We start from the raw sequence: 72,089 nt of genomic DNA on the forward strand, positions 1-72,089 counted from the left end.
AGAGTGTGCCCTAGGTTTAGTGTCGAACCCAACACTTTGATACCATATGTAACAAATAAATTTTCTTAACCAATTTTAAACTCCTAATAATCTGTTTAATAACTAATTCCATTTCACATGACAATGACTCCTACTAATTGAATATAACTATGATGAAAGTAACTGTTTCTAGTCTAATTGCATTTCATGTTCAGCTAATATAACGAGAACAAAAGGAATAAATAAATTTATATACATTGCTAACAATTTAACCATTTCTAATTAATTAAAAATTCAGCTAAAAATAAAGTAATGACTAACTTTCTTAACTGATTTATATCAACCAAAATATTTATTCAATGTAAATGTTAATATTTACTTTATCTAGAACACTAAACTATTTAATTATTCTTCTAAGGGTTAAAAGTAAAAGTGTAAAAGAGACATACAGTAATAACAGAAGAATCCCTTTATCTTGTTGTTCAAGCTTTGGCATTGGTGAGAGGAGAAGCATTGACATAGGCTTAACCTCCCAACCTCGGACCATACTTGTCCCCACACATCCTAACTTATTAGAATGGGCCCCCTACCTTGAGATCAAGCTTGGGATGTTCTTTAGTCTAGTCATCTGAGCTATCGGGTGGTTTGAGTGCCCCCCATCAATTATACCTATATAACTGACATCTATAGACAAAAAAGTGATCTCAAGATTGGCACATATGCCTGAAACTGCCTTGGCCAAGGATTTTAGTTGGGTTCATGAACCCAATCTCCACCACTCAACTTGACAATAGATTCCATTATCAGGACATGCATGAGCTATTAATTATTCATTATTCAAGTCTGATTTCATTATTGATTTTTGCACCTCTTCACCCTTCTATGGTCTCTATGCCCAGGTGAATCCTAGATGTCTGAAAGATTTTGATCACCTTGTTATTATATATTCCATGGCCTCTTTGCTAGTGAATTCCTCGGTGTTATGAGATTATAGCATTATGATATTATTGATGCACCTCTTCACCATTTCATGGCTTCTTGCCTGTGAATTCCTTGGTGTTTGCGAGATTATAACATTCTAGTATTATTGATACACCTCTTTACCATTTCATGGCCTCTTGCCAGTGAATTTCTCGGTGTTTGTGAGATTATAGTATTCTGGTATATTGATACACCTCTTCACCATTTCATGGCTTCTTGCCAGTGAATTCCTCGGTGTTCTGAATCCATAAGTATTTTGTTCATTATAACAACATGTTTATTGAAGCTGATTTCAATACTCTTTATAGTTACAATTCGATTTCATAAATGATCTCAATAAATTCAAAGGATTTACAAAAGACCATCGGCAAGGTAAAATTATGTTGGTGCATTTGGTTTGCTACCTAATGAGGATAGACTTATGATATTCAATTACATGAAATGCTCCATTCATAGTCCTAATGATATATGAGTGATTTTACTCGAGCAAGGAAGACAATAATTGATTACTTTCATACACTTAGCATTGTAAAAGCCGATTGCAGTCAGTCCTATATTCATGGGAGAAGGAATAATAATATGGAATGCAAGCAATTAAATCATGACTTGCATTTTGGCTAGATGTCATTCGAGATGTGGCTCCTCCCATCCTTGGCCGATGCTTGTATAACACAATTCCTTTTAGCACTAGCTTGATCTCTTGATAGAAATAAGGAATAATTTGTGTTTTACCGACTGAGTAAACAAAACTTAATTGGCTTAGCTAGGAATGGGTAACATGGCTTAAAAGGATTAATGCGGCTTAGAGGAGAGACATGACCAATCAAAATCAAACATTAATTCGATTTGAAAAAGAGGAGAAATAAGGAGGGAAAAGAAATAAGGAGTTGAAGAGTTATCAACTTTATTTTATTATTATAATACATTCTTATGTACATTCACATAAGTATATTGATGAGGTGACATCATTAGATTATATTATTATAATTTATTGGCGCCATTTCATTTTTATATTTATGTGTTCGTATTTAAGTGTTTATTATAATGATAAGATAAAAATTTAATAATCAATCTCTAAAGGTATACATTATATTTGCATTTAGATTATTATTTTTAATTTATTATATTGCTTCCTTAATAGCTCATGTAGTCCCATAATGTATCCTATGGACAAGTCTTCGTATCCTTTCCAAGGAAGTCTTAGGTCATACTTGTCGATCCTAATGACTGAACCAACAAATATCCCATTCCGATGAACTTGTTTAGCAATGCTTCCCCTCTCTTCAGTCTTCTCCCATAGTCACCCATGTAAAACATTCTTGCCAAAACATTAATTCCATGGTAATTCAAAGCAAAATATATTGATTGTTAATTCAAATCAAACATCTGCTAATCACTTAATAACAGTTATAGATTACTGGTCATTTCATCAATGTCTATAAATAAATAACTCATTTCACATGATCATGAAAAGAAATAATTCACTAACAGTTGGTACAACGTATATAAATAACTAACTCACTTCACATGATCATGAAAATAAATAATTCATTAATAGTTTTGTTTAACTAATATTAAAAAAAATTAGGGCAACATTTGGGATGTAACAATTTTGAGGTGCAATCCTTTGTGAATGATATCTTCTCTATGAGGAGAAGTTATGATTAAAATTTATTGTGTAATATATTCTTCTCTATGAGATAAAATTGAGGTGAAAACATTTGTACCAACCTCTGACTAGATTCATGGTGGTTACTATTTCACATATGAAATGTAATGCAAGGTGATCTTTCATTGACATATATAAATAGAAGGTAACCATTATAAGATGACAATCTTATAAATGGTGGACCTGTTATCATGATAGAATTCATTAAATTATTGTCCTAGAGTGCTAAAAATCATGATAACAGATAGGCATAAGGTAATTTTTGTAAGGTGACAATCTTGCAAATGATAGGCCTGCTATTATGATAGTTTTGTTCCAGATACATCATAAGTCATTCATAACAAAAGCATTATGATTACTCTAGATATTGTTTTGGACAATTAGAGATCATAATATATGTTATTAATGTCAGTTTCTTTTGTTAACTGTTGGGTTTCAAGCACCCGTTAAAACTTGTTTTACTTAATAAAAAATATTGTGATTGTAGTTTTTTGACAAGTCACTATTTCAGAGTGTTAAGGTCAGATAATATGTTGTGTATAGATACCCTTGATACTAATATCTCATAATTTTTTTTCACTTCTCCCTTGCTAAGAGGGATTGTTGAAGTGTAGCATCAGTTGAAGTGATATACTCTTTACATTGAGTAGTTATATTTATGATTTATATGAATATTATTTTATGTCTTTTATATATATATATATATATATATATATATATATATATATATCACTTAACTAATAGAGCTCTTATAATCAGAAGAGACTATTATGTTATTGGGTTCCTAAATGTAATTGTTTTACCACCACATGATTGTCGATTGAGAAGAAAACTAATTGTATTTTCTTATACACCGATGGTGATTAGTTATGTCCACATAGGGATATGGATTTTTTGTTAAGGTTGTAGCTTCTGTCAGATTGATTTTATCATGAGATACCTTATTGGTGGTAAATTATCTTTAACATAAATATTTGATATATATATAATAATATATTAATTACATATATGGTTAATATATTGATATTACATATATGCTTAAAGATGAGTTATACATATGGTTATTTATTAAGTAATGATGATTAACTATAGAGACTTGTCTCTTCAGGAGACATGTCTCCTCTCATATTTACGAGTCTTCGAATCTTCATTTGGAAGACATCAATCACATTGGGAATGTTAGTACATTTGTAGAAAATGATCCATATTACTTAACATGGTATCACAACTTGATTGCAAACTGCAAATGTAAGAAAGGAATCTAATGAGATATTCATAACATAAAATTTGCTATTAAAAGAGTCATAATTTCAACATATAGAGACCATCCAAAATTATTATGATGGAAGATGGTTATGTGCTTGATAGTTTGTACAAATGATTGTTTAAATTCAATTTTGCGTGAGTGGAAGGATAATATTGGAGAATATGAATGGTCATGCCTTACGCGATGAAGAAGTATTGAACAAAGTATATGATGGAGACAATGTTTTCTTATTTTTGAGAGAGGTATCAAGGGAAGTTGAGGAAATACATGAATTTGGATTGCTATGGACGGGGACACATCTCACATGTTTGTATCAGAGAGGGGCTCACATTGAGGCAAGAAAGATTAAGTTGGGGAGTGATATGCTACTCTTATGCCGAGAGATGAGAGACTTGGATCGATGGACTCAAATCGAAGATTAACTAGATGATACCAAAGTTCAAAGGCATCAGTTATACGCAATATGACTATTATATTTGTTCTCAAACTGCATTTGATGACACAACCTTCAATGTGCCACATGGTGTATCACTTTCCAGTGTCAACCAATCTTGCATTAGTCATATGTGTATTCCCTCTATGGTGAATGTTTTAAAAGTAGCATCATTTTTTGTGTAATATTATAGAAATTTCCAGCATACGAGCCCCACTATATCTGTCAAATTCATGCAAGCTATTCTAATTCAAACTGGATGCGATGCATATATGACGAGAACACTGCTTTGGGTTGACTGGTGTAACAGAGATTGGATTGCACATCTAAACATCAAAGGGACCATAAGATTCATCTACAAAAGTGAGCATCCTATGGTCAACTAGCATGCCTTGTTGTATTTGGAAGTTCTTAAGATATCATTTTTAAAAGTCAAGAAACCTGTAGGAGTGCCTTCAGTAATAAATACTACCATGTGATGCACCTTGTACAAGTCTGTGACAAATATGGATAGGAAAATGATAATAAAATAAAATAAAAGGACAAGACCCTATTGTTTAGACCTGATTATAGAACATAATGTTGAAGATATTGCAAGAGTATAAGGAGAGTACATTATCCTAGGAAAGGGAATGAAAAAGAAAGAAAGGGGTGTGGATAATCAACATGAGATACAATGGTATTGAGTGTTTTCTCAATCACTGTAAGAACCCATGAAAGCACATTCTGTGAACTTATTAACAGTCATCTAAAGTGTCAGAGGTTACTATGGTGTCCATTGCTAGTCATTGATAGTATATGCACTCCTCTATAAAATGAAAGACTTATAATTGAAAGAAATTATAAACATACAAAATGAGAAACACAAATAAACCAAGTCATTAAAACATGGATGAGAAAATCTGTAAAGTTGGATGGAAGACACATGGTGAGAGCACAAAGGACTTATCACAAGGAAACAACACATGGTCCAAGAGATATGAACCTCTAAGTGAAGATATGATAATAACATTGCTATCATGGCTTTACCAAAAAATGGGTTGACTATATTTGAAATAAATGATCAAAACTTCGGAACATGATTAGTATGCAGCTTGAAATACTCTCGAAGAGGCATCACTTCATGACAAAAGAATTTTTAGTGAGGTTTAAGGTAATATATGCACTAAATATACTGATCACATTTTGGTGAGTATATAAGGTATATTTAGTTTTATCTATTCATACTTATTTTATATAAGATTCTTTTATCGCACGCGCGCGCGCACACACACACACACAAAATTGAGAATTATAATGTGAATAAAGATAATATTAATGAGAAATATATTTATGTTGTTAGTATCAGACACAAGTTAAACTACTAACATTATTTTGTTTAAGTATTGTTTGCCTCAATCTTTTCCTTCGAGAAATTTACTGTAGGAAGAGGAAGATTGAGATTCAAAGGGAGCTTGACATGTTATTAGAGGCAACCTTGAAAGAGAAGGAGAAGACTGAGGATGTTATTTAGTTAACATTCAATGAACTTGGTCTTATTGATTAAGAGGGAGTAAACAATGTTGAGTAGTGTTGATAGCATAATTTTAGTGATAATGAATGGATTATGAATAGGGAATGTAAATTCAACGAAAGTACATTTATTGTCCAAATGAGATATTCATATTAACTACCACTTTTTGAGAGAAAACTTACTAAGGAGAGGGGTCATCATAGTGGTAGTTGAGATAGGAAATATTTGATTTAGTTAAACAACATTTCATCAATAGGGTGGATATTGCGATCACAAATAGATTACAAGCTTACTCCTAAAGCAAATTGGTAGAATTTTTTCAACTCCATAAAGCAGAATAAGTGGAAATCTTAAATTGTGGGGGGGATATTAGTCAATGTTCCATTCCCACTTTTAAAGGGGAGATGTTCCATTCTCAAATAATTTAAGAAGAAAATTTTGAATGTTCATGTGCAGATAAGTATTCTTATTTTTGACATTTATCTATATTATTCATAATTTCTATACATACTATAAAGATTATTTTCCTTGATGCTTTCCTTTATGGTTGAGGATGTTCTTACAAGAAAAGAAAATTGGTACTTTACAAATATTGTGCAAACCCAACTTCATGATAGTAGCTCCAAAGACCTTGGTAATCAAGATGGATAAATTGAGGCTCTCACCCTTGATGATTGAGATTATGATATTCTTCTACATTAAGAGGGAGTATGACACTTCTTCTATGGCAATGCTGGAGCTTAGAGGATTAATACTCAAAGGGAGTCTAGAATACATTTGGGTGACTAAATGATGTGATGGGTCTACTCCTATGTATATCATGAGGAAGTGATAAATTATCACTAGAAAATATGACAATTGATTCAAAGTGAGTTCGACAGGCATCCTTGTGTGAAGAGAATTTATGAGGAAGTAACTAGAGGACCTGACTTCCCAGGATCAATGTTTAGAGGGAGAAATTTTGAGATGCAATCCTTTGTGAATGATATCTTGTCTATGAGAAAAAGTTCTAAGTAATGAAAGGTGACGATCTTTCATTGAAATATATAAACAAAATGTAACCATTATAAGATGACGATCTTATAATGGTAGATTTGTTATCATGATAGACTTCATTAAATTGTTGTCCCAGAGTGCTAAAAATTATGATAATGAACATATAGAAGGTTATCTTTGTAAGGTGACGATCTTGCAAATGATAGGCTTGTTATTATGACAATTTTGTTCTGGATACACTGTAATTCATTGATAATGAAAGAATTATGATTATTTTAGATATTGTTTTGGACAATTAGAGATCATAATATATGTTATTAATGTTGGTTTCTTTTGTTAATTGCCGAGTTTCAGGCACCCATTAAAACTTGTTTTACTTAATAAAAAACATTGTGATTGTAGTTGTTTGACAAGTCACTATTTCAGAGAGTTAAAGTTAGATAATATGTTGTGTATAGATGTCCTTGATACTGATATCTGATATCTGATGATACTGATATCATCGACAAACATACATTGCAAGTTACATTTCTTAAAGATCCCAAGACGTTGAGTCACGTTTAAATTTAATTAATTCTAAGTCTAACAACTATCACATACATAGAAAAGAATAATCAGAAACTCCAATGTCCATAATATACATTTGTTCCGAATGCTCCTTGGCAAATTAATTCGGAATGCTCATTCATCCACTGTACATGTCACAGGGTATGAAAGGCTTAAAAGAATATACATATGTAAAGATCAAGATACAACATCCTCAAATCCATGATACAAAGTACAGTAAAAATATATGAAAATTATTCACCATACATGATACATCCATACATCCATAATGATAAAACATCTATCATAAAATCTAACCATCCATCATACTAATCCAAGAACATAGTATAGGTAAATGCCAATCACGAAATCTCCAACCACGGTGACCACGGAACGGATCTCAATGGTAAGAGTAAAAGCACTACCACCCGACCGCGTGGAACCTAAATGGTCCACTCCCACCGCGCTGAGGAGATAGTCTCAAGTCCCAAATAGGATAACAAAACCTATAATCATAAATACTCTCTAAGTCCAGGAAATCCTATAAGTATGCTAACTCAAGGGTTCCTAAAAAGATCGACATCTAAATTCCAGAGGTACCACAAGACACGTAGGAAACCTAATATGCAAGCGGGAAAGTGTCATCGCAAAAGTCATGTAGAAGTTACCCGAGCAATCCCTTAGGAATCCCGGGTCCCTACTGATCCTGCGGCCACTAGTATCCTCTCGTACTGACGAGGCATACTATGGAATGCAAGGTCGTAACCAAGCGTCCTCTCTACCCCATCCTAGTCTGTACTAGCACTCATGGCATGGGAGAGAACATACAATTATCTTGTTAGGTTCATTTTCTCTCATTTAGTGTAAATGTTTTCACTTATTAAAAATGACTTACAATGGGTTTCTCAAGGCAGCCTCTTAGGGCTCCGACCCCCATTGCAAGCCACTTCCCGACTCTACACATAGATAACCTACCCTAGCTCATGAACTCGTAAATCAAAGAATCATAATAAAACCATCTCAGTCCTATACGAGCAACTGAAAATATCATAAAAAAGATAATCCACAAAATATATCAGTTCTTCATGAGCAACAAATAACATCAAATAGTAATCATGTAATCACGACAGTTCTCTATCAGCAACTGAAGGCATCAATAATAAGTCACAAAATCCAATGGTTCTCTAATGAGCAACCAGAAAGTAATACAAGTATAACTGATCGAGACTCAGAAATGGTTATCAAATATAACTGATCGAGACTCAAAAATGGTTAAGTTAGGTATTCTCAAATACATACACCTCAGCTTCACACAAGGAAACTGGAAAGCAATACAAACAGTAAACACAATCATGTCATAGAGCACTTCATCACATTACCATGGTCAGGTTAAGAAAGATCGAGACCAAATCATCAAGACATCACATTCACAACCCTGAGCCTCTGGTAACAACCTGAACTGGTCAACGCTAAACCAACCCCAAAACATTCAAAGTACAAAGACAACATCAAAGTCTCAGAGATTGGATCTGAAAGTATATTATTTAAGTTAAGGTAAGGTTTGTGTTTTAGTTTAATTTCGAATTCAAGTAACAAAGTTTTCACAACTACCCTTTTTCGAATAACCCATTTCTATAATAACTTTCATTAAATCAATATCCAAATTTATAATTTAGTCAAATAACATTCATTATTAATTAACTTAATTAAACTAATTTTAATTAAATTAATCAATATTCATTAGATCTAATTACTTATTTTAATCCCACTAATAATTGTTAATTTATTAATATTTAAGCAAAATTATTAATAAATTAAAATTTACAACTATATCTATGCAATTAATATTTATTTATTAAATATTTAAAAAGTTTAATCTATTATAAAAATTGAATATATTATAATTTTATTATTTAAAATTTTTAAATAAATAAAATTCGTTTTTAATAATTTTAAAAAAATTATAAAAAAAATAAAAAAACGAAAAAACAAAATTTTATATTTTATTTTCTGTCACTCACGTTTATAGCCCGTCGGCTTTGGCCGCAGGCCTGCGGTCGCAGGGCCTGCGGCGGCAGGTACTCTATACCTGCCATCACAGTACCTGCGACGCAGGTACTGTCGGCCTGCCGACAGTGGGGGGCGGGTACAGGGTGATTCCCTCCCCCCCACTATATTATATTAATATATATATATTTTTTTATATATATATTTTTATATATTTTATTTTATTTTATTTTAATAACAATAAAATAAGTTTTATTTTAAAAATTAATTTTGTTTAATTTTTAATAAAAACAATTTCTTCCAAAGGATAAATATGTAATATATAAATATATATATTTATATATATATTTATTTTTTTATTTTTTTAATCTAGAACTTTTCAATTTCATTAAAACAAAACCCTTATCAAATTAGATCTTAATTTCTAAATCAAGAAAACAATGGTTCTAATTAATTCATCCAGTCTCCATGGATACAGAAATTATTGACGAATAATTAATAAATTCACAATATTGAAAGCTTAAAACTTTCATCACAGAGAATTCAGATCTACAAACCCCAGACACGAAGAAGGCAGGAAGGGATAATTGCATATTTAATGGATAAAAAACACAAGACCCTACCTGATCCTGATGCTATTATGCAATCTCCAGGAACTGTATGCGAATTCGCTCCTCTCAATAACCTTCCCCTTCAAGACTTTCTTCGTATCAGCCTTCTGAAATTTGCTTCCAAAAATTGTCTTCCCCAAAAATTCTCGTCCAAATTCGTATATCACAAAAATGAACCCCCAAAGTTGTGATAAGCAAATTCTCCTCAATTCGGGGCACTAATTGTGCGTTTACCCGAGAAGACTCTTTGCACAACTCAGTTAACTCCAAATTAACTTTTATTATCTTTTCTAATTCTTTTGCATTCAACTTTCATGCACATTAAGTTGAATGATTAAATAACTTTATTTAAAATTTCACTTGACTTCAATTCTTAATTAATTTATTATTTTAAATCTTATGTGCACTTTTAAGAAATTAAAAATAACATTATTAATTTTTATAATTTAATCTTTTAATTTAATTCTTATATTTAACTCATGTTTAGATCATGCGATCTAGAATTCTTAATAAATTAATATCTTTCAACTTTTAATTTATTTTAGAACTTAATTGATAACATATTTAATTAATTTAAATAACAATAATATTTAGCATTTATTTAAAAATGAACTCCAAATATATTATTATTAAATTAAATAAATATTATCCTGTTCTAAATATATCTTGAACTTTAATTTTCAACTTTAATTCTTTTATTTAATTAATTAATTAATTAATTAACTATAAAGATATCATAATAATTCCTTATTAAATTAAATCATTAATTAGTCTTTTTAATTAGACTTAATTAATAGAAAATACACCAAGGACTCATAAAGCAACATACGAAAACCCATCATAGAAAAATACATACCAAATCAAACAAAAGGGTTATAATCACAAAATTACATCATTTGATGCATTCGGAGGGTACTTAACTCAGATACTTGTCCTAATTATCAATTAGGACAATTGGCTAAAGGGTTTAGGATTTGGACTTAAGAGTTTATCTCCCCTCTCTTACCATTGAGACAGTGCGATAGGGTACGCTCATCCTGACAATTCAGGGAAGTCGATACCTGGTACCTGCAACCTGCATAAAATCCACGCATGTACAAACACAATATTCTAAACTAAACAGGCAATGGCAGGAAGTGGTGCATCGTGTAGATCCCGACTAGCAGGTGACTACGACTCCCTTCCTTAACCATATCAGAAACACCATACATAAATAAAACAGCACGCACACCATACACATGCAGTATGGGGTAAGTATCCATAAGAAACACATGGAATAATGAACCATCTAACTAATCATCATCGATAACTGAAACCATTGAATAATCATCATACATGCATGAAATATAGAGTACCAAGTAATCTCATCATATAATAAACTGAGTGTAAACATCATCTGATAATCTCTAAAATAATAATACTACTCATCAAACATAAATTGGCCTAAAAGAGTTTGGCAATCATATCATAAATGTAGCTCGAAAAATGTAAACTAGGGGCAGGCACTACAAATATCTTATATATAATATATATTATATATATGGTTAATATATTAATATTACATTTATGCTTCAAGATGAGTTATACATATGGTTATTTATTAAGTAATGATGATTAACTATAGAGACATGTCTCCTCTCATATTTATGAGTCTTCAAATCTGCATTTGGAAGACATCAATCACATTAGCAATGTTAATACATTTGTAGAAAATGATCCATGTTACTTAACATAAACATTCAAATAGTCAAATTGATTAGCTAATTTTTTTGAAAAATACTCATTTGCCAAAAAAAATAAAAAATAGTTGTTAATTTGTTGTCCAATTGGGAACTCTTCATGCGAGTTTTGTTCCACTACAACATGCAGAATGAAACATTTATGTTTTAAGGAGAAACACCAAACACTAAATCCTCTCTTAGTATAAGGTCATCTCTCACGCTAACCTTGCAAAGTAAGATCTTGAAATAACTTCAAGATTCTTTCTTAATGGTGTACTTCACTTAGTTTTATGATGTGATAGGCTGCTCATCACAAAGGGATATCCAATTCATTCAAAGGGTATTAACTCTTGCACTTCTAAAGATTTGGCTTTAACTCCAACTTAAACTTGTGACTTCTTGTCCTATTTTCGTTTTCGTCATTTTGTTAAGATTGTCTTTAATCCAAATGGGTTGATTTTAAAGTTTAAAAGATCATTTGATCAATGATCTTTTGAGTTGTTTAGCAATCTTATTGTCCCCATCTCAACCCAAGCTTCTTCGTCCAATGCTTTGAATTTTGAAGTTTTGGTTCCCGAGTCTCAAGATATTGCAGGTTGAAGAAAGGTATTAAAACAAGTGTGTTCAACCACAATATTAACCTTTAAACTTTAAGAAGTTAAGGTTAGGAGTTCAAAATGTGCATTTTAATCTAAAATCTTAATCTCTCAGCGCAAAAAAAATTAAGAAATTATTTTTAACCCACAAAGTTAAGAAATTATTTTTAAACACACATTCCTAACTCTAAAGCTTAACCTCCAAAAGCTAAAAAGGTTGAACATGAGACTAAGAATATGTCAATTCCTAACACTTGAAAGTTGAAAAATCAGAGGTTAATGAACCTCGTTTAGAGTCTGTTACTTTTGGGTGAGAAAATCATTTTCACAATTGATATTATCAAATAGAGTTCTTGGAAGCACAATGATATGGTTGAAAAGTCGTTAAAATCCTCCATGCCAAAATCCAAGAACATTCAAAGTGGAATGCAAATATGAGGAGATAATGTCTGGTCAAGGGTGCTTGAGATGGTGGGAAGAATATCAAATTGAATCACAAGAAGGATGATTGCGAAGGCCCTGATCATTACCATCTCCAACTTGTTGTGTGAAAAGAGGATTGGAAACTGAAGGTAGATGTAACCCTGTAAAATCGAAGCGGCTATATCTGCATCTAGAAATAGTAAATCTCAGACAAAATGCTCGAGCCTTCCTTTCTGCCTGTGCAGATGAATTCAATAAAGTTGAGCCATTGATATTATGTTGATGACCTTTTCAATAACGAGTACGATGGGAAAAGAAACGACTCAATGAGTGATGGATGAATAAAACCAAGGAATTCGTTTGAACTGTTTCAAGTTAGCCAAGAGAGGAACATCAGGCCTGTATCTTACCTTCAGCCCGAGTAGGTGATGTATTTGACCGAATACTCACAGCGCCTGACCTGTGAAACAAATGCTATCATAGCATAATGATGGTGAAGACTTTGGTAATAATCAACCGGGAGCAGTGAAGAATAAAAGACAGAGGGTGCCGCCAAGAATGGATGCGATATGACTGACAAAATGCCAGAGAAGGATGCCGAAGTTGTTGAAAGATGACGGGGTGTTGATGCCTTTAAACCGCTACAGTAGACAATGACTGTGAAGTGTGGCAGTGCCATGATTCTAAGGCACGTCAAAGCATGGAATGTCGTAGATCTCAGTTTGACAGAGGACTACCAAAGAATGATAGCATTCGGTCAGAAGTAGTCATGTTCCCCAAACAATGAAACAAGCTACTTCTGTCTTGAAGATTTCTGGAAGAAAATACACGTTTCACCGAATTTCATCTGATATAAGTTATCGGTATATCGGGGTGTGTTAAGGAAGCTCTGAAACCGTTTAATAGAATGCCTTGGTATAAGGATGGACACGGCAAGTTTTGCATGTAGCCAACCAACATGTGCTAATTTGCTACCCACGGCACAGGATTTGGGGATACATAGAGGACTGGTCTGGATTGAATCTCAATTTAATCTTGCAAATACGAAATATAGAAGCATCTAGGCGGCATGTTATATGTTTGACAAAATGCTTGTGAAGGAGGAAGGTAAGAAATTTGGATTCAGTGGATAACATTCACAGTAGCGATGAAAAGCTCGGTTACTTCAAAGTTATAAGAGCATAAATCAGATAAAGCCAAAGCATTTTAGGCACAAAATCTTAATATATAAGCAATCGATTGATGAAGAGAAGCTAGGTAACATTGTTGTAGCAGGGTGAGGATGAAAAGTCTGCAATGAGTTACACTTTATGCATGGAAAGGAGAATATTTTGAAGGTTAATTTATTGTTTCCCCATCATTACGGATTTCTAGCTCTTCCCTACATTGGTTTTCCATTGGCATCATAGATCATGCATTCCGACTGGTAAAGTGATGGCGAAATACTGAATTCGACTCACAAGTTGATCGCAAGATCGCAAGAAGTGCAAAAGTTGAAGGAATTTAAAGAAATCAAAGAAAGGATCAGCAGGTAAATCATGAAGTATAAATATCAAAGGCTCGATTATGCTCCCATTTTGAAAAGTATGCTTCCCAACATCGGTGATATCATCTAAGGAAGTGTTAGCCTCCAAGATTTTTGGTCATCTCTTGAAAGCAACGATAGAACTCCCTTGGCTAGGAAGATATTAGAAAGTGGAATAGCTCGAGCTGGAGGTCATCCCATCTCAACACAGTGTCCCGATCTAGTGTTGGAATGTATGAAATCTTACCATCCGAATACTAGAGAAGTCATTGCGTCAGATAATAAAGTGATTGCTCATTTGGATCCTATTTCTGTTGGCATTGCCTTTTGGTTTCCTATCAGAGAACAATATGCCAACATAGATATGAGGATGGCAAGGGAGTATTATATTGCAAACCAAGCCCAGTGCTTGAACACCATTGCTAGGTCATGGTTCTCGTAGCCAAGGCAAGGCAAATCTCAATTAACAAAGTTCATCCACAGGTCATCGCTAAAGGAAAATGTGGCGAATATGGTAATCCTTTCGAGTAGAGTAATGAGACCTCAAGATTCACATGAGTTCGAAGGTTGGATGTTTATGTTCATTAACATGGTCTACAAAGGGAAGCAACACATTGACTTGGCAAAGCTTATCAGTGATTTCCTGTATAGACAACTCATAGAACTCCAAGCTAGTGATTATTTCTACATGACTTCTTACCTCTTCTAACAGCAAAGTTCATCCATAGGTCATCACTAAAGGACAATGTGGCGAATATGGTAATCCTTCTGAGTAGAGTAATGAGGCTTCAAGATTTGGATGAGTTCGAAGGTTGGATGTTTCTATTCATCAACATGGTTTGCAAAGGGAAGCAACACATTGACTGGGCAAAGCTTATTAGTGATTCCTTGCATAGACAACTCATAGAACTCCAAGCTAATGATTATTTCTACATGACTTCTTACCTCTTCTACTGGCAAAGTTCATCCACAGGTCATTGCTAAAGGAAGATGTGGCGATTATGGTAATCTTTCTGAGTAGAGTAATGAGACTTCAAGATTTGCATGAGTTCGAAGGTTGGATGTTTCTGTTCATCAACATGGTTTGCGAAGGGAAGTGACACATTGACTGGGCAAAGCTTATCAGTGATTCCCTGCATAGACAACTCAAAGAACTCCAAGCTAATGATTATTTTTATGTGACTTCTTACCTCTTCTACGTTATTGCAAGTACTAAAAGTTGGCCTGGGCTTAACATATAGGGTTATATGTATGATGATGCAACTATCATTTACAATCATCTTCCTCAGCTACAATATGAAAGTAGCCTACACCATTTCATGCCTAAAGTTATCCCTGATTATTGTACACATGTTTTTATTTGAGGAACTTTCTCTAAAACTTGGTGTCCTTCAAAATTTTTTCTCGAAATGAGATTTGGGCCATTGATTAAGGATCATCCAACGGTTATGTTATAAGATATAACATTAACCTAGGTTCATTTAACCTTCAAGTCTGATAATTAATTAGGTTACATATAATAATAATAGAATAATAGTTTCTAGGTATGTGTACTTATGCACCTATGGTTTATTAGCTTTGATTTTCTTCAACAACGAAAAATCTGCCAACATTTCATAGAAATTCAATAGGATTGGAAAAAAATTGCCAATAAGTTCAAAATTTTTCCTATTTTGGAAAAAAAAAAGTCAATAGAAAATAAAATTTCCCCCCTAAAATAATGTTGGATTTGCCAAAGTTTTATAAATTTTTACAAAGGGGTTTTTTTTGAAGTTATCCTTGGCTACGACAAAAAATATGGCATTCAATGTTTCCACTATCTGGATAGAGCGGTTGGCAAAAATAGTCAAAGAATCATTGGACAAATAGAGAGAACACAAAAACAATTGAGATGAGAAATAATGGATGAGGAGAGAAATCATAGATTATCCACTATAATAAATAGAGTGACATAAATAGTGGGAGAAATCACTTGGTAAATCGAAGATAAATTTCTACAGAAGGTACAACATGCCAAGCTCATTGGCTTGGAAAAGTAAAGGAAGAAGAGAAAAGATAATTTGAGAAGATGAGGAGCAACAAACAAACCCTAGCTTAGTTTCATGTGACTGTGCCAAGCTCATTGGCTTGGAAAAGTAAAGGAAGAAGAGAAAAGATAATTTGAGAAGACGAGGAGCAACAAACAAACCCTAGCTTAGTTTCTAGCAGTCACATGGATATTTTTTTCAATGGGGCTAAGACCAAAAATAGAGCATGATTCTGTAGTAGAAGAAAATCACCAAATGAGAGCAGTAGAAACCTCCAAAGAGACAGTGACAAATGAATTCACTACAGAAAACGAAGCGACAAACCAAGGTATTGAAGAACATGAATTGATTCAATATTTTTCAACAAAGGAACATGATGAAACTATAGAATATTAGCTACTTGATGTTGTTGCTGAATACTATGTTAGAGCTGTTATTTTGGTTTTCTAAGAGCAATATCAATAGAACTAAAGTTTTATAAGTAGGCAAAAATGAATTGAAAAAACAAGGTCTCGAAAATTGGAACAATAAGGGGGTAAGAAAAATATGGAAGGCAACAAAAATTGCCAAAAGAGAGCCACTGTCACAAGATTACATGAGGCCTAGATTAAAAACATTATAGAAATCATAATACTATTCAAAAACTTGAAGCATAACAGTCGATAAATTAGCAACAATTCTTGATCATAATCTGAATTAACATTCGTTCAAACTATTTTGAACATAAAGTATCATAAATATGAAGTTGAAGATCATAAAGTATCATAAATATGAAGTTGAAACTGTTAGCCAGTATCTTCCTAATTTAATAGCATCAATTACTACATAGAGAGTTCGGTATACACATAGTTTACTAGCAACGATATAGCAATTTAAAAGAAAAGCGTGCTCTATTTACAAGCAACAAATAATTCACAAGATTACATCATTATTCATGATATGATAGGCCACAAGTATTTGTGAAAAGAAGAGGATTGTCTATGCTTTTGTAAGGAGTGTCTGTTTGTTGAAGTTGTGGAGGTTAAATGACATCGACAGTTGTAAAAACCAGGAATTTTCCTCAGATTGAAATAATGAATTCTTAGTTTTGACTTGATATCCTATCAATCATATTAATACGCATTTGATTGAAGATTCATTCTTGTCTAAATAGGATCAATATTGATACTATGTTCTAAGAACACCCAACCCATGATAATACCAATTTGGAGATAATACAGTAACATGATAATAAGGATTTGAAGTGAAACAATCAGAAAGGGAGAGAGTGCATCAAAAAATGCAAAAACTTGGTGCAAGAATAGTATGCACACCGTTTGTAACTAGAATAACGCAAAACACCGTCAATGATGCCCTAAGGAAACTGTAACACACTTCTTTGAGCATCACAATTTCTTGTAGCACATATGCATCCTCACAACACTAAGTTGCAGCGCAAATGCATCCTCCTGGCTCGAGTTTGCCCTAGCTCCTCTTCATGTGCAATCGCATTTGGGGATTGGAAAATGACAAACATAGAGAAAGGACACAATGTAATGGCACGGACATGGAAAACGTGGCATCTTTGGCTAGTACTGGTGTCTTTCAAGTCCTTTGCATCTCTCCACATGGGAATGATCAATGTCGACCAAATGAGGAAGTTGTTTTCTTTTTTTTCTTTATAATCACACGAGTGTAACAAGTACGACGCCAAGGTCGGTATTACGATGACGTCGAGGGCACTTACAAAAAGAAACATAAGAATCAAACACAAATAACACAGTCATGGAAAATTGCCAAATGTTGGAGTGCGAGGTGCGTGAGAGGTGGTAGCAGAGTAGTTTGATCAGAGGAAAATTGATTTGGTATTAGTGTGTGGATCAAATTTGAGTTGGTGTAATGACATATGCCAATAGTTAGTTTGATGTGGATCAACCACAACCTCATAATGTGCCCAATTTATTTGATGAGATGTAGCTTAAGAAGGTTGCTTGTTGCTTAACTGGGAGTGCAAAACTTTGGTGGTGAACCCATCTTATAAATGAATGTGGAGAGAAGGCATTGCGATCTATTAAGAACTAGGTTGAGCTAAAGCCAACATTGTAGGTTCAGTTTAGGCCTAGGAATTCATATTGGGTCATCTGAGTTCGTTTCATTCAACTGAAGCATATAGGGAAAAATCAAGAGTATGTGCGGGCATTCAGAGTGTTGGATCCATAATATCTTTATATGAACAACTTGCAAGCCTGAGCTGTTGAGGAATTCAGGTGACATAAGGTGCAGTCTCTATCCAAGTCAATCATAATAGCTGATGGTTTGTTGGATTACAAGGGTGATGCAACATTGTTGTTTGGGTGTGCCAAATCTAACCATGGCAATCAAAACAAGAAATTTCATCCAAGGGGTGATAAACAAAATGAATCTAATCGAAATGGCGATTCAAAAGGTAAAAAGGTGAAGTATGATGAAAGCAATTCGATTCATAAGGAAAGGAAGATGAATCATGATTGTTTCTTGTGCAGACAACTTGATCATTTTGCAAGAGAGTTTCCAAAGAGGGCTACGTTTAATGCAGTGTTGGTAAAGGACACAAAGATGTGTGAGATAGGATCTTTGCAACTTATCAATATTGTTCATCAAGTAGCCAATTTTGGCATTTGACATCAACCGAGCAACATTTGGGAGGGAACAAGTTGTTGCAATGATAGACTCAAGTGTAATGGATAATTATATATCAGTATATCGATCCAGGCAGCTTGGTTTGAAGATGGAATCGAGTGAGGTGAGGTACAAGGTAGTAGACTTTTGGTAGTCAAGGTGCAAGGCAGTAGACTTTTAGTAGACAAGATGCAAGGAAAGGTGGACTTAGTCGCTATAGAACTAGATGCATATGAGTTGATACTGGTCAAAACTTTTTAAGGCAATCCAAGGTGGTTATAATGCCACACTTGAACTGCATCATGGTGTTGAAAATGGGGTAGATGTGCACCATTCCAACCTTCCACAGTGTCGATTCAGTAGGGGCGCTTAATACCTTGTAATATTGGATTGCATTTGATAAAGTGATTTTGAGCAATTCGCCCCAGCATACATATTTGGTCTGTGTTCTTGCATTGCCATACTATGTATTCCTTTGGTAGCATGCTTAGCATTGTTACGCTTTGTTGGAGCATTATTTAAGTCATTGTGTTATTGAGAGATAGTCAGATTTATATCATTTAAGCTTTCGCAAGTTATTTGGGGGAGAAGGTGTATACCAAAGATCTCTTTTCATTGTAAAACGGTCTTACATTGGGACTAGATCGCTAGTATGACATGAGCTGCTCCCAAGGCTTGTGAATACTTTGAAGAAGGACATGTCCCTCAAAGGAGGTCTACGATTTTACGATGCTGTTAATGTTTTAGCAGTGAAGGTCATTGGGCTAATCGTTGTAGATGGAGCCTATAGTCTTTTGGTGACTCTAAGGGGATCTCTCCCTGATTGTAATGAACTCAAAATCTCTGGTTTTTATCCATTGAGCATAGAGGTATTGGTGGCAAACTTTAGCTATCTCAGGTCAAGTAATGGCAAGCTGTAGGTTCATCGAAGACCTATTGGGAAATTACTTGCAAACAAATTTAACACATCAACATCTTCTTGGAACAAAATAAATGAACTCCATTATTATGATACAATGTAGGGGAATAGATAAAACATAGACTAAGTGTTAGGAAAGCTCTTGTATTAATGATGTATTAAATTTTTTTCTAAAAGATAATTAGAAAATTCCCAGTTATGTAGGTGAGATTTTATTCTAAAGTGAGTCCTTAGCTTTAACAAGGTTATCATTTTAGTTTTATGAAACATAGCTCTATGTCAACCAGATTTCCATAACCTCAATAGAGTTATTGACATATCCTAATTTGTGCCCTTTTCACATTTACATGCTTTTATTTCTTTCTCTTAGTCTCTGACTTTAAAAACTTTTGTTAAAAAGACAATAAATTTATTTCTCTTTTTCTTTGACTTTTATTTTTGTGTAAAAAGACAATGAAATTATTTTTCTTAAATTACAACCAAAGTACAATATAAATATTAAATGATCAAATTATAACTCAAAACTAAACAATTGTACATTTGATTCATGTTTAGACCAAAAAAAAATAAAAAATCCCTCACTTAAATCCACATAAAATAATAAAATTAAAATATTCATTACGCAACTCATTTAAAAAAAAAACACAACGTTACATAATTATAATAGTCAGAAACAAAAACTTATAAAATTTAACCCAAATCCATCCAAACCCAAGAGCACATTCACTTTTCAAGGACTTTAGGCGGTGCGAACCCCAAGACTACTTTATATGTTGGCTAAAATATAAAATATAACCATTAAAAGAAGATGACATATCGACAACTTCCAAAGATGGGATATCGACATCTTCATCACTTCAGTCCGCTAATCTAAGAAGTCAACAATTTCGTTCTCACTCTCGGAGGGCTCACTTGAAACTCTTTGCTCATGTTGAATTTCTACTTCAACACTCCTCTCCCCACAATATTTCTCCAACATCTCCACCACTTGTCTCATACAAGGCCGACGGTTTGGGTCTCTGTTCGTGCACATCAAACCCACACGCAAGACGCGCATCATTTGTTCCACGCAACTGTCTTCCACTGCACCTTCATCCAGCACTTCCATCCCTCTTCCATCCGTCGATATTGTCTTGTATATCCACCGCACAATGTCCATTCCCTCTCCCGACTCCGCTTCAACTATCGCTTTCATCCCCGTCACCAGCTCTAACAACACCACGCCGAAGCTGTACACGTCGCTCTTCATCTCCACATATTCTACACACAACATTTTGATCCAAAAAAATATTAGGAAAAAAACTCTTATGTTTAGGAAAAATAATTCATGAGAATTCGATGTTCGTACCAGGGGCTATGTATCCGTGTGACCCTACATAACAAGATACCGTATACTCATTTCCCAACATGGGAAGCACCCTCGATGCGCCAAAATCCGCAATTTTGGCTACAAAGTTGCCGTCGAGAAGGATATTGCTGGACTCCACATCCCTGTGCAGTACTGCAGGACAACGACCGTGATGCAAATAACTCAACCCACGAGCCGCGTCAAGAGCGATCCGAAAACGTATGGGCCATTCCAGCGGAGTTCCTCCTTCAGCGACACAGTGCAGACGGTCGAACAAGCTGCCGTTGGGCATGTACTCGTATACCAACAGCTTGTAATCCGACTCTTCACTTGATATGCAACAGAGAAGCTTCAAGATGTTGTTGTGCCGGATGAGCCCCAACGTGTCCACCTCTACTTCTGCACTTGTACTTTCTTCGACCTCGCCTTTTGTCTTCAAACTTCGTGTTGATCTGCTCGCGTTCTGGATCTTCTTAACGGCTACCACTTGCCCGTTGGGAAAAGTGATCTTGTAAACTTTTCCTTTGCATCCAGATCCAATCACGTTATCCTCTTTCAAGTTGTTGAGGATGTATACCTCGTCCACATCTGCCGAATGGAATGGAGTCAATTTCCACGACGGCCCGCTGCTTGGTTTCTTGGAAAACAAGAAGCAACACAGACAAACGGTGCAGCATAACACGGCCACTATAAGTAAAAGTGAAACCAGAATGGTAGCTAGACTCTGACGTACTGACAACTTATGAGGAGAGGAACACGGCGGTAGCATCAAATTCTGACCGCCACAAAGCTTCTGGTTTCCCAGAATGCTCTTCTTGTAAGCCGAATTGTCTAGAGCTTCAGGAATGCGTCCAGACAAGTCATTGTTGGAGACACTGAAAACATTCAGTTTCAGATCTCCCAACTCCGGTGGAATTCCGCCGGAAAGCAAATTGTTTGATAGATCCAGGCTGTTTATGTTGGTGTTCAGAACCGCTGGGATTTCGCCTGCAAGTCGATTGTGGGCCAGATTGAGCAGACTCAGTTTCTTTAGCGACATTATTTTCGACGGAATCTCTCCCGACAGAAAATTATGGTCCAGCTTGAGCACACTGACCGAACTCAAGGCCCCGAGCTCACGGGGAATGGGCCCTGACAACCGGTTGTTGCTGGCTTGGAACACTTGAAGTTTAGCCAGCTGTCCAACTTTTGCCGGGATTCTTCCTTCGAACCGGTTGTTGCTCAGCTCCAACCGAGTCAGATTCTTTGCTTCGCCGATCGCAGCTGAAATTTGGCCTTCGAACTCATTGTTGCTGAGAAACAATTGCTCGAGATTGGAAGAACCCCAGAGCCCAGTAGGAATCTTGCCGCGCAGACGATTGTTGTCGATGTGGAGAATATCGAGAGAATTGCAGTCTCCGAAGGACGAAGGCAGACTACCATTGAATTTGTTCGAAGTGGCATGAAAGTAGGTGAGCGCTCCTCCCCGGCACAGATTATTTGGCAGAGGACCTTCCAAGTCATTCCCCACCACATCAACCAAATAGAGGGGGGAGAATGTTCCCAAGCCTGGGGGCAACCATCCATTGAGCTTGTTGTCGGAGAGCTTCAAGTAAAGCAAGTACCGGAAACTGCCGAGCTCAGCAGGTATCTCCCCACTAAAATGATTGCTGAATAAATAGAGAGTATCCAAATTTGTCAGATTTGAGATTCCATCGGGAATTGTGCCGTGAAGCTGATTCTCGCTGAGATCCAAACCGGATAAGCTCCTCAGTCGGCCAATGTCGGCCGGAATTCGTCCAGACAAATTGTTGGCGAATAGATACAAGATATTCAAATTCTCGAGAGTCATCAAAGTGGCAGGAATAGCACCCGAGAGATGATTCCGCGACAGATCCAACTCTTTCAGCTGTGTTAAATTGCCCAGGAAACTTGGCACTCCGCCCACAAGACTGCAGTTTCGCATCCACAATTGCTGCAGTTGCTTTAAATTACCAATCTCAATGGGAAGCTCACCTGGGCTCAGAGGATTGCTGTCAAGCGTGAGGTTCTTCAGAGACCTTAAATTCGCGACAAATGTAGGGAATGGTCCACTCAAACTATTTTCTTCGAAGAAGAGAGCTTCGAGCTTTGGTAGCATACCAAAGGCTGGAGGAATGGGGCCACTGAACGCATTATATCCCAAGTTCAACTCTCTCAAATCCGTCAATTCGGAAATACGAGTGGGAAGCGTTCCAGCAAAGTGGTTGGTGGACAGATCGAGCTTTTGCAAACGCTTGCAATGAAGAAGGGCGTGGGGAAAGGGGCCAGTGAAAGCATTGTCTTGGAGAGTTAAGGAAGTGAGATTAGGAAGGGCACATATGGCGGAGGTCAAGTTGCCAGAAATGGATCTCCCCGTGAGATCAATGGCCGTAACGGTATTCAGAGCATCACAGGTGATTCCTTGCCAAGCACATGGATTTTCATGTAACTCATTCCAGTCGCTCAAAGCATTCCGCGTGTTCTGCCAATCTGCCTTTTTTATTTTAAGCAGAATGATGCCATCTTGCGAGAGGGAAGAGCAGTGGAGAAGGAAATGAGGAAAGGTGAGCATGCAGCAAAAGCAAGTGAGAACACGGATGGGTATTACTGCTGCCATAATATCTATGTATTTGCCAAAGAAAAGCTTTCCTTGCAAAAATTTGGGGAAAACTCTCAGATTTAATGCTCGATGATTTTTTCGTTCCTTCCCCGCTAAGTCACCGGGATGGAAATCCTCGCTAAGTCATCGTCAAGTAAATACACAATTTGATTTGCTAAGAACATTTTTAATGAGATGATTTAACTAAAATTTGTTTTTATCATATATTAGAAATCTTTTGATGACTTGTGATTATATTCATGATATTTTAAAGTTACGTTAAATTAAATGATATATTAATATTTTGCAATTATCTACATATTTTATATTTAATTCTATATTTGAAGTGAATTTTATTTTGTACTTTAATAGAAGTTTAGATTATATTATAATTTTTCTCTACTAAAATCTTTAGAATTTATTATTATTATTAAGATTATATTTTCTGTTTTAAAATTTGCATAGAATTTGTATTTCTTATCATATATTTGATTTTAAATTCTATTTTTTTCAAAATAAAAAATTAGCTATTTTGAATTGTGATATTCAAAGCAACATTATTTTTTCAAAGAAGATAATAGTATAATATTATATTAATTTTTGTTTTGATAGGTAAAAAGTCATGATGCCCAAAATTGTGTTTTGATTGAAAAACCATTTCAGTTAGGAACCAAAGATCACAGATGGATACACATCCTTGGTGTAGCCTTTATATACATATCTTAGAGTAATTAATCAAATTTAAAGCCTATTTTTTATTTCCAAATTTATACCTTTGCTCATGATAATCCTTTGTGAATATAACTTGAAAATTAAACTTGGCTACGATCAAGTTGTTAGAATGAAAAGAAGTATGCTACATAATAAAAAATAAAATCTATCTCCTATTAACTTTAATTTAAAATCAAATAGTATATAAGGAAAAGTTTTGAATAACTGGAAATATGTCACTTATTAACATTAAACTTCCATGATATCAACTAAATTTAACATGTTTATTTTGAGAGTAAAAGTTCTAAACCAATTTCACTTCAACAACAAGTGTCTAACTTGTACTTATGATATTAGATTGTCTTATTAGAATCTCTTCTCCATCTACTCCTTTGTTAGCAAGATTAATTGCTTCTCTATTACCTTCCCTATAAATATGTTTGTAATTGTTTCTTCGAATTTTGATCAACGATGGTTAGGGCATATTCAAGTTTAGAATTAAGGATCCAGTTTGGGGTCTCTCTTTTTCTTAACTCATTTAGGATATTTATGAGTCTCCTTTGATAACTAATTTGTTAATACCTATTGATGGGACTCAAAATTGCATTCCTGTTTTGAGTACCATTCCAAAATTTGGAGTCATTTTGAGCCCTGTAAGTGCATTTTCTTGCATATGTACCTGATTGTTGTTTTAAGGTCTAAGAGGTGTTTTATGTTTCTAATACCTTGCATTTAGTATATCTATGCGTCTTATAATGATAGACTGTCATTCCGAGTTGTTCCGTGAAGTTCTGTTTTGAGCAATGTTCATTCTTGCATTTTTGCCTAGGTGTCAAACAATGACAGGATGCCTAGTTTGCATTTGAATATCTCGTACCCGATTATGTTTCATGACTCGCTTCTTTGGGAGTGTTTTGTATGCATATTAGTGAGCCTATATTTCAATTTTCATGTCATTCCGATATGTTTTGGCTAGGTTTTGAATCCCTCAAAGTTGGTTACTTATCTTTGTCATGCTGATGCAAAATGCCTTGAATTTCGAGAGGCCCTGTTTGACCAATTATATCTTTGACCTAGTTGACCATAATAAGAAAATTCTTTTTGTATTATTTTCTAGAGGTCAGACACTTTCTATGTTCTAGATTTGAGCCTATGACAAATCCATTTGATCAGCTTCCAAACGTGATTCCGAATGTAATTTATAACATTTTACTGGTGTTAAGAAATACAGATCAATCGGTACCCTTGTTCGGGATGTAATAACTCCAAATCCATGAATGATGAGATCAAATGGATTGTATCATTGTGTTCCACTCCGAAAGTTCTTCAAGTGTGTCAGTTTTCAAGTCTCGACCAATCCGTTTGCACACTTTCCCAAGTCCATTCCATTTGTGAAAACCACAATTCTGCTGATGTTTCCAGTCTTGCAATTTTGAGTACCTCACTTTGCATGCTTGCCAAATGTGCCCTGTTATTCGTCATGAGCCGAAATCACAAAATTATATTCCCCTCGTGGCAATGAACTAACGTCCCAGTTTTCAAGCTCCTAAGTATCCATTTGCCTAGTTTTCAAAGCTAAATCCATATGCACTTTCTTGTTTTCTAACATGTTTATTTGCAAACTGTTTTAACTGAGCAAGTTTGATGGTCAATATCTTTTGACCCCGAAGTCGTCATGCAACGAGATCTGATAAGGTGCGAGGATGCTGAACAAAGAAGCAATATGTTAGCTCCTAAGGCTCAGTCAGGTGATTTTGCTAGTTTTTAAGTTCGATCAGAGGACCTCTTAGCATGAATTTGCCAATTTGCATGAAAGGTTAAAAATGAGTTTTGAGAGTTGAATTAGTGTTTGAAATGATATCAATTTGCAAGGTGAGCTCAGTGGATCGATTTGATATGTCAATTGTTTGGAAACAATTTTTTATTTATAGCCAGACCCACTTTGGGCCTCAGCTAACCCCATCAGATTGATAAGCCATGGTGTATGTTGCAGAGACAATCAGTGGAGGAGTTCATTGCTTTGTTGAGTCTGTCTCAAATGATGTGTTCAGGTTAACATATGCAGTCATAAGGGTATGTTGATCATTTTCAAAAGGATCCAAATAATGTTGGATTGTCAGTTGTTGAACTTGTTATTGATTCAGGTAATTTGGAGCATCAGGCGTTGATTGTTATATAAGAACTTTTAAAATGGAATGAGTCTTTTATATTGAATATATACATGTATTTTTTGAGGTCAATAAGCATATGGGGATTGTATGTATGATGAATACTAAAGATAGATAATGAGTGTCCGAAGGGGATTCTATGCAGATGTTTGTTGGAATTGATAATGGAGAGGAGGTGAGCACATATGCCATTTTCTTTCCTCTAGAGGAGTTATGAACAAGATTCCTACCATGGCCTAAGACTCGTCCATATTTATCTTTGATTTGCATTTTCTCCATATCCATTGTTGTTGTTTGTGTCTAACCCCACATTATTTGCATTACAATCTCCTATCCGCGATGGGGTATTCTTTACGTGGACACACTAAACTAGAGAATATCATTCCAGTTTGGAAACTAGATCCACCTGCATTCATTTTGGGTGTCTCCTTATATAATTTTGTACCATGCTAGAGGAATCCACTTCATATTCAGGGCACCGGCTCACCATGACTTCATCTAAGCTTCAGATCATTAAAGAGGCAAGGTCACGATGTTGAAGGTGTAGGGCCTCCATGACATATGAGGAGGGCACCATATATAATATCCATCAGCATGTGAGCCTCACTACAAGTGGTCTTGGGAGGGCTCCACGACAGAGCACTTGTGGGTAATGAAGAGAATAGAGCGAGGACGCTCTAATGTGCCCAGCCAGGAGAGAGCATTCCATGAGTAGGGGCATACAATGATAGGGAAGGAGAAGACCACAACCCACGTTGGGAGGCGACAAGTATAGCTTTACGACATTGAAAGGGGAGCATAGCTTGTATCATTCATGAGAAAGTGAAGAACAGAGCCTCAATAGTAGTAGTCCACATGCAGGGCGGAAGGAGAGATCGAGCTCCAAGATAGTAGGGAGCAATCTAAGGAAAATCCGTAGTAGACACAACATGTGAACAACACTCCCCCACCCCCCACGTTGAGGAAGATCTGCTCCATGCAAGTCAGGAGGCAGCTGTTATAAGGAAGCCCACGACAAGGGTGAGCAAAGAAATGGACGCTGCTACTCTCAACAACAGTCCACGAAAATGGAGGGCGCAAGCCTTGTAATGAAGGATGGAAGCATATGATGTCGTAGTGGGGTTGGTCTCCACCTTTCCCTAGAGGTAAGCGTTAGATGGACCTATTCATTGTGTTGTAGATGGTTTTCCTGGTTGTGGTTTGGATGAAAGCATAAGAAGACACACAGGGATCGTATTTCACCACATGTGAATGCTCCCAATTTTTGAACGCTACCACTGACTTCCCACATCACCATCTCCTGCCTCACCCCACTCTTTTTTCTGCCCGTTACATATGTGATGTTTTCAATTGATTCTTTTGTCCCACATTGGGCAAGTAGTGGAAAACCTTCATTTGTATAAGCCCGAGCGCACAACTGGCAGGTTTTTCAAAGGCATCTGCTTGAGAGACAAAGGAAGCCTTGTGCGGAGGGGTTCGTCTATATCGTTGGTAGTTAGAGGTCAATAAATTTTGACTAACCTTGCGCAGTTTAAAGTGGTGCCACATGGCAAATTTTTGGGGGCTTCGTGAGGTCAGAAAGGCATGGTTGGGAGAGCTGCGATGTTACGAGGATCGCGTAAGGTTAGAGGAGGAAAATTCGGGGGTTACAATATTACGCCAAATTGTGTGGTCAGGAGATGCAAGATTGAAGTGCTACGATGCTACGATCAAAGAAGGAAGCATTGAGGAGATATGATCCTATGATGGCCTTGTGAGATCGTAAGATTAATGATTTGAGTGTTAAGTTGTTATGAAAATAGAGTTGTCGTATGATCGCAAGATGAAAATAATGAACACCTGATGCTACAAGATTCAAATGTTGCATAAGATAATGTGGGGTCCACCCAGGGAGTTGGCTAATGAGAATTCGACAAGTGACAAAAATGAAAAAGATATAATATGAAAATAATTTGAAATATTTGACTCATGTCTCCAATCTCCAATCTATATGCTCAGATTTTTTAAAGTTCAAAGATTAAAATAAATTGAATGATATTATATAATGTATACTATATAGTCATTTAATTTTCATTTTAATGCCCAATTCATGACACGGCCCTGGAAATGTCAAATCGACCTCAGAGGCACTATTTTCATCAGAGATATGGACTATTATATACCACCGAAATTGGGAGAATCTAAATTTTTCATTTTTGTAATCAGATTTTGCACAAGTATCCATCAGAAGGAGCTATAGGAAGATTTGTGTTTTTGGGGCATCCTTAGTTTAAATGCAGATTTTTTGTTTCAAAGTAGAATAAGACCAGATATGATCAGATGGGGATAAGATTTGATGCATTGAGCAGTTATAAAGCAAGAATTGAATGTGTTTTAAAAGCAAATGCAAAAGATAGTGTTTTGTCAAAAAATATAGTAGAAGTTTCACGGAGAGGGCAAAACAAGACAAGCAAAATCAGATTGAGGGCTCCTACATACTTTATGATGTCAATCTAATATGCCTTCATAAAGGGGTCTCCTCATTAATTCTAAATAAGATATTTTTGTAGCAGTTAGTTGTGATCAGATTTTGATTTACAGAAGAGAGAGGATATCGGTTTAGCAACAAAAAGGAGATTTTCAATAGGACACATGTCAAATTCAGACCTAATCCTGGAGCCTATTTCTTCTCTATAAATCTTTCTTCTCTTCTCATTGTACGGGTTCCAGTTTTCACTATGAGACCATAAGGTTCTGGTTCCATTTGTTACAATTGAGAAACCACATAGTTGGTTCTAGTTCCATTTTCTAGTTACTGTGATACCATTTCTTAGTATTTTCTCTATTATCAGTAGTAGTAGTGTAGTGTTCTTTTGAAGCATAAAATTATACAGTCATCCCTTGTGTTATTCTCTGATTTTTGGCATACAAATGAAGCATTGGTTTCAATGAGATTAATACAAAGCTTCATTTTCTTAGTTTCATTCTGATTCTAATCTCCTTCCTCTGTTGTCTGCAATGTTTTGTGTTTAAGAACAAAGATCTTAAACTCATTTGCAATCCCTTAAGGTTGTATGTCTTGATAAATTTTCTATTGGAACAAAGAGCCATGTAAATTTTTATTTACATCGACAGGGTTGCAGGTTTCACCAAGAGGATAGTCAATAAGTGTGAGAGTTCTTATGAAAACATGCCTATTTGCAAGGTAGATAGATAGATATGATGTCTGAATGTATGAGCATATTTTAGGTGTCCATGTGTATGTTTTGGTTCAGTTTTTGCCCAATGGATAAGGGACTGATCAACTTGGAGATTATATGTTTTTGCTGTTGCATACCTTGGTTATGTTGATTCAATATGTAATCAAATATCTTTTCCTATTTCAGTTTAAGAGTTGAAAAGAGTTACCCTCACTTAGTTTATCAGGTTCATGTGCCCTATTATTAGCTATTTCATGTCCATGAATATTTGCATAAACATAGAAGATTCAAGGGTTTTTATCTGTTATCTAGATTCAGTTATATGCCTTTACACTGGTACCATATAAAGAATCTAAGGTCCACCCTCCTAGGTCTTGTAGAGCCTAAAGAGAAGAAGGAGAGTTAAATAGCCTTATAGTTGGCCCTGGTGTCTAAATAGGTGCATTGAGGATGGGAGTTAGCTACCCCTAGGTGTAAATGTTCTTATCACTAGGTTATTCAAAAGCTGTTAATTCAGAAGCCAACACCTATCTCTCTACTTATAGTTAAGCATATCTAATTCGACTAAGCTATTAGACATTACTCCTAAATATTTAGTGTATTTAGTTAGAAATGAACCATTATCTCAACAAATAATGCATTTTAATCCGGCTATTCCTAGATTACCTCTAGAAGCCCCATCAAAATTTAACTTTGACCATCCTATAGGAGGAGCTTCACATTTACATTCTTTCCTAGCAGTCTTGTTAGATTTTGTGTATATCATTCGTGGATTAATTAGTTTAAACTAATTTTTACAAATATCTTCATCCCAATCTAAGAAGGAACCTTCCTCCTTATATGTGTTTATGAGATTATTGTTAGCTACCTCACTAATACAAGCCTCCAATTTATTAAAAAATGATGTTAGATCCATCTTTTCATTACAAAATATTCTTCTATTCCTTTCTTTCCATAATTCCGATGGAAGTATGGAAGGGGACATTTTCCATAAATTACTATAAACCTTAGAACAACCATGGTTTGGCCACCTTTTAATTTTTTTTTAATAGGTTATCAAGCAATGTGGTTTGCCAATTTAATTTTTCACATAACCAATACCAACAATTCTTAGCAAATGGACAGTCACAAAGAAAGTGTTCAAATGTTTTAGATTCTTTTTCACAAAGTGGGCATCTAGATGGTCCTTCAAAACCCATCTTGGTAAACCTATATTTTGTTAGAATTCTCTTTTGAAGGGCAGTCCAAAGGAGAATGCCTGCTTTTGGGATACATATTGAATCCCAAAATAGATTTAGAGAGATGTTTGTATGAAAAAATCAGCGACAATGTAGAAAAGACTATAAAACACCTAATCTAATCTAATAATGCACACCCAATGAAGGATTACAAAACAAAGTCAGCTAAAAATGTGATTTCTACCTTTACCTACCAGTTGCAACATGTTTCTATTGTCCTCCTAAACTTCGAGTTCTTGGATTTGTGAGCTCTCAAACTTGAATTAGCTCCTTTCTTCAAGATACTTCAAGGTGTTGGAGAATTGTGAATTCTAAATGCAATTCTATGATAATGCTTCTAGAATACTCTATGGACTAGATGAAATGATGAATGTAGATGGATGAAAACTATGATCCTAATGGCCTATGATAATGATATGAAATGCTTGATGATTTTCTTGATTGCTAGAGGATGCTAGAAATACCAATCACTTGTATACTAAGAATGCCTATTGCTAAGACTTCTTATTAGCTTGTGTGAGGGAATGAGGGTAGATTTTAAAGACTTTGGGAGGACTCTAGCCTAGGTGGTGACATCCAATGGTAGAGAGAAAACCTAGGACAAGTGGATGGATGATATTGACTTGATTAAGGAGGTTGAGAGAAAGAAGGACTTAGTTAGAATGTGAGAGAAATACTAGGGAAGATGTTCTTCTCATATGGACATGAAGATGTTTAATAGGAGAAGGAGAGAAAGAAGTAGAGAAGAAGAAAAGAGGAAGAAAGAAGAGGAAGAAGGAAAGAAAGAAGCAGATAAGAAGAAGAGGTTAGAAGAAAGAAAGAATAGAGAAGAAGAAAAGAAAAGAAAAGAGGAAGAAGAAAATGGGAAATTAGAAGAAGAGAAGACAAGAGAAGAAGAACAAAAGAGGAAGGAAGAAGATATGAAGAAGAAAGAAGAAGAAGAAAAGGAAGAAGAGGAGAAAGAAGAAGAGAAGGAAAAAAAGGAGAAGAAATAAGAAAAGGGGATTAGAAATAATTTGATGATAGTGATGAAGAAATCCAAATTCTTACCTTAGTCGAAGAACACAAAGACTGAAGTAGACAGAGTTGTATTCTAGCATGAGGCAAATATCTTATTGCAAACACCTACAAAGGCCAAATCCCCATTGGAATTAGTATTGGAGAATATTTATGGTGATGATGATGATCATTTGGGATTGATATCATCTTTGAGTAAAGTGTTTGAGAGAAATAAGAAGGTGAAGAGTCTAGAGAAAAACTTGGAAGAAGTTCAAGAGAAACTACAAAATGCCATAGCAGTCAAAGTAACAAAGACATATCCACAATTAAGAGCTAAGGAATTGGTAAAATATTTTGATAATAAGTTTACTCATTTATTAGAAGTAGCAATGACACAGGCACATATCAAGCATGGTGCACATCGATTTGATATAGTGTGCACAAGTATCAGAAATGACCTAGTAACACTTGATACTTGTATCAAGGAACTAAAAAGATTATTAATAGAAGGAAGAACATTGTATGGATATAGTACCATGTCATACAATTATGTTAACGACAAAAATGATGGGTCGAATGGAAAGATAAATGAGTTACAAAATCTGGTCAACAAGCTCTAGTAGCTAGATACACAAATTGAGGAACTATAAGAATCCATTACCCAAGTTCATGATGACATAAGGATCATTGAGCCAAGGAAGGAGAGAATCATAAAGAGGTTCTCATTATTGAGAGAACACCTTACCTTGAAGATTAGTAATGTGCAATAGTAGTTGGATGAATGTCTTACAACCAAGACATCATATGAGAAATTTGTTTATTATAATCTTAATGCAGTAGAGGAAATGTCCTATGAACTATGGGTAAGTGCACCAAGTTGTGGTGCCAAAAGGGGGGTATAAGTGGACACCTTCTTCCTGAAATCAGCAATTTTTGAACTTCAACAAGAATTTGAAGATAGTTATGCTCAAAATTTTAAGATATGATGAAAACAAAAGTTGTAGTCCTTTGAATCTAGTTTCTAAACTACTAATTTTTTTTCAAAATGGTTTAGTTTTAGGTCCTCAAAAAAGGAGGCCACAAAAAGTGGTACTGTTTATTCCAAAAAAACATAACATAGTACAAAGTGTGGTCCCCCTAAAATTTTAACCTTTTTTTTGAAATTCTTTAATCACTCTGGTCAAAAGTTACTTAACACTATGTAGTTTATTGCATATTTTTCGAGTAATTTTATAATGTGTTTTTTTTAAAAATAATTTTTTTTAACTAGACACATCCCAAAAACGTGAAATATCCATGTGCTCCCCCTAGAAATAATTGAAAACTAATTTAAAATCAATTTTTTTCAAAGTGTGTAGAATGGAGTCTAGTTTCTAAAAAACTAAGTTGTTGCAAAATTTGATGAGCAAGCTAAAATCTATAGCCCAATTAGTACATGGTGGTTTTTGACAAAAAATGAACATACATTCAAAAGAAATTATAGATTAAAGGCTTGAAATAGTTCAAATTAAAAATAAATTATAGATTAAAGGCTTGAAATAGTTCAAATTAAAAATAAATTATATGGTTATATAACTAACATAGAGACCTACAATGTCATGTAACCTGATCTTATTGATGCCCAACCACGAGGAATCTTGAAGGAGAGCATAGAAGAAAAATCAATCATTTTTTGTATGTTTGCTGGAAAACATGTCTCAGACCTATTTATAGACTCCAAACCTTTGGGTTGGATCTCCAAGGAAAAACCAAGCCTTAGGCTTAGTTTTAATGCAAAGCTTTCAATAGTGCGCATGCACTATTTGAAGCATTTGAATTTTGGTCTCAATAGTGCATGCGCACTATAGTGTGCATGCACTATTGAGACCTAAATAATGCATAGAAGAGATGTAAAGCAAGAGCAAGAGAGAGGTGGGGGGGGATGGCTATGTGTGTGAGAGAGAGAGAGATAGAGAGAACGTAAGGGATGGGAGAGGGGAGAGAGTAGGGGATGGGAGAGAGAGGAAGTGAGAAAGAGTAGGGGTGGTAAAGAGAGTACAAGATGGGAGAGAGGAAGTGAGAAAGAGTAGGGGTGGTAGAGAGAGTACAGGATGGGAGAGAGAGGAAGTTTAAGAGAGAGTAGGGGTGGCAGAGAGAGTACGGGATGGGAGAGAGAGGAAGTCTAAGATAAAGTAGGGGTGGCAGAGAGAGTACAGGATGGGAGAGAGAGGAAGTGCGAGAGAGAGTAGGGGTGGCAGAGAGAGTCCAGGATGGGAGAGAGAGGAAGTGTGAGAGAGAGTAGGGGTGGCAAAGAGAGAGTACGGGATGGGGGAGAGAGATTGAAAGTAGGGGATGTGAGAGAGAGGAACTGTGAGAGAGAGTAGGGGTGGAAGAGAGAGTACAGGGTGGGAGAGAGAGATTGAGAGTAGGGGATGGGGGAGAGAGAGTAGGCGGTGCGAGATGGAGTGGGAGAGGGAGAATGAGAGAGATGAGGATGGGAGTGCATGTGTGTGAAAGAGAGAGAGTAGGGAATGGGAGAGGGGGGAGACAGAGTAGCTTGAGAGAGAGTAGGGGATGGGAGAGAGAGTATGAGATGGGATAGGGAGTGGGAGAGAGAGAGAGAGGGAATGGAAATGTGTGTGTGTGTGTGTGTGTGTGTGTGAGAGAGAGAGAGAGAGAGAGAGAGAGAGAGAGAGAGAGAGAGAGAGAGAGTGAAAATGTGAGAGAGAGTAAGGGGTAGTAGAGAGAGAGTAGAAAGGGAGAGAGTGAGAGTGAGAGAGAAAGTAGGTAGTGGGAGAGGGAGAGCAAGTGAGAGACAAATTAGGGGATGGGAGAGGAGAGAGGGGGGATGGGTATGTGTGTGAAAGCTGAGAGAGAGTAGGGAATGGGAGAGGGGAGAGATAGATAGAGAGAGTAGGGGATGGGAGAGAAAGAAAGTAGGCAATGGGAGAGAGAGTGGGAGAGGGAGAGAGAGGAGGGATGGGAGTGTGTGTAAGAGAGAAAGTAGGGGATGGGAGAGAGAAAGTAGAGAGGGAGAGAGTGAGAGAGAGAGATTGGTGGTGGTGGGAGAGGGAGTGGGAGGGAGAGAGGGGGAATGGGAGTGTGTAAGAGAGACACAATAGGGGATGGGAGAGAGTAGGTGGTGGGAGAGGGAGTGCAAGAGAGAGAGGGGGGAATGGGAATGTGTGTAAGAGAGATAGTGTAGGGGATGGGAGAGAGTGTGAGAGTTTGAGAGAGAGTAGGGGGTGGTAGAGAGAGCTCATACGGGATGGGGAGAGAGAGAGAGAGAGAGAGAGAGAGAGAGAGAGAGAGAGAGAGAGAGAGAGAGAGAGAGAGAGAGAGTAGGGGATGGGAGAGAGTGTGAGAGAGAGTAGGGGATGGAAGAGAGAGAGTGAAAGTAGGGGATGGGAGAGAGAAAGTAGAGAGGGACAGAGAGTACTTGAGAGAGAGAGATAGTAGGTGGTGCAAGAGGGAGTGGGAGAGGGAGAGAGAGGGGGGGGATGGGAGCATGTGTGCATGTGAAAGAGAGAGAGGGGGAATGAGAATGTGTGTAAGAGAGATAGAGTAGGGGATGGGAGAGAGTGTGAGAGTGTGAGAGAGAGTAGGTGGTGGAAAAGAGAGCTCATACAGGATGGGAGAGAGAGAGTGAGAGTAGGGGATGGGAGAGTGTGAGAGAGTAGGGGATGGGAGAGAGAGAGTGAGAGTAAGGGATGGGAGAGAGAGAGTAGAGAAGGAGAGAGAGAACTTGAGAGAGAGAGATAGTAGGCAATAGGAGAGGGAGTGAGAGAGGGAGAGGGAGAGAGATAGGGGGGATGGGAGTGTGTGTGACAGATCTAGAGAGTAGGGAATGGGAGAGAAGAGAGTGGGGGGATAAGAGTGTGTGTGTCTATGAAAGAGAGAGAGTAGGGGATGGGAGAGGGGAGAGAGAGAGTAGGGGATGGAGGATAGAGAGTAGGTGGTGGGAGAGGGAGAGAGCGAGAGTAAAGGATGGGAGAGAGTATGAGAGAGAGTAGGGAGAGGGAGATAGAGAGAGGGGGATGGGAGTGTGTGTGACAGATCTAGAGAGTAGGGGATGAGAGAGCAGAGAGAGAGGGGGGGATGGGAGTGTGTGTGTGTGTCTATGAAAGAGAGAGAATAGGGGATGTGAGAGAGTGTGAGAATGTGAGAGAGAGTAGGGGGTGGCAGAGGGATAGAGTATGAGATGGGAGAGATAGAGTGAAAGGATGGGAGAGAGTGAGAGAGAGTAGGGGGTGGCAGAGAGAGAGAGAGAGTATGGGATGGGAGAGACAAAAAGAAAGGATGGGAGAAAGTGAGAGAGAGAGTAGGGGGTGGCAAAGAGAGAGAGTACTAGATGGGAGAGACAGAGTGAAAGGATGGGAGAGAGTGTGAGAGAGAGTTGGGGATGGGAGAGAGAGAGTAAGAGTAGGGGATGGGAGAGAGAGTAGAGAGGGAGAGAGAGAACTTGAGAGAGAGAGAGATAGTAGGTGGTGTGAGAGGGAGTGGGAGAGGAAGAGAGAGAGGGGGGATGGGAGTGTGTGTGAGAGATCTAGAGAGTAGGGGATGAGAGAGGAGAGAGAGAGGGGGATGGGAGTGTGTATCTATAAAAGAGAGAGTTTAGGGGATGGGAGAGAGGAGAGAGAGTAGCTCGAGAGAGAGAGAGAGAGTAGCAGATGGGAGAGAGAGACTAGGTGGTAGGAGAGGGAGTGGGAGAGGGAGAGAGAGGGGGGATGTGAGTGTGTGTAAGAGAGAGTAGGAGGTGGCAGAGAGAGAGAGAGAGAATGGGATCAGAGAGAGAGAGTGAGAGTAGGGGATGGGAGAGAGTGTGAGAGAGAGTAGGGGGATGGGGGAGAGAGAGATAGTAGTTAGTGGGAGAGGGAGGATGGGAGTGTGTGTGATAGATTTAAAGAGTAGGGGATTGGAGAGGAGAGAGGGTGAGAGAGGGAGAGAGAGAGAGAGTAGGCAGTGGGAGAGGGAGAGCGAGAGAGAGAGAGAGTAGGGGATGGGAGAGGGGAGAGAGAGAGTAGGGGATGGGAGAGAGTAGGTGATGGGAGAGGGAGAGTTAGAGAGAGTAGGCAATGGGAGAGGGAGAGTGAGAGAGAGAGTAGGGAAAGAGAGAGAGTAGGGGATGGGAGAGATTAGGCAATCGGAGAGGGAGTAGGAGAGGGAGAGTGAGGGAGAGTAGGCAATGGGAGAGGGAGAGTGAGAGAGAGAGAGAGAGCAGGGGATGGGAGAGGAGAGAGAGACTGAGAGAGAGTAGGGGATGGGAGACTAGAGAGAGAGTAGGGAGGATAGAGAGTGATGTGTTTTGACATAGTGCGTACACACTATAGTGCGTATGTACTATAGTGCGTATGTACTATGTAAAATCACCCAAAAATGGTCAAAAAAAAACTTTGGGGCCCATTTCATCCATTCTCTGCTTTTGGTCTATTGTGCTTTGTATTATTTCGACAGAAATCATGGGTTTCAACATAGAAAACACTATTTCAAGACTTTTTGAAGCTAGCAAACACCAAATTCAATCATTGGATATGCAATTTGAAGACTTTTTGAATATTTCTTGTATAAAAAAGGTTAGTGCAATCCATTTTAAATATTGTTTGTTGATATATAGATACAAATTTAATTATAATTTGACATGTTGTTTAATATATAGTGAATTTATTGAAATTTGTATGTTTGAATGAAATGTTATTTCGAAATGGTTAGAAATTTGACAAGTTGTTTGATATATATTGTGTATTCATTCAAATAATTGTAATTTTTATATGTATTTGAATAATTTGTAATTTACACATTGTAAGTAATTCAGATGTTTGAATAATTTGACATGTACAAATCATCATCATGCCAAGGAAGAAACCAAAAACTCAAACAAATGAAGATAGAGAGAGAGATTTGGAAATTAAAAGAGATAAAATGAAACTACTACATGAAAAAAGAAAATTGCAAAGCAATAATGAAGAATTGACTTTCAAAGAGGATCAAGAACCACCGGTACAAAGAAACAAAGAGGAAGAATTGGAAAGACAAAGAGAATGAATGAGACTGTTACACTCAAGAAGACAATTGAATTATGAAGCTACACCATCTTCCAATGTTGGAGTCATATCATCCTCTCATGTTGAAGAGACACTAATTTGTAGATCTGATGATGTACACACTCCATCATGTCATGTTGAAGGCACAACATCAACACATCAAGTAGGTGATATTCCATCTTTTGTATCTTATTGCCAAGGCACATCATCTTCGGTTCAAGGTACACAATACACTCAACCTTATGTTGATGTTCAAAATATTGAGGGAATGGAAGAGATTATAACACCTTCTAGAATTCATTTTAGAAGACCAAAATATTTCATTGATATTGATACTAACATTTTGAAATCAATACTTGACAAGATTAGCAAGTGTACTTGTCAAAGAAAAGTTAATCATATGTGGAGATTATTTTTTGAAGAATTAAATATTTTAGGTCAATGCCAATTATTTGTTGAAATGATGAAAAATTTAAAATTTAGGCCTATCATGAAGATTCATGGGCTAAGAATGATGGACGATTCAAATGAAAAAAGTATTGTAAAGAATCTAATGAGTGCTTATGACAAAGTGGGTTCTAAATCATGCACCAAAGATAGTAATATCACAAGACAAGTACTTACATCGACAATAGTAAGTAGCCAAATGAAGAAAGCTTGACTCATGAGAAAGACAAGAAAAATATTAAAAATTGGTAGAGGTACTCTAAGGAGAGCCATGTTAAGGTGTGAGAGATTGGATGATCCAACAAAAAATGAGTTATGGACTTTTAGTGGTAGACTACCACAAAAGGATAAAGAAATTAGTGAAGCTTTGAAATCATTGATTGAAGATTTTTGAAAAAATAGCACACGTGTTTCCCCTAATCAAAGAGATGTTGTAAGAAGGAGGATTGGTAGCCAAAATCGCGACCCACATGCGAAACATTTTTTGGACTCAACTCAGACACAAGTTTTTGCAAAATTTATTGGTATGGATCCTCAATTTCGAATAAGTCAACAATTTTTTGAGATGGGTAAACATTTTTATGTGAAGATAAATCACACACACACACAACTTCTTGTTGTAGGATACATATTGAATTTTCTAACCATTTTGATATTTTTAGGCATATATGCGTGTTTTTGCATTTTTAGTTTGTTTTGTAGGATTGTGACATGAATGAGCCACCAAGATCTTCAAGGTAATTCATATCCAAAATTTTATGTGAAATAGGGAATGACCAAAAATTTTAAAAGACATCATGCTTGGATAGTACGTGCTTATTTTGTGGTTCTTTACAACTTTTATCAACTTGTCAACATATGGATAGTACACATGCAATTGGAAATGAAATAGTAGATTACAGGAAATTTAAGACAGTAACATATGCTCTAAAAGATGGAAAATAGGGTAAAAGATGTGATTTAGTCATTGAAAAGATTTCAATATATGAGTTCATGAAGATTTTTTGTGAAAAGATTATTGATGAGTATGCAAGGAATACACATAGAGCTCAATGGCTAGATTTTCAATTCAAGTTGTGCAAGGATATGTTTCCACTAGACGCAATTGTTTCGGTTGTAGATTTTGTAGAAAACTACACACTACAACCACAAAATGAGGTGCAAGCAAAGTATTATACTTCTCAACAGGTTTTTATATTTGTTTACATAACATTCATGCATTCACCTACAAGTACAAGGGATGACAGGAAGATTTTGAGGAGTACCATTTTTACATCAGTGATGATCTATCACATTCTACGAAGTTTATACATGGTTGTTTTCAACTATTTTATGGAGATTTGGCTAACAGGGGCATAACATATTGTCAGCACATTATTTGGTCATCTCAATTCAAGAATGCACAAATGCTCTATTGCTTGAGCAGGATGCACAGGTTGTGTAGAATTCAATATATGTGGAATTTCACAGAGGCTAGTCATGGAAAGGGAGAGCACGATGGTGCACGCGCATGCATCAAAAGAGCCCTGGCTCGTGAAGAACTAAAGTACAAAGATGGAGCAATATTGATAAATGCAACATCCATCGTCCAGTGGTGTATAACTACAATGGGTCCAGGTAAGGAAGGTGAGTCTACGGTTTGTAGATTTTTTTGGTTGATAGATAATACTAACATTACACCATATTAGGATTGTTGCACACTAACAGGATCTAGTGAGTTGCACTCTTTTAGAAGCTTTGATGTAGGTTCATGGAGTATCCACACATGAAAAATGGCATGCTATTGTCCATCATGTGCAGAGAAAAAATAGGATGATTGTGAGTCAACTAAATGGGTGGACAAATTGGACATACAAGTTTTGGACCCAATTGACACCTATCGTCCCCCACAAGCACTAGAAATGGTAGAGATGGATTCGTCTATTGACTTTGACTGCTTGTCTAATCTAGTGCAACCTGGTAATATATATATTTATATATCTTTATAATTTCAATATGTAACTTTATAACTTTTACCTAAGTATTTTTTGAATTAATGACCGCATTTTGTACATTTGTCACTTCAGGCCATGTTTTTGCTGTTATTGCACCTGAACACAATGAAGAAGGGACATATTATTATTTGTGTCGTTGTGTCAAAGCCAAACAAAAATTGGATCACTTAGTTATAGATGGTGAAGGTTTAGAGTACCATGTCAGTGCGGTGGTTGTAACCAACACATGGCTTAGACGATATTCTATAAAGAACCCTAACTTGTGGTTATTCGAGGATTGGCAAACAAAGAGGAAGATTCTTCATTATTCAAATCTTGTTGTCGCATCAAATGTCCACTAGATAAAATATGGTGGAAAACCACATAATAAGATTCTTTGGAAAGTTCATGAGTCAGACCACGAGGCAATACTTGAGAAATTAAAATGTAGAGCATATCTAGTTGGCTCATTAGATTGAATACGGAGAGAGGGAGAGAGAGAGAAAGAGTGATTAATTCTAGGATCCAAATACAATGTTGCAACCTCTCCCCGAAGACTATCCACATGAAAAGGTGGGTATTGTTATTATGTGTAAGTGATGAGATAAGTTTAAATCACAGATTTTATATTTTGATTTGTTTAGGATCTAGATACATTATTTGAATTTATATTAGATTCTTTAATAGGACCCATTTTTAGATTAGTCGTTTGAATAAGTGAACATTTATAATTTGTTGTTTAGATCAAAATGTAATGAAAAAACATGAAAATTGTTAGAATGTGAATGCTTTGTGATATAAAATCATGATTGTGTACATGTAACCAAAAACTTCAAACTGGCAAAAGCAAGGATACAATGGGAGAAGTTTCCAAGACTCATCAAGCCATGTTCAGTAAGCCGCTTGATCATTGCTAGAAGCTTAAACAAATAATTATTTGCATTTGGAAGATTGTTACCAATAATGATATTATGACTAACATGCTTTTATCTTTTAATAAAAATCAGGAGGAATCTAGTGGTTCAAATGCTGAGAGTGAGTCTGCTAATAGAGGGACATTTAGGGGCAAAAGATCCAATGGTAGAGGAAGGTCTAGTGGAAGAGGGCCTAGTGTGTTCACTGGTAAGTGCTTTACTTTTAACCAAGTAGGACATTGTAATACCCCAAAATTGGCTCATTGCCATCTCAACCAATTCTGGTCTATTTTTGATCAATCTTAAAGTCCTATTCTAATAGGCAATTCTCATTCTGCTATTCGCTACTTGACTTAATTGTCAGATGCAGAAAACCTAAATCTACATTCATCATGCTTATTATTTAATTCCTATAGTATTTACTCATATTAGTCACATTAAACCTATTGATTAATATTTAATTTAATTATTAAGTATTTATACTTTAATTAAATTAAATTATAATGGCTAATGTACTATGGAATTAAATTAATTTAGTTTAATAAATACACCTATCTTAATTAATTAAATGTAATTATTTAATTAAATGGGAAAGGTATTTCTAATTAATTAAAAGAAATTATTTAATTAAATAGAGTACTTACTTCTAAATAATTAAACAAAGTTATTTAATTAAATGGGAAGCCATTCCTAATTAATTAAATGAAGTTATTTAATTAAACAAAAGTGTCTCTAATTAATTAAAGATTATTTAATTAAATAGAAAAAGTAATTATGAGAGCATATCTCATTTTATTAAATTAAATATCTCAACAAAATCTCTCTTCAGTTCAAAAAGGGAAATTTCTAGTTCACTATTGATAAAAAATGAGTTAATCAGTTAACTCCTTTTTCTACTCAAATTAAAACAGTTAACTCCTTATTTTTACTCAAATTAAGTCTATTAACTTCCTTTAATTTAGGAATCTCCCTTTATGACTGAACCTCATCTTCAATCCTAACCGTTGATCTGAATCGATCTCAACCGTTGATGGATTCCAGGAGAGTCTATTTAAGAGACCCTCATCTCTTCATTTAAGAGGATGAATTGATTTGTTATCGAATTGCTGTTCAAATTCATGCTCATATTTACTTACATTTCTTGCATACATTCTCATTCTTAGTTTAATCTCATTTTAGTTTAATCATGCATATGCTTAATCTAGTTTGCTTTATTTGTTCTTAGATTACATTCCATCTTTCATTTTTTAAAATTAATCTGTATACTCATTTTTAGCTTAATTCCATTATCAAATCCTTCGTTCTTAGAGGGTCTGGTTGCCTGCACCTTGATTCTGAGGATATTAATAGGCAAAATCCCTTTAGATAGAAGGCAATAGGTCGCTTTGCAGGGAAAATTTTGGATGAACAATTCAATGTTCATTCCGCGATGAATCCGCAAATAAGGACCATGTTGAAGTGTGTGTGTTAGCATAGGCCACATTTTCACATATACATTTCTGGCGCCCACCGTGGGGCCCAAAAATCATTTTTTTTGGCCTCTTTTTGTATTTTTTAAATCATTTTTTGTTCTTTGTCCGTACTGTTCCGTACAAATTCGGGAATCTTCTCACGAAACTGTTCATTTTTGTGCGAGGATCTAGAATCTTCACACGAAGATTCTTTCTGCATCATGCAAGAAAGTTCTTTGGTGCGTGAAACTTCGCGCGAGTCGAGTTTGATTTCGTGCGAGCTGAATTTAATTTTGCGCGAACCGAGTTTGATTTCGTGCGGGCCGTAAAACTTCTTCGCACGGACTGTCAGGAATTTCGTGCGAAACTTTGCTGATAGAGGCAAATTTTTTGCATTAATTTGCATGTTTTCTGATTTTTCTGCTGATTGTTCGTAGTTTCTAGTGTTTCTGTGTTTTCTGATTTTTTTTTGAACAACATAGCAGCGGTTTGTGGAACAATGGGAAAAGCATGCTAAAGTTGTCAGAAACAGGTAAAAATCTGCGAAGCACGTTGCGAGGATCGCCAGGTAATCTTCATCAGCTGATAACACTTCATTTGGATCTAAAACAAACATCTTTCGTGTCGAGCTTGTGTGTTTCCTTCTGTATTTTCATTTTACAACACACACATAAAATGATACTAGGATGTGATCTCTATTAGTATTCATTTAGCAGGCTTAGTCTTTAGTGATAGACCTGATTAGCTATCTTGGGTTATTAGACTCGCTAATCTACCGACCCCTCATTCCACCCTGTGGTTGCAAGCTTAGCACCACGTTAAATAGGAGAGGGGTCTACAGGACATAAGCGTTAAAGGTTCCACAAGGCAACCCTTTTGTACTTTTTAGAACTCACTAATTTTTGAGTTGTGGACTCATTTTGGCTTGTGTGATGGGTTAAATGTTCTGCATCTTTGGACTCACCTCACATTAGTTAAAGCGTTAAGTGTACCACCTTGTGCTTTTTTATTACTTTTAGATAGATTTTCTTTCAGGAATTAACATATGTACACACATAGTAATTAAGCCCCCATGAACACTATTCATGGATCTTGAGGGAGTGGGTTCCTAGTGAAACTCCTCTCTAAGACGGATTCCTTATGGGTGGGGACGATAATTTGAGCATCTCCTAGATAGATGAATCTTCAACTTGTTGATTAAGGCATCATTTCTCCGGAGAGGTTGATAGATCACATGAAGATGATATCATAGATCTTTAAGAGATAATCTTAGTCTAGCGTGTCAGATTAATCTGTTTGTTTTGATTGGGCTAAAGGTGAAAAGGTGTCAAAACCTTGAACCTGGAAGCTAAGTCCCCTTGTGGTATACTATTGTGAGTTGGTCACCTTTAGAGAGGGTTAACCGTAGCAAACAATCCCTCTACAGGGAAAACTATGTTGACAGAACCTCATGCGGTAATAGCCATTTTCACCATGGTAGTGACAACTGCTATATAAATGTCCTTGTGGAAGAAATCTCCATGGGTGTGGTTCATTGTGGGTTGTCAGATCTCCCTAGCAGCTCTTGAAGATTAAGTTCTCAGACTGTGTCAAAACCTCGATGCGCTAGGATTGGAGGTCACCCCTGTGAGTCATAAAAGTTACAGAGTCAAACCATTACTAAATACCTTAGAGAAGCCAAATTTTATATTCTAGGAATGTGTGCAATGATTGCGAAACTCTTTGAAAACGTACACAAATAGCTCTCTTAAGGATTAGCACAAACTAAGTCACTTGATTGTTCATGCACAAAGTTGCTTTTGCCCTTGCTCATTGTTTTCAGACGTGCTTGAAATCACTTGCTTGCTATTCTACGTGCCTGTTTATCTGCCTGGTTATTGGAACAATCAAAAATTTTGTCAAAATTAATCGCTGTTGTGAAACTGTTCTGTCCTTTCATGCGAAATCATTTTGGTCTCGTGCAAAATCATTTGGCTCTCGCGTGAAATCATTTGGCTCTCGTGCGAAGCCATTTTGCCCTCGCGCAAAATTAAAGTTCTGTTGCCCATCTTTGCGTGATCCAGAAAACATTCTCAAGCGAAATTAAAAAACTGTTACTGATCTTCGCGCGAGATAGAAATGTCTTCGCGCGGCCCGTAAAAATTCTTCGGTTGACCCGTAAAGGTTTTTTGCGTGAGATTTTATATCAGCATTAAAAATTTGGGTCTGTTCTAGCTATCTGCGGCCTGCACGCTATCCTTTTTTGCATCCGTTTATCGCTCTCTATTTGCAAACAGTCCTAAAACAGTGACACTTTGCTTAACTAAAAACTTGTGTCTTATACCTTGACTAGTCTCGTCTCATACGTAATCTTGGTCCTCGTCTTAATGCTTGTCATACTTTGTGCCGCAGTGGTCATAATCTCTGGCTGTTCTAGCCTTTAAATCAGACCATTTGTGCCTTAGTGAACATCATTCTTGCTACTATTTTGTCCTTTTTGAGACTTAGTTTTAGTATAGTCCTTGTCCAGGTTCTAGCTTCTTGTCCTTGCCTATGACTGTCACAACCAGAAGCGGCAACGTATTTTATCCTGATAACATTAGACATGGTCATGCTAGGGGTCGTAATCGTGGCAGAGGTAGCTTACCTTTCACTACGCAATCTATATCCAGTTTCTCTAGTGAGGCATCTTCACGGTCTTCCTCACCTGCAAGGTCATCTTAAGTTCAATGAACATTTTCCAATTTGCAAAAAATTAGGAATCCTTTTTACCAAAAGGATACTGAGATAGGTAGGAGTCCTGCATTCTCAAACACAATGTATGATCCTTTCTCCATGGACCCTTTTGAAACACAACGTACAGAAAGTGAACAAGTTCCTATAATGACTAATCGTGAACCTGAATGGAGTAGTCATAGTCGAGATCAAGAACAACCTAGGGATGACAAGGAGAAAGAGAAAGAAAATGACACTGATGAAGAACAAGAAGAGGTGGAAATCCTTCCTGAACACATAACAAGATGTCGAAGAGACAAAAACTTTCAGAAGGTCATGGGAATCCTAATCAACGAAGAGAAAGAAAAGTACTTTCTCAAACTCGCCTAAGAGGGAGCTAAACTGCCCACACATTTCGATGTGGAGACCATTATCACATGTGAAGAAGAAACTGAGACCACTAAGCTCCAAAAACAACTAAAAATTATGCAAGACCAATTGGCTCAGATGATGCATGAGAAAGAGAAACCCAAAAAGACATACACATTGGATGCTCTTTGTTTATTTCCATTTGACAAAAGTATAAACATGCTACCTTTCCCAAGAGGCATAGAACTACCCAAATATGAGAAGTACTTTGGTACTACTGATCCCCAAGATCAATTGCGAGAATTTGGTGCTTTGTTTATGGAGTTTATACACAATCAAACGTACCTCATGCGTTTATTCCCTAGAAGCCTGGGTGGTCAAGCTTTGGAGTGGTTCTCACATTTACCTCCTGGTATTAAGACGTTTGACAAAATTGCTAATTCATTTGTTCAGCAATATTCTCATAACATTCAACATCCTATGAATATTCGAGATCTATGCAACCTTAAACAGAAGGTTGGTGAGCCTTTTCTCACTTTCCTCCAATGGTGGAGACAACTTTATACTAAGTACTCTCGTAAAATCCCAGAAATGGAGAAGCTCGACATTTTCACCAATAACCTCTTACCTGATTTCGAGTATAGAGTGCAACTACAAGGTCCACGTACCTTTGAAGACATGATTACATAGGCTATCTGTATCGAAGAATTTATGGTCAAGAAAGGTGAGCTCACTCTTCAGAGAGACTCAAAACAAGGTTCCACTTCCAACAGGGATAAAACCAAACATATCAACAAGAACCGAGAAATTGTACATGATGGGGTTGTTGATAATGTCACACCAAAACCTGCTAAAGCAGCATTTAATCCCACAGACTGCTTCAAAGCGGCCAAAAGTGCTGAGAAGCCTCCTCCTGACAATAAGGCATCTAGGAAAAAATTGAGAAACTCATGGGCAGCACGACCCAAGCAAGAGTATACGCCTTTAGGAGAACCTTTGGATGTGGTTTACAAAACATTGCTACAACACAAGCTTATCTCACCAATGGATAACCCTCGTCCCTATGATCCACAACCACGTCCACCATGGTGGAATGAGACCTCATTTTGTGAGTATCACCAAAACAAGGGACATAAAACCAGCAATTGTATAAACTTACGTCATAAAGTCCAGGACATGATTGATGCTGGTGAACTTGTGGTAGATGGACATAACAAAAAATTGGACCACAAAGTGTTCAAAGAACCTTTCCCAGCCTATGAAAAAGGAGAGACTTCGAAACTAGAACCCTACAATAAGGTCAACTATACGTATTCCAATGATGACAATGTCATTCACATGGTTGAACCTGTAGATTCTAAATATTGCGACTTTATTACTATAAAGGGGAAGCAAGATAACGATAAACCCAAGACACCATTTTTCTTGAGAGGCCCTACTTCTAATAACATGGATCATGCGTCTTCACAGCATTGTGCTAATGCTATTACTCACTCTCATGCGAAATTGGTGCTCAAAGGCCCTACACCTCCTACTTCAAATCTTGAACAACACAAGGACAAAGCCCTTGCTGGTCCATCCGATAAAGGTGCAAAACAAATGATGAACTTGACTGCAACTAGTTATAGTGTTCTAGATCAATTGAAATGAACCAATGCTCACATTTCCATATTTGAGCTGCTTAAAATCTCGCCTACTCATAGGCAAATTCTGGACAAAGCCCTCACGAGGCAAACGTTCCTCAAGATCTTGATCTTGAGCGATTTCAATCCATGGTAGATCACTTGACCTCACCTCATCTTATGACCTTCTCTGAGGAGGATGACAACTCACTGAATCACCCACACAATTAGCCTCTACACATTGAGGTTATGATCCACCAGACGTGTTCGTCGAGTACTCATTGACAATGGCACTGACCTAAACATCGTTTCTGCTGCTCTGCTTAGACAATTGGATTATTCTGAGGACTCTATTGATCCTCGATGAAAGATCACTATTAAAGCATACGATGAAGTAGAACGAAAGTCATTAGGTCTTGTGACTTTACCAATTCATGTCGGTCCTGTCAAAAGGGATGTCACCTGTTAGGTACTTGACATTCCCTTAGCCTACAACATTCTGTTGGGACGGCCATGGATACATGAGATGTGCGCTGTGGCATCCACATACCACCAATGCATTAAATTCCCATTTCATGGCTCTGAAGTTACTATTCCTACTACTACTAGCTACACTTGCAATATGCTCAAAGCCGTTGATTCTTTCATCCCTGCTAACCGTGAGTCTACTGATTGTCACAACAATAAGCTGAAACAAATTGAGCAGTCATTTAAATTGAAAGAAACTGGTATGGGAGAGTACCACATGGAACCAATGCTGTCATTAACATTTATTCCAGAGTCCCCTCGACATTTTGGGAGACCCTCAATAGCAAAGAAGCCATTCGTGTTGACATCTCTGACCAAGTTTAATGGCTCTTTTGTCAAAGCTATAGTTCCCTTAGAAGATGAAAGCAAAAACAGAGCCATTGTTGCATGGCTTTACAAAGAAGAGTCTCCAGTAGACCTAACAGAACAAGCTCGAGAAATCACTCCTAAGAAGTATGGACCTGGTCTTAAGCTTATGAAGCGTTTTGGCTATAAGGGAATCGGCCCTATTGGGTGCAATAACAATGGTTTAATAGATCCTATCAAAGCAACAACTCGAAGCAACAGTGACACAACTAGCCTAGGGTTCAAGAAGGTCCCTTTCCATTTGGGATCTAATAAATTCATACCCGTACCTAAGAGTTCATCTGAAAATGAGTCACAATCTAAGTCAGGTACTCAAGAGGAAGAATCTGATGATGAGGATTCTTACCCTCATCCTATTCCTTATGATCTTACTAAATTCTTTGCTAAGCCAGATGATTTTGTGCCACGTGTTAGCACTGTGGATGATACTAGTGATTCTTCTGAGGATAATGCTGAGCAACTCAAACATCATTCAAAAAAGGGAGAATCTAGTTAGTCATGCCATATTGAGTATTTGTGTAAGAATCCAGAGGCTGAAGGAGAGTATGTCCCTATCACTATTGGGGAGTTTTATAGTCTCTCACCATGTAGCACCGATTCTCATGAATATGAATTTGACAATCTTTTAGAAGCGACTACTGATAAAGACATTGACCAAGTGCATGTCTATGAAAATCAAATCGAAGTGAGAGAAACGTCTAGGGATAGGTCACAGGGGTCTGATCCAACTAGTGTCCTAGAGTCATCAATTACTAACATTCGTACTCCAAGATGTTTGAATACACCTGTGGGCAAGATCGCGGTAGGTCTCTAATTACTGGTCCACGCATTTAATGTCTATACTGTGAACGTAATTGAACCAACCACTACTCTCTCACTCGCACATCCTGAGCTTATAGACTGGAACCCCAATGCATCTAACAAAGTCCCCACATTCTAGAATGACTATGCTCTTGCCTGTTACCTAAACGCTATCGAACCTGTAACATCTTCCATCAATGAGCAGAGCATCAACATGATTGAGGCCGACATCAAATATCTCATTCACATAATTAAAAAGAAAAAATGCAAGAGGTCCGATGGTGAAAACCACATTGTGGCAGTGTCGGATCCAAAAAAAGTAAAAACAAAAGACGTATCCAAGGGTGAAAACCTCTCTGAGGCGCCCACGGATGAGATATTTGATGTCCTTCCCAGTCACTTTTAGGAGAGATCATCAATGTTAATAGAGCTGACACAACCAATTAACCTGGGCACAAAAGAACATCCTCATGTGATACATCTGGCGCAGTCATTGTCACTTGAAGAAAAGGAACAATTCATTGCCTTTTTCAAGGAGAAGAAAATAAATTTTGCTTGGACATATTCTGACATGCCAGGATTGGATCCTGATCTTATCATGCATCACTTGTCCATAGCACCAGGCATCAAACCAGTTAAATAGAAGCTTCAAAAAATGTATCCTCATGTTTCATTACTAGTCAAAGCCGAATTGGAGAAACTTCTGAAGGCTGGTTTCATCCATGCAATTGATTATGCTGAATGGATATCCAATATTGTCCCTGTGTCCAAGCATGATAAGTCTATCAGAGTTTGTATAGACTTCCGTGATCTTAACTTGGCATGTCCTAAAGATGATTTTTCGCTCCCTAATATTGATATGATTGTGGACATGACGGTTGGTTATGAGATGTACTCACTTATGGGTGGTTTTTCTGGATACAATCAGATAAAAATTGCACCAGAAGATCAAGAGAAAATAGCTTTCACATGTGCATGGGGAACCTTTTGTTGGAATGTGATGCCATTTGGTTTAAAGAATGCTAGAGCTACGTATCAGCGAGTTGTTACTACAATTTTCCATGACATGATGCATAGAACTATGGAGGACTATGTTGATGATACTTTGGTCAAAAGCGCTAAACGCAATACTCATTTGCAAGATTTGGGACCAATCCTAGATCGTATGGAAAAGTTTAGTCTTCGGCTCAATCCTAAGAAGTGTGCATTTGGTGTCACATCAGGAAAACTGTTAGGATATATTGTTTCTGCAAAAGGAATTGAAGTAGATCTAGAAAAAGTAAAAGCAATAATGGACATGCCACCACCTCGAAACATCAGTTAGACGAAAGGACTACAGGGAAGGCTTCAATCTATTTGCAGGTCTATTTCACAATTGGCAGATAAATCACAACCCTTCACAAAGACCTTACATAAGGGTGTGAAATTCAATTGGAGCCAGGATTGTGAGAAAAGCTTAACACAGATTAAATAATATCTTGTCAATCCACCAATCCTGATGCCTCCTATGCATGGGAAGCCTTTGCTTTTATACATTTCAGCCACTGAAACATCTTTGGGAATCCTATTGGCTCAGGAAGACAATGATAACAAAGAAAGAGCTATTTATTACTTGATCCGAACATTGGTCTCTTATGAGAAAAACTACAATATTATTGAGAAAGCTTGCTTGGCAGTTGTCTTTGCTTCCCAAAAGTTGAGACACTACATGCTTGCCCAGACTACACAGCTTGTGGCTAAAATAGATCCATTAAAGTATTTGCTCAGTAAGGAAGCTCTCATAGGAAGATTGGCTAAATGGATCATGATACTAAGTGAGTTTGACATCCAATATGTTGAACGCAAAGCTATAAAGGGACAGATAATTGCAAACCAGTTGGCCAAGGCACCCATACAGAGTCTTCTACCAATAAACATTGATTTTCTAGATGAGTCAATTCTAACACTCACTCACCATACATGGGTTATGTTCTTTGATGGATCCTTCACACAACAAGGATGAGGTGCTGGATTACTTTTCATCACACCACATAAATACTCATTGCCCAAAGCGTACAAGATTATGTTTCCTTGTACAAATAACATTGTTGAATATGAAGCTTTGATCAATGGTATGAAAATTGCAACTGAATGGAGAGTAGATTAGTTGGATATCTTTGGTGACTCTCAGCTTGTCATCAACCAAGTAAATGATGTGTATCAAACAAAGGATGAAAAATTGATTCCTTACAAATGCATGGTTGATGACTTGACGAAATATTTTGCACACATCACCTTCCAACAGGTTCCATGCGTAGATAATAAAGCGACTGATGCCATGGCCACTCTGGCCTCCCTTCTACAAATGCCAAAAAATGATCTCTGACACGAGTTCTTGGTGGAAGCGTTACATTACCTAGCCTATGACACACCTGATTCCAAGATGATCTATTCTATTATGGGACAAGAATCATCCCGCTACCATCACATCTATTCCTACCTTGTAATCAAACCATTCCAGAAGGTTTGACCCGGAATGAGAAACGTTACCTAATCCGTAATGCTTCACATTATGTCATTATTGCTGATGATCTGTATAGGAGAGGTATTGACGAAACACTCCTTAGGTGTTTAGAACTCGACGAGTCCAAATGCGCACTAATTGACGTTCACGAAGGCATTTGCAGATCTCATTCCAATGGCCTAACACTAGCTCGCAAACTCCTTTGTGCTGGTTACTACTCTCCTAAAATGGAGCAAGAAGCTATTAAATATGCTAGGTCCTGCAAACAGTGTCAGCTACATGGGAATCTTATTCATGCTCCAGCTAGAGAGTTGATTCCCTCTACTACAACATGGCCATTTCAACAATGGGCCTTTGACTTGGTGGGGCAGATTCACCCAACCTCTTCTAATGGACATAAGTTCATTATCATTGCTACAGATTATTTCACGAAATGGGTAGAGGCAGTCCCTCTCACAATTGCTAATGAAAAAATTGTAGCACTTTTTATCACAAACTACATCATTTGTAGATATGGTATACCATCCTCAATCATTACTGACAATGGAGGACAGTTCAAAAATAAAGACCTTAAGGAACTATACAAGAAATTCAAAATTACACAACATTGGTCTTCCATTTATTACCCCTAGGGTAATGGCCAAGCTGAGGCATCCAATAAGGTGATCCTCAAAATTCTTCATCACACAGTTAGTAAGTCAGGGAGAGACTGGCATCTCCAGATCAATCTAGCCCCGTGGGCATATAGAACAAGCATTAGAACTCCAATGGGCACGACTCCTTTTGCGTTGGTATATGGGACAAATGTTGTACTTCTGATAGAGGTCAAGATTCCTACCTTGAGAATCTCTATGAAAGGTCTTATCATGGATGATGACTATAGGATAGCCCGGCTTCAAGAGCTTGTGTTACTGGATGAACGACGACAAGTGGCTTGTGATCATCTACGAGCATATCAACAAAGAATGGCACGAAGCTACAATAGGAGAATTAGGCCATGTGACTTCTAGCTGGGTGATCTTGTCTTGAGAGAGAATCCTAAGAATCAACAACAATGAATGCAAAAGGGAAAGTTTGAACCAAACTGGCTAGGTCCTTACATCATTACTGCAGTATATGGATCTGGTACCTATCAACTTTCCACAACCCGAAGGAGAAGTGCTTAAAGAGCCTATGAACACTCTCCGCCTGAAGTGGTTTTATAGTTGATTCAATCTCAGCAAGCTCTCTGTACATATCTAAATGTCCTGAAAAAAATTCTAAAAATCAGAAAAAGTCCTGAAAAAAATTGTTACCCTGGTAAAAACCTAGCAATAGGTGCCTTCGTAATACCAAAAAAATTGAAAAAATCACAAAAAAAAAAAGAAAAAAAGAAAAAAAAAAGTGCCATTGATGAAAACCGAGAAATAGGCATCATGGTAGCAAAAAAAGGAAAATCCTACCAAGAAGGTGAAAACCTGGTAAACAGGCGCCTCTTGTTAGTCACTTTCATGCTTTCGCTTTCCTACTTTTCCTGCTCATGTATCCATGGATTGAGTCTTGTCATAGCTCGGGGGCATTCCCCCCTTAGTGTCACTCTTTTCGAGATTCTCCTCATAGAATCTCCTACGTGAAAGTCACCAGTCATTCTGACTGCGTCTGCCTACTGTCGCCAGTGTCACTCTTTTCGAGATTCTCCTCATAGAATCTACTATGCGACAGTCACCACTTGTTCTGACTGCATCTACCTACTGTCGCTAGTGTCACTCTTTTTGAGATTCTCCTCATAGAATCTCTTATGTGACAATCACCAGTCGTTCTGACTGCGTCTGCCTACTGTCGCCAGTGTCACTCTTTTCGAGATTCTCCTCATAGAATCTCTTTCGCAACGGTCACCAGTTGTTTCGGCTGTGTCTGCCTACCATTGCTCAGGTCATGTCTCAAGATTCCTTTATGAAAGATCTCTTTTGTGTCAGTCACCAGTCGTCCTGGCTGTGTCTGTCTACTGTCGCTTAGTCCTTCTTAGGTTCTTCATTGTGAAGATTCCTCTTTGACCTCAATCACCAGTCATTTTGACTACATCTACCTACTGTTGTCACCCTACTAAAGAGATTTCTTTCTTACATATTCTGGACATTGAAACTTGACATCAATCCCAAAAACATTAAACTCAATGATATACTTGTTTGGATATGCTGAGCATTTTCTTTGTTTGCTTTGTTTTGCTTTATCATATCTCCTCGAGCAACTCGATGATGTCATTTTCAACTAGAGAAGTAATGACTGGGGGCATGATCTTTTTCTTTGCTTTCTGTTTGCAGTTTAGTTCTAATAAGTTGATCTATTCCTATAAGAGGGGTGTCCACTATAAGAGCCTCCATCTCGTATTGGATGGCCATGTGTACCTTGACTCCTTTTTATACAGATACGTCAATGACATTGGTTCTTCTCCTTGTTTGTTGGAGAGAACTCTTCATGCTATAGTGTGTAATGATACTCATCCTATTAAGTGAATGTACGGGTCACTATGAGTATATCTAGTACACTTCTGTCTCAGGTTACGAACACAAGGGTCGTTGCGGACAGAATGAATACTGAATACTTAGCATAAGAGGAATCTCCTGTGTGTTTGGTGTGCCTATCATGCAAGCAACATTTAGGTCATCCTAGCATTCATGCTTTGATGCTTATGTTAACTTGCTACATTAAAAGGGACAAATGTTCTGGTCATTCTAGCTTCTTGTGCCTCGAATGCTTACATTTAATCCTAACATCCCAATAACGTATGTTATATTCATATTTTCATGATTGCAATGTCAGTGGAAATTGTATAAACATACGAGCTTTATTTTATATCCAATGATGATAAATCATTGAGGCTTGGTAACCAGACCTAGGGTTGCATTTAACATAGTCTTGCATACTTCATTTGCATTAGCACACGATTCGATGGTAATCCTGTTCATACTCCACATGCATCAGATTCTTCCACGGCTGCACAAGAATTTGGTTCATCGATTCTCGCTCCTCAATGGAATACCTATGACTATCAAATAAAAACACGCAACACTACGTTAGATGTCAGTTCATACATATGCGTTCTATCTAAATACAACATACATCTCATGTACATCAAAGCAAAACAAAAATAGACAATGACATGTACACAGGAATACTCGGCTCAAAATCTCGTATATATATATATATATATATATATATATATATATATATATATATATATATATCAAAGAATGAGTTAGTACAAAAATGGGTGCTACTCGAGTGCAATCGATCAAAATTGTTACATGTGGTGCTGGCACACCAATCGATACATAGCCAGAGATCAAAATAAAAAATCAGGCACAGAGCGTCTAACTCTGTCTTGAACTCTCGCCTCTAGGAGGAGCAGAGGCAGCAGGTGGCAGAGGCGGTGGTTGCATATCTGGCCTAACAGGAGGTCATGCACCTCCAGACTCTCATGCGTACTGCGAAAATCACTGCACCTGCAATGTCTCATCTGGCACGACGTTGGTGTATGCAGCATAATAATATGCAGCTCGAACAGACTGGAAGCGGATCTCATCCTGTGCCAGCTCTAGCCTCCACTCTACATTCTTCGCATGCTCTCTCTGTCGCTCTACCAGCTGCGCATCCCTGACTGCCAATGCAATCTGCAACTCTCCCAACTGTGAGAGGCCGCACGAACCCGCTCTCGGTACCACAATACCGCATCCTGTACCCCACTTGCCGGCTGATCCGGCATATCCTCATCAACCATCTTTGGTGGAGGTACCTGTGGTTGTGGAGGCACCTGCTGCTGTGGGACCTCCTGCTAAGGGGCCTGCTCCTCTGTCCTCTGCCTCCTTCGCCGACTATGTCCTGCCCCACTACCCCCAGCACTTGGGTCTGATCCCATTTGACATGGAGGAATAGGTATCTACTGTACTTGGTGCTGGACCTGTGGTGGCATCTGTGGCTATGCCTGCTACTGCTGGGGCACCTGTCTCTGTCCCTGTACCTGCCCTGCCATCCCTAGTGGATCCGTGAAGCGTGGGAATAGATGGCTCATAAAAAATGCCTGATATGTAGGTGTCATCCCGACATCTACTACCTCTGGTAGGTAGTCCCACTGAACTGCGATTAGGCTATGTATATCTATCATGGATTGTCTTGGATCCATCCGTGGAGGCCATCCTCGCTCTATATCCTTCTGCACCCTAGCATAGGCACAATACTCAGCTGAAATGTCCTGTGGTTGGCCATACTACCACCACACTTGTGAGATGACAAATCTCTCTATGACTGATGTCGTCCTGCTAGCTAGTGGTCGAGAACTAAACATCCAGGGTAACTCTCTCGAGGCATCATCGTAGTCCTCTGTCTCTCTCCAGGGTCGCCATATAACAGACACCAGGTCATCAAGATGAGTCTGCCAGTGCTCAGTCTTACCCTGGTGGGCCTGGGTAATATGCCCTTGATATCTACAGATGTAGGGCTCCATGGGCTCCCGAGAATTCTCAAAAATTGGCCTATATATAGGGAGATGCTCCTAGGCCTAGATCTATAACACATAAACACCTGCTACCATGGTCTTCTTCTCATGGAAGAGGACCTCATGCATCTCATGAAAAAGATGGGCCAACATGCACTGACCCCATCCAAAGATCTCAGTTGCCTCAACCATCCTACGGAGCATGACACCCCATCCACACTCCAATCCATGCTGTCCCCTGTCAGGACATAGGAAGTAGCTCAAGAAAATACCCAGCACGGATGCCAACCTGCGTGTGGGTCCATAAGTATGCATCAGCTCATCCAAGCTGATGGCTCTACCTCTCGGTAGCTCTCTCCTGAATACAATGGAAAGTGCCTCTGTCCCTAATCGAGGCACTATATCATAGATAACTCAGGCATCGTGAAATGGGATCCTCAGTATCCTCCATATATCCTCTGGGGTAATCATCATCTCACCCATCGACAAATGGAATGTGTTCATCTTTGAATGGAAATTCTCTACCAATGCAGTGAGAAGGCCGTGATTCACCATCACGGTTGGAATCTGACAGTGAAGACAAACCCAATTGGGCAATGTGTGCCCGATCTGCGTCATCCAAACTCTGTAATAACTCTCCATATGGTGGATAATGAGATCTGAATAAACATCTCCAAAGACCTGCTGCATGCATAACAAAAAAATGACAATCAAATGATCAGTATCAAGTCGAAATGACGCATCAAAACGAAATAAAGTGTGATTTCTAAATGTGAAATCACAAAACTAACATAGAATTTTGCGTGAGATTTGTGAAATCTCATGCGAAGACATACAGTTCCACGTGAAATAGTTCTTTCTTCACGCGAAGAATCTAGCCTTCGCATGAAAAAAAGATCTCCTCGCGTGAAGATAGACCTTCTCACACGAGAAAAGAGGTTCTCATGCGACACACGAATTGCCTCGTGCGAAGAATCTACACCTTCGCGCGAAACCAAAATCGCCCCGCGCGAAGATATTCTGGCCGTGTGCAAAGAAACAATGCATCCTATTTCTTCGCGCGAAGAAAGAAGATCTTCGTGCGAGAAGAGATTGGTCTCGCACGAAGAAAGAATTGAACATCCCAAAACATGCTAAAAACGTGCATAAATGACCTCGAAATGCATGACAAAAAAAGTACGAAGATAGGAAATTGATGACTCATCGGTGGTCCGTACTCTGCTGGCCGGCTATGTCATCTGGAGCGCTCAAAACGATGATATCTCAAGTTCATGGCCATGTCTCTATCAGAGCTCAAAATCACTACAAGACAAAAAGCAAAAATGAATTGAAAATGACCCTTCGAGCCCTTAAATGGGTGTTGACCAAGTTTTTCAAAGTGCTCGGATTTGCGCAAAAATTGCACCCTTGGCTAATTGGACCGTTCTGGATCCATTTTCGAGATCAAATTCAAAATTTGACACACCTAAGAGCCTTAAAAATGCATTTTAAAATTTTGGGGACCGACGTGATTGAACGCTTGTGCAGCTCAAATCTTTCTGATACTTTATGATTCTTGGAATCCTTTCAATTTTACATTCTCTATATTTTCAAAATTCATTTTGAAAATAGTCAACTTAAGTCAACTGTGGCTGAATCTAGTCAACTTTTGGTCAAACTTGGTTTTTGCAACTTCGCAATCATTTCAAATCAACCCTGAATTTTCTTTAGATCGTTCTGATCTCTTCTAGCTTCTACTGAATCTCAAATTTCTTCTATATCTCATGATGTACTATTTTTGGTGTGTCATCTTTCGATTTCGCTCCCGAGGGGGCAAGATGATTACATCATTAAATACTTATTGCTTGGGGCATCTAGTTCCCATCTTATGTCCTAGTCCCTTGGGGCATCTCATCACTTGGGGCTTTTTGTTCCCTTCTATCTGGCATCTTTGCCATCTATCTTATCTTTTCATCAATTGATCAACCTTATAACAACTCTTCTCAGAGTTCAATAGATAGGTATTGGGACAGTCTAAACCCCTTCTCCTGAGGATCAAGCCTTGTTCTGAGGATGATTCTACGACTCATTATTGAACCTTGTTATCTTTCTTTTATCAAATTTGGGTATCTAGGTGTTCTATCTGGATCCTTGAAGATTACACTTTATTTTGGAGATAGTCTTCTAAATGCTTTCAATCTCAGGTATCTAGGTGTTCTATCTGGATCCTTGAAGATTATACTCTATTCTGGAGATAGTCTTCTAAATGCTATTATTCTCAAGTATCTAGGTGTTCTATCTAGATCCTTGAAGGTTAAGCTCCATTCTGGAGATAATCTTCTAAATGCTATCAATTTAAGGTATCTAGATATTCTATCTAGATCCTTAAAGATTACACTCCGTTCTGAAGATAATCTTTTAAATGCTATCAATCTTAGGTATCTAAGTGTTCTACTAGGATCCCTTAGGATTAAGCTCTATTCTAGAGATGGTCCTTAAAAAGCTTATCAATTGGTCTCCGTATCATCACCTTCGGAACCAATCTCATCTTTGCATCATGCTTTCTGATTTTCTTTGAATTGAACGTGCTGCTCGCACATTCATTCAAAGAGGGGCAAAAAGGATGATTACATCATTAAATACTTATTGCTCGGGGCATCTAGTTCCCATCTTATGTCCTAGTCACTTGGGGCATCTCATCACTTGGGGCTTTTTGTTCCCTTCTATCTGGCATCTCTGCCATCTATCTTATCTTTTCATCAATTGATCAACCTTATAACAACTCTTCTCAGAGTTTGATAGATAGGTATTGGGATAGTCTAAACCCCTTCTCCTAAGGATCAAGCCTCATTCTGAGGATGATTCTACGACTCATTATTGAACCTTGTTATCTTTCTTTTATCAATTTTGGGTATCTAGGTGTTCTATCTGGATCCTTGAAGATTACACTCTATTCTGGAGATAGTCTTCTAAATGCTTTCAATCTCGGGTATCTAGGTGTTCTATCTGGATCCTTGAAGATTACACTCTATTCTGGAGATAGTCTTCTAAATGCTATTATTCTCGGGTATCTAGGTGTTCTATCTGGATCCTTGAAGGTTAAGCTCCATTCTGGAGATAATCTTCTAAATGCTATCAATTTCAGGTATCTAGATATTCTGTCTAGATCCTTAAAGATTATGCTCCGTTCTGAAGATAATATTTTAAATGCTATCAATCTTAGGTATCTAAGTGTTCTACTCGAATCCCTTAGGATTAAGCTCTATTCTAGAGATGGTCCTTAAAAAGCTTATCAATTGGTCTCCGTATCATCACCTTCAGAACCAATCTCATCTTTGCATCATGCTTTTTGATTTTCTTTGAATTGAACATACTGCTCACACATTCATTCAAAGAGGGGCAAAATGTAATACCCCAAAATTGGCTCATTGCCATCTCAACCAATTCTGGTCTATTTTTGATCAATCTTAAAGTCCTATTCTAATAGAAAATTCTCATTCTGCTATTCGCTACTTGACTTAATTGTCAGATGCAGAAAACGTAAATCTACATTCATCATGCTTATTATTTAATTCCTATAGTATTTACTCATATTAGTCACATTAAACTTATTGATTAATATTTAATTTAATTATTAAGTATTTATACTTTAATTAAATTAAATTATAATGGCTAATGTACTATGGAATTAAATTTATTTAATTTAATAAATATGCCTATCTTAATTAATTAAATGTAATTATTTAATTAAATGGGAAAGGTATTTCTAATTAATTAAGAGAAATTATTTAATTAAATGGAGTACTTCTAAATAATTAAACAAAGTTATTTAATTAAATGGGAAGCCATTCCTAATTAATTAAATGAAGTTATTTAATTAAACAAAAGTGTCTCTAATTAATTAAAGATTATTTAATTAAATATAAAAAGTAATTACGAGAGCATATCTCATTTTATTAAATTAAATATCTCAACAAAATCTCTCTTCAGTTCAAAAAGGGAAATTTCCAGTTCACTATTGATCAAAAATGAGTTAAATGAGTTAACTCCTTTTTCTACTCAAATTAAAATAGTTAACTCCTTATTTTACTCAAATTAAGTATGTTAACTTTCTTTAATTTAGGAATCTCCCTTTATGATTGAACCTCATCTTCAATCCTAACCGTTGATTTGAATCGATCTCAACCGTTGATGGATTCTAGGAGAGTCTATTTAAGAGACCCTCATCTCTTCATTTAGGAGGATGAATTGATTTGCTATCAAATTGCTGTTGAAATTCATGCTCATGTTTACTTACATTTCTTGCATACATTCTCATTCTTAGTTTAATCTCATTTTAGTTTAATCATGCATATGCTTAATCTAGTTTGCTTTATTTGTTCTTAGATTACATTGCATCTTTCATTTTTTTAGATTAATCTGTATACTCATTTTTACCTTAATTCCATTATCAAATCCTTCGTTCTTAGAGGGTCTGGTTTCCTGCACCTTGATTCTGAGGATATTAACAAGCAAAATCCCTTTAGATAGAAGGCAACAGGTCGCTTTGCAGGACAAATTTTGGATGAACAATTCAATGTTCATTTTGCGATGAATCCATAAATAAGGACCGTGTTGAAGTGTGTGTGTTAGCATAGGCCGCATTTTCACATATACAGACATCAGTCCTTTAGATACCCTAAAAAGAACAAACAAGGATATTACATTTATTTGGTTCTGTTCTTTCTTACAATTTTTATTGCCTTATGTGTTTTGGGTTCAAATTTGAAAACAAGACACTCTCATGTGTCCATTCTTAAATTATTGATGCAGTGTCGTAGAAAATAATTCTTTTCAAATCAGTTTGTTTCTAGAGTTGATCAATATGAAATATAGTTAGTATATTCTAAAACAAGTAAGAGAACCTAGATCTATAACACTTGCCAATATCTAACCTAGCAGTAAAATTGCTAGTGGAATTTTCTTTGATAGACATAAAAATATAAAATTTTCAACCCCGTCCCCTTAGTGAAAATGCACAACAATAGAAGTAGGAAAGTTAGGGGTAGTTTCAACATTTTATTTCTCCAACTTTGCACCCTTTTTCTTAAAGGATTGCTAAACTATAGCTATAGGAAATGGTTTGAAATTGAATTTGTAATTCCCCAAATGTAGGAGGTTCAATAATTGAAATCTATTTTTTTAAGTAGCATGGTATTTGACATGAAGTTATTGTGCATGTTGATGCATCTCTTCAGCTAGATGTTGATTTTATTTTTACTGATTGGAAACAATTCTTCATATAAGATTTGAGATTTTCTATACTTTAATGTCAAGAAAATGAAGCAATTAGCTATCTTTCATTAGCCAAGTCATGGAAGGTTAAAGCATTTAGTTTCATATTCTATCTTTCATTAGCCAAGTCAACCAAGTTACTCCTTAGACCATTCAGCCACCCTTCCCAATCCATACAGCACGTAGGAAAATAAAAATGAAGTAGTTTTGAGCCAAAAAACCAGTAAATCTTATTGAAATCATAAAATATCCATACATCAACCAACTTGTTCTACTAGGAAGGTTGGATCATACATTTATAAGCATGTTTGACAGATCAATTGCCTAGGGAATAGTTATAATCAGTTCAAACTCCTTCATTAGCAATATGCAACTTTTTATTGCATTTGTAATTTTTATTGAAATTGACTACCTAGGACCTCTAAACTATTCTAGGACCCTTACTAACCTCATCTAAGGTGTTTCCACCTATTACCTAATTACATAATGCCCTATAGGCCTTGGGGACTCATGGTTTATAGAATTACCAAATGAGCCTCAAGCCTTTACAACTGGGCTTATAACATCATGAAATTATTCCTAACATCCTAAAACCTTATTGTCTTGCTCATGAATCCTTTCGGAAGGTGGTGTAGTGCAGGATCCTTGTGGAATGCCCCATGATGCCTCATGATGAATTTTGTGCTACTGGAGGGCTACTAATTTGTCATAAGGACTTCTCCTATCAAAAAAAAAGATTCTTCAAAGGTTAATGACTGATCAATTCAACCTCTAACATAGGTAGACTCTACCTCTAAGTGGAATCCACTTCACAAGCCCAACCCTCAAACCTAAGGTGCTCAAACAACTTAAACCAACCACAACACTTAGGGACTCCCTATCACCAATAGGCTTAAAATGAAAAATACTTCTTAAATGGTTCCAACACTCAACTTTTATGATATAAATGGTTTGTTATAAACTCAAACCAATAAGAAAACCTCAACTTTGAAGTTTCTCACACTCAACAATCAAATTGCAAAAACTTTTAGCATTACTTCTTATTAGGACAATTCCTAGTTTCAATGGTCAAACTCCCAAACCATATAAAGGAATATCCAATTTTTTTACATCACTAAACACCCTTCAACCACTCTTAAGATATTCCAAAAGATCAATCACAAACTCTGCTCCAGTGTCAAGTTATGCCCACTTTGTGTCACAGTCCTAAATGGCCAGTTTAGGCTGGGTTACAAGGAAAACATAAAGAAATGGGTTCATAGACTTGGTTCAACCCCTTGTATGTCTTCTACACCTTTAATTTTTCCTTCTACACCCTTCACTTCTATCAAATCAATCAACTTGGGAGTTTGATCCTTCTTTTTCCTTCACAAGTAGACTAGACATAAGACTATGTTCAGTCTGGGCTTGCTGGTAAAAATAGGTGCCCTACTCCTACAACCCTGAAAATATACAATCTTAAAGACCCCTCTCCTAACTTTAATTCCAAAAAGTGGCATTGAAATCCCACAGTGGGTTTGCAAGTTAGGAGGCCATCTTGCTGAAACCCTCATATTTAGGGTAAATCCGAGTAACCTTCACAAAATTTGCTATAACTTTTGTTCTAGATAAGATAAACACTTCAAACCAAATGAAATGGAATTCTAACTCAACTCTCTATCCAGCCATATGAATATTGTGCCACTTCCAATCTGTACAAACCTTAAAGAATTGAAAAATAATAAAAGGTAGAAATTCTTAGTTTTATTCACCAAATGATGTCCACCCGTCCATACAATGACCTTCCCCACATGTGGAAACCTTAAATAAGTTCCTTCTAATGGTTAAAAATTCTATTTGGATGGTTGGAAGACCATATAAATTTATTTTTTTAGTTTGACAACAAAAATTGCAAAAATTGCTCTTTAGCAACTTTTTGCACGTTGCAACTTTCTTGCACTTTTGCACTTTTTTACAAACCTTTAATCCAAAGGTGTCTTAATAACTCAAATACACCTAAAACATCCTAAAAATATCAAAACACTCAAAATCACACCTATTATGACTCCTTGGTTACAAATGGTCACTTGGCTTATAACCACACCAATGTGCCATTATACCTTACAATTGAGTATTTTATTACAAGTATGGATCAAACTTCTTTCCTAATGATTCTAACCTACTAAAAACCTTGAATTCATGCCTAAGAGCCTTAGATTCCCTACACCACTAGGGTTCTCAACTAACTTAGATCAATCACAACTTCTTCTGGACTCCCCTTCTCCAATACGCCTAAAAAGGAAAACTCTCCCTAGATGGGTTTAGAACTCAACTTTCCTGATAGAAAAGGTTTCTATGGACCTAATATCTCAAAAACACCCAACTTTAAAGTTCTCAAACCCCCAACAACTGATTTGCATAATTGTTACCGACATTTCTAATAGGGCTAATCTTAGCTTTCTCGATCAAACTCCCAAACTTTGCAAAGGGCCACACTATATTTTCACCTCTTTAGACAACCTTTAACCACCTCTTAGAGATCCCAAAAGATCAAACTCTGACTCTGTCCTAGCACCAACTAACACCCACTTTGAGTCATAGACCTAATTGGCTAGATTAGGCTGGGTTACAAAGGAAGTATGAGTAAATGGGTTCACAGACCTAACTCCACCCCTTGGAATTCTTCTTCACATCCAATTAATCCTCCTACACCCTTCACCTGGGTCACAATATTCCAATGCAAGGAAATGACCTACAAAGCCTTCAACACCTAAGATGGCTAACCAAGACCTATGCCCTATTCCAAGATGATTGAATGGTCTTAAAACATCAAATATAAGGTTAACCAATAGGTTTTAAGTTCCTCAACAAAACCCAATACTTCAAACCTAAAACTAGCCTTTCTAGGCCTTAACCTCAAATCATAATAGAAGCAAAAATTTTTAGCCCTTAACTCCAACACTTTCCAAAGGACTTGGAAAATAAAAACTAGATATGGGTACCCTTTTCAAAGATACATAACATATGTAAAACTTAAGGGTGGTTGTTTTGGACCAATATGGTCATTCTACACAATAGCCCTATATTTAAACACATAAAGATGTCACTTTACAAAGGAAATGCAATTTATTTTTACTCCCTAATCTCAAGACTCTAGAAAGTCTCCACAGATAATGAAGAACCTCCAAATATGTCACCAACTTGGGCCTTGGATGCTTCCAAGTACAAAAGCCCCAAATTGCTCATAACCAAGCCTCAAAACTAAGGCCTCTCAATAAACTACCTTCCACACCTTTCTAGGATAAATTGAGGGTGGATACACCATTCATTTGATGTTACTAAACTTATCAAACCATAAAAAGTATGCCACCTTCAAGCTGATCTCTTGCTGCTACTCCCAACCATCCACTTCCATTAACCCTTCCACTACTCTTCTCGGTGATCACCAACCAAATACCTTTCACCTGCACATTAAAAGTTAGAAATTATATTGTACATTTCAAGGATCAATCACTCCATGAGAATCCAATTTTTATCATTCATGGAGTGATGATCTTTCCATTAAATTAGATCAAAATTGTGAAGAAATCATTGTGTTACTCAGGACAATCAGCCTTGTTCTTGTAATCAGCATATTAAACCAACTTCAAAATGTGAAAAATAGAGATAAAATGATATTAAAAAAGAGGTGACCATTCAGTTAAGCATTCAAAAAGATATTAAAACCAACTTCTTGAGGTGACCATTCAGTTAAGCAATAAAATGATATTAAAAAGAGGTGCAAAATAGAGATTCAAATACCAAATCTTCTCATAGAAAAAACAAGAACTATGAAGTGTAGATATATTGACCATAGTAGACATATATTTCATCTCTTGTGTGCATGTGGGATAGTTTTACTTTTGTTTCTTGTGTGCTAGACCGGTTTTGATGCAGAGTAAGCACAATGAAGCAAAAATCAAACAACCTTCTACCACCCAAACCTCCAAACTCCACAAAGGGTTAGGCAAGGGTTATGATTCACTTCCAAAAGGATACTACTCTAATATTAAAACTCTTCAATAGGTTTACAAACCCAACTCTTTGAAAAAAGACAAGAATCCAACTTCTTCCTACTTGGTTCAACAATGGCCTACTACCCCCCAACTTGGCAAAAGTGGGTTTATGGTGTTCCCAACCTTTCTAACACCAATGATGACTTGAGGCAATCTTAACATGACCAAAACAAGTCAAATCACTGATTTAACGTACTACTAACAACCCACAAAATAGAATGTAGCATTTGACCTACTAGGTAATTAGGCCTCTTAGTTCAGTTTTTCAGCAATAACTCAAAACTCTTCCAAAGGATTAGGCAAAAAAAGTATAGTTTTAGAGACCCTTTTTCATGTATTAAGAGACTCCAAAGTCTTAAGGCTCCACTCCACTCTAGCATACCTTAACCCAAACCATGCACTTAGGCCTAATTAGCAACTTTAGGCGTGGTCTACAAGGAAATGGCCAAGAGATGGGTTCATGGAATCAAACCACCAACTTTAGATTGTTCTTATAACCCAAAAAAAGATGTCTTGCCTTCACACCAAGTCCCCTACTTCCTTTAAACACATTACTTCATCAATTTGCATAAAATTTGGTCTAATACATGAGGGATATAGACCTAGGGCTTGCTCCTAAAAATACCTCCTGCAACCTCCCACTTTAGGGCTTTTGAAGTATGAAATTACATCACCTTAACTTGTTCCCTACCCATTTGGCACATACTCCAATGGTGGGATCTCAATTTAGGGCCATTTCTTTGGCCAAACTCTGATTTTGAGGGTTTCACAGGGCAGTGGTCAAGAAAATTCAATATCTTGAGTTCCTTGATTGCTAGAAACTTGAAACCAATTCCAATGCTTCAAAAACTAGTAGGTCTAGCTATCTAGTACAAGAAAGTTCACTTCCCAATCATGTAAGGCCATACTGTATGGAAAAAATAGTAAAACTCATCCTGAAACAATAGATTTTATTGATTCCAAAGAGCAAGTACATATGTTTCTTCATGTTATCTCTCCCCTCGGGTGTCTAGACCCTATATAGGCCATTAAAAATGGGTAGAACCACTCTATGGTAGTTTTAGCTATTGGGAGTGGTTGTTGGAAATATTCAAGATAAGATAGGTTATTGAGAGGGGAGGGGTGAATCAGTAACCTTAAAAACTTTGAAACATTTCAGCACTTTAACCATATATACTATTCACCATTCATTCATCTAATCTACTGCATAAATGAGAGATCAAACATTCATAACACATGTACACAGTGATTTGGCAACCCAGAAACCTTCCAAATAGAAAGTAAAACTGAGGTGGGGATGATACCCACAAAACTTCATTACTGCAGTATGAAGCTGGCCTGTTAAGGCTTACATTGACCACTTTTGGTGATCTGCCCTGTTAGGAGCATAAAGGACTGCTAGGTCCACCTTGTTAGAGGATTTACAAACATATATTGAAGTATGCACTTTGTTAGGGGATTTATACAAAGACTGTTAAGTCTACCCTGTTAAAGGATTTACAAAAACTGATTCACCTATTAGGATGAAATAGTGGATCTACTTACAAACTTGATTTGCTGATTAGATCCTTGAACTATCAATCACCTCTTGTGACTGATGAATCTTTTACTGCTCCTTGTAGACCTTGCTGAATAATCTACTTTTCTACTGATTCGCTTTTACTTCTCAAAACATTACATGTCTCTCTTGATACTTTGATCCATATCTCATGCTTCATGCAAATTATATAATACATTACATATATACCATTCCAATAATTACAATTGCAAGGTTAGCCAAAACACAAGTGAACAAAACATTACTAAGTTGACCCCAATAGTAAATAACTCGGGTTCACTGAACTGACTCGGTGACCTTCTGATACTCGGTGTCCACTGCATTACTCGGCATGAAGGCTTGGTCCATACTAATCACTTGACATAGTTTTGAACTTGGTAACCACATGAGGGTCATTAGATGTAGTGTCACTCGATAAAAAATGGATCCTTCATTTACCTTGCTTTCACTTGGTAAACACTATACTTTCATTACTCGGTAAATGCTGTGCTTTCATCACTCAGTAAACATTATACTTCCATCACTCAGTAAATGTTACACTTCCATCACTTGGTAAACACTGTGAAGCTCGGCTAAAATTGTAAACTTAGTAGACATTGCTGGATTGCACATTCACTCGGTAGCTTCATGAATGTTCAGTATGAACTACTAAGCTCGGTTAACACTAGACTGCTCGGTGTAAACTACAAAGCTTGGTGTGAACTGCTTAAGTGATGAATCTACAAGGTAGCCACTAAATGCTCAGTATACATTGTAGACTAAGTGATGAGCTTGATAATCATATTGAATCGAGTAAGTGTTGTCACTAATGGAAATAATAAATTAATGCCAACAATCTCCCCCTTTGACATTAGTGACAAAAACACTTATGAGCCAAAATATATGTACATAACCTGACTCACTGCTTTTTGGTTTTTCAAAATTGATCTTTGTAGAACTTCTCCATATACATTTCTATATACCTTCTTGATGACTTATAATGTATATACAAAGATACTTATGTACACATGCTAAATCTAATGAGTGCTAACTCCCCGTATCACTTATAACTTTCCTCATTTATTATGCTGAATCTCTGAATCTCTCCCCCTTTTTGACAATAATGCCAAAGGACTACATATATACAATTTATATGGCTACACCAAAGTGAGATAGAAATTTTTTATGTACCTTGAGGATGGTGGAAAACTTACTATCTCAAGTCTGCTACAAAATTTGATAGGTGGAGAGAGCAATTTGAACTTTTGCTGATAGTTAAATCATGTGATTAGCCACTGAGAAGTTTTGATCTTGGACCAATGTTTTGTAATGAATAATATGTTTTTGCATTGTGTCCATGATAGGCAGGATCATGTTTTGAATGTCTATGAGTGTAGACAAGATCCTTGCTTCCTCTCTCAATAGTTCTTCCTGAACATCTACCAAATATCTGATTTTGTTGTGATGGGAGGTTGTGGAGGAGGAGTCCACCTTTAGCTTGGATTCACTTGATTGCATATCAATGCCAATCTTATTTAACTTATCCTTTATTTATTTGGTAAAACCAGAAACATCACAAAGTTTAGCGAAAAGTGATGCTGCATTATTAAAAGAATTTTCAAAAATTTCCAAAAATGTTGACAATTCAACTTGCTTTATTGCTATCTTTTGAGCAATATGCTCTAGCACCTTATTATCAAATTTCTTTTCAGCTTTCTCAATAAGTTTTTCTTGTCTAGAAGAATCTTCATTCAATTTCTGTATAACATCTTCTAACTGAATCAAAATATGTTGAGTAGAATCTATTTCAACACCTATAGCATCTATAATTATATTCTTTGCATTTTCAATTATTCTATATTCCTTATCCCTTTCTGATCTTAACTATTTTTGCATAGCTTTCATCTCTATTAGTTGACTAGCTAACCTCATCTCTTCAATGGTAGCGTTGTCATAGTCAATCTTTGGAATCACTATTTCTGTGTCTAAGTCATTATCTTCTCCAATTTCCTTTCCAGTGATCAGAAGTTTTAATGGATGCTTTTGTTTGACTTCTGTGATGATTGGTTTGACCTTAGGAATAGACACAATAGTGGAGATAGAAGGGCTAGCTATTAAAATTGGGATAGGACTTGAGGATTGAATGCCAATAGGAGTACTAACTGGATCAAAAACACTTCCCAAAATTGGTGTCATACTCAGTAGAGTACCCATAGTATTATCTGAACTGATTGGAATCGAGGTGGATACAGATGATGCTAACAAAAACAAAACTGTAGAACTTACTGGAACTAATGAAATTGTTTTTTTAGAACTTACTGTTACACTCACTGATGATGATGGAGCTGAGGAGGCTGACTCGATAGCTGAAGAAGTGATAGACAACTCGGTAGATGAAGTGCTTGGCACCTTTGTTTCAGATACTTGGAGCTGGGAGGAGGTTGGTGAAGATTGAGCAATTGATGTGACTGTTGTGCTCACAATCTCACTTGCAGAAGCTGTCTCCATAGTGGATGTTGTAGTCTTTGGTGGAGAGTGAGGAAGGGATGCAATCACTTTTGCTGCAATTTTAACTGGATCTTCTTCATCTTTTTCTTCCTCATGTGCTTCTTCCTCCTTGTCTTCTTCCTCTTTTTCTTCCATAAGTGCATGTAGATCTCCTAGAGCAACTGTGATGGCTGGAGTGCTATCAAAATCATCACTGTCACTACTATCATCATCCTTGATCTCAACTGGATCTTCACTGGGCTTTTGCAGATGATAGATGTTCTTCCACATGTTTGTTGCATCATTTACAACATGCTCAATGTCTTTAATTAAAATCAAACATGTGTGAAATCTAATCATCATTTTACCTTCATGGTTCTTCATTGCTGCCTTTATTTTTGGTCCAGTGAGACTTGGTGGAAGATTCCTTAGAGATTGCTCATATATTTCTTTGACCGTTTGGGTGGCTGACTCCCATCTCGGTTGCAATCTCTCCAATAGTTCTTTGGAGATTTGAGAGGCAAGCTGGTCCGGGGAGTATTTCCATTTACCCATCTTATTGAGTACCAGTTCCTCAATCTGCATTTTTTCTACATCTGTTCTTGTTTCAAATATCAATGCCTTGAAATTTGTGATGCCAACTCCCTTTTCCAATTGTTTAAGCCTTTCCTCAAATGTGAGTGGAGGCTTGACAAGTATAGGTTCCTACTTGCCTTTTTTGGTTCTTCTAGAAAATACTATAGTACGACTCTTTTTAGGTTTGGTGACAATCACCTTATCTTTCTTCTTTGGTGGTTCCTCTTCAAATTCATGTTCTGCTTTTTCTTCATCTCCTTCTTCTTCTTCATCATATTCTTCATCCTCACCTTTTCCCTCGGTAAGCATAAGAGGACTGGTTGTAGTTTTCAATTTGGCTATCTTCCTCTTGCCTTTGCTTATGGCCTGGGGTAGCTTGATTTCAAGCTCAATTCTGGCCTTTGCCTCATCATATGTTCCAAAAATTGGTTTCTTTGGGTCTATTGGCTCATTCACCAGTGCTTCTATAATGTCCTTGGCTTCATCAATATTTACCTCATAAGGAAAAGGTTTCACCCATGATACTTGGGGCCTGATTGCCTAAATGTATACCTTATCACAGTCAACCATAAAGCATACATCATCTCTATAATCTTCAACCAATTTTGGAGGAATTTGGAACCTGTTGTCCATCCTTTCCTTGAAATCTTCAAAATAATTGTCTATGATGCTTTCAAAAATTTCACCCATTTCTACTACAAACTCATTTATCTGATACAAAATTGGAATGTCTTTTCTCCATACAATAGTTCCTTTAGATGGAAAGAATTTTTGAACGTAGAAAAATAAACAAGTCAACAGAGAACCAAATTTACAGGGATTATTCTTTGAAGTCCTTATACTATCCATGTTCTTGTTTAATTGCTTCAACAGTAATTTAGATAGGTCAAATTCAAGGTTCTTCTTTACAATTTTGAAGGCCAAATCCATAGCCTCAAAAGGTACACTGTTCAGTCGATTAGAGCTATAGATTTTGTGGGCAATGACATGAATGCCAAATCTTAGTTCGACATTAGATATAATGCTAACCTTTAAACCTCTACCATTTTACTCGGTTAGGGTTATCTTCTGCAACTCATCCCATCCTAGGGTTTTGGTAACCTTCAATTTGTTTAGCATAGGGAGACTCGTGATTTTGTGAATCATCTTCTTTGTGATTAACACTGGCTGCTCTAGCCATAATTTCCCATTGTGCACTTGACTCAGAATATACCTAATCCACTTGGTTTGGAAGGTTCTTGGAATATGCGAGATATGAGTCAAGCCTTTGGTTTCAAGATGCTTATGCTCAGGTTTCAAAGAGCCATCAACACTCATTTCTCCTAGGGCATTGTCCATCTCTAGGTTTCCAATCTCTTGAACAGAACATTTAAAATGTGTACGAATATCGTTAATAAGGAGTACCTTTGATGGAATTTGAGATTGAGCACCGTTAGGGTCAAGTGATTCTGCAACGGTTGAAATAATTTTGAAGTTGGGCGCTTTCCATTCTGTTCCCTTTACAAGCATCTTTGAACCTCATTTTACCTTGGTGTCACTATTGCTCCTAGATGCCATTGATGCTTGGTAAAAGATAGAAATTTTTGAATAAGTTCTTCACCTAGAAATTTCTTGAAACCGCTTAGGAATTGCTGAAAATTTCTTAGCTATGAAATCACGATGAAGAATGAAATTGAATTCTGCCCTTTTGACAAATTTTTTGCCATAAATTCTTGGTATGAAGGTAGCTAAGATGACATAGTGTTTGATAGGCTATCATTCATTTTCTCAATAGAAGCTTGCAACTCAGCGATTGAACAAAACTTTTAGTTAATCCCGACCTAGCTCGGTAAGGTCTTCAATTGACTTTCCTCGGTAGATGCAACTTGATGAAAGATACAATTTCTTTGATCTTTGTGTATCTGGAATACTGATTTGATCATTTTGCTTTCTTTTATTTGGAACTGCTCTA

At 36.9% G+C, this 72,089-nt stretch overlaps 1 protein-coding gene across 1 annotated transcript; it reads right to left on the minus strand.

Annotated features, from left to right (window-relative positions):
- Positions 1-20,456: 20,456 nt before the first annotated feature.
- Positions 20,457-23,835, minus strand: LOC149534471 (uncharacterized). Its single transcript, XM_089805827.1, has 2 exons — positions 21,199-23,835; positions 20,457-21,110 (listed from the first exon to the last, which is right to left on the minus strand). The coding sequence occupies exons 1-2, from the start codon at positions 23,813-23,815 to the stop codon at positions 20,716-20,718; spliced, it is 3,012 nt and encodes a 1,003-aa protein (XP_089661953.1). The 5' UTR covers positions 23,816-23,835; the 3' UTR covers positions 20,457-20,715.
- Between the last annotated feature and the right edge of the window lie 48,254 nt (positions 23,836-72,089).

This window comes from Cupressus sempervirens, chromosome 10, assembly GCF_028749045.1.
Source record: "Cupressus sempervirens isolate cs-2001-9-10 chromosome 10, ASM2874904v1, whole genome shotgun sequence".
Taxonomy (NCBI): domain Eukaryota; kingdom Viridiplantae; phylum Streptophyta; class Pinopsida; order Cupressales; family Cupressaceae; genus Cupressus; species Cupressus sempervirens.

Coding starts and splice junctions, on each gene's coding strand:
- LOC149534471 (XM_089805827.1), bottom strand. CDS start 23,815: ATGGCAGCAGTAATACCCATCCGTGTTCTCACTTGCTTTTGCTGCATG. Junction 21,111..21,198: donor ACACGGATACATAGCCCCTG/GTACGAACATCG, acceptor TGTTGTGTGTAG/AATATGTGGAGATGAAGAGC.